At 32.9% G+C, this 71,202-nt stretch overlaps 2 protein-coding genes across 3 annotated transcripts; one reads left to right on the forward strand and one right to left on the reverse strand.

The window, feature by feature from the left end:
- Window positions 1-15,082: 15,082 nt before the first annotated feature.
- Window positions 15,083-29,562, forward strand: LOC143050832 (cathepsin K-like). Its single transcript, XM_076223941.1, has 7 exons — window positions 15,083-15,154; window positions 17,391-17,524; window positions 17,829-17,934; window positions 21,784-21,933; window positions 24,861-24,978; window positions 26,065-26,169; window positions 29,540-29,562. Exons 1-7 carry the CDS (start codon window positions 15,083-15,085, stop codon window positions 29,560-29,562), a joined length of 708 nt encoding a protein of 235 aa, XP_076080056.1.
- Window positions 29,563-48,292: 18,730 nt separating this feature from the next.
- Window positions 48,293-55,919, reverse strand: LOC143052431 (macrophage-expressed gene 1 protein-like). Of its 2 annotated transcripts, none has more exons than XM_076225463.1 (2): window positions 55,771-55,919; window positions 48,293-50,799 (listed from the first exon to the last, which is right to left on the reverse strand). In XM_076225463.1, the coding sequence occupies exon 2, from the start codon at window positions 50,771-50,773 to the stop codon at window positions 48,656-48,658; it is 2,118 nt and encodes a 705-aa protein (XP_076081578.1). In that variant the 5' UTR covers window positions 50,774-50,799; window positions 55,771-55,919; the 3' UTR covers window positions 48,293-48,655. The 2 variants fall into 2 exon arrangements, with proteins under 2 accessions (XP_076081578.1, XP_076081579.1); XM_076225464.1 differs by lacking the exon at window positions 55,771-55,919 and adding an exon at window positions 54,611-54,754.
- Between the last annotated feature and the right edge of the window lie 15,283 nt (window positions 55,920-71,202).

Raw genomic sequence — 71,202 nt, forward strand, 5'->3', positions numbered from 1 at the left:
AAATTATTTGATGCCGTTGGATTGGGATTTTTAGCTTAAATGTAAACCATGTCAGGTTTTTAACTTGTATTTACAGCAAAGATAGCCAGTTTTGTGTTCTGTAATATACTGTAACAGTTTAATTTTACTTGTCCGGTCGCATCGGAACTTCTCAAAACATCTTCCGAACAATATATGGACGTCGGTTTCGTGGGCATGTACAATTGCTAAACCACACATGAACGTTCTTTAGTCTTCGTAGATCTATTCCAACTTGAAGTCTTTTTGAGTCTACGACAAGCAGAATATGATATTTTATACCATTAAATATTGAAGCCATAGTCATGAAGATCGATTACTTGATTGATGTTCCGTTAAAGTAGCCGCAGAACAAAAATGCGAGAGCTACTTTTGAATATTTCTACAATTTTAAGTAGTTTTCCACTCACAAATACAATAATATTTTCAACATTTATTAAAGAATTTTTTTTTTACACTTTTTAACTTTTATGTTATTTTAAAATATCAATTTGACTTGAATTTGGAATGCCGCTAACATGTTTGACCCCGCCACATTCAAAATGTATGTGCCTGTCCCAAGTGAGGAGCCTGTAATTCAGTGGTTGTCGTTTGTTTATGTGTTACATTTTTGTTTTTCGTTCAATTTTTGTGGATAAATAAGTTAGTTTTCTTGTTTGAATCGTTTTACATTGTCATTTCGGAGCCTTTTATATCTGACTATATGCGGTATGGGCTTTGCTCATTGTTGTAGGCCGTACGATGACCTATAGTTGATAATTTCTGTGTTATGTTGGTCTCTTGTGGAGAGTTGTCTCATTGACAATCATACCACATCTTCTTTTTTATATTTATATGAGTATATTAAATAAACATGTATATACCAAGCTAAGTCAGTTTATATCTTGTTTTTCGTCTGACAAAACAAAAGGCGAGGAGAGCTACTTGATAGATCAGGTTGACTGATAAGCTGTCTATATAAAGTAATGGGACAATGCATGGCATGAAGACATCACCAAATCACCGTATGGGTCATTCTCAAAAAATGTCCAAATTCAAAACCAGAAGATTCATAAAAATGATGAGCAAGTCTCAGATAAAATATAACTTTAATTAGAACTTTAACTTCTGCAAAACATGAAAATACAACTTAACATCAACATGAACAATAACTTTTTTGTAAAAAAATCATGAAACATACCCTTGCTGCTTGCAAGAGTCCATGGAGTTACCGATTAAAAAAGCACTGATATTTAAAATTGGTCAATTTCAGATTTTGTGTAAAGTCAAAATAATAGCCTGAGTATTCAATATATGTGTTATCAAATTACGTTCACCTTATCCTAAGTTCCAAAGAAGTGAATTTTTCACTTTCATACACTAGGTAGAGGCATAGTAAAAAAACAACTTTGTTATTTTTCTCTTAAATCTACTTTGCAGGATCAATTTCATTTGTTTAATATCCCATTGTGTAAATATTATTACTAATATCATTTGAGAATCTTCTTGAATAAGTTTATTTGCAATAAATTAAATATTTAAAAGTAAAAGAGGATGGTAACACAAAGGACAAAATATAACAACAATGACATAAATAATATCATCAATGACATTTTCAGCTAAAAAAACGTTATTTATCAAATGGAAAGAAAAAGTGTTATAAAGAAGGTATCTGTCAAAGAGGAGTTTAACATAAACTTAGTTATTCTATGATAGTCAGAAATTTCTTAAGATTATTCACTTTAAAACATCATATCATTAGGACCGGTAACTCCAAGGACGTACAAAAATAGATGAAATACTTTTCTTGTAATATTGAAATTTGAAAAAAATGAAATATTTAGAATTGATAAATTTGCAATAAAGAAAATCAGTATGTCTTTTTGGTCCCTCATTTTATGCTTAATTTTACTAAATTAAGAATACACACTACCAGTTCAAATGTTTAGTTTTCTGAGAGCACTTTCCCACAATTGATTGTCTACAAAATACTTTTGTCCTACAAGTCTTGGTTCAGGAATGACTCCTATGATCTTATCCATACCGTACCAACATTTATCTCGAACTGCGAGTGGCCAATAAAACGTACTCGTTTTTAAAGTCTTTCCTAATCTATGCATACAAGTGACATACACTTCAGCTTCATCACAATCTATTACTTTGCCAGGATATGGCTTATTGTCGTATTTAACGAGAACGTAACGATTGACTAGGTATTGGGGTGTTACATCATTTGGATCAAAATTCTCAATGGCATCCTTTTCCTCCATTTCAATATCTAAAATGTTCTGACTTTCTGCACCATTTTTTATATTCTTGTCATGGATTTCATTTAGGTGTACTTTACCCACTGATTTATCTGCCATCTGTTCCGGTTCTCTTATATTCTCTGATATTTCATTTTCTATTTTCAAAGCTGCTACAAAATGATTTGGAACCCAGTTTTTCTCATTCATATCTGTTCTTGTTGTTGTCCACATTACATAAGATGTTTCAAGGCCTATGTTTTGCCTAGGTAGGATTAACCTATGAAGGTCATTGCGAACATTTGGATTGCCTAGCATAGGATACACAGAAAATAATGGTCTGCACAAAATACTTGAAAGTGAAAACAGTTGCCAGATTCCCATATAAGACCTGTTCTTTGTTATTTTCATTACTTCCTTTTGGTATACCATTTCCACTTTTCGCAAAGATAGTCTTTCATTTGGAATGTACTCATCTGAGTACATGGCATAAGTCTTTGACAAAGCGTTGTTTGTATATGAATTATCTGTGCCCCGTTTAAGGTAATCTTGGTCTAGGTAGCAATCCTTGAAAATAGTCTGTTCAATTATCATTCTGACCCGAATCTCTTCTGCTCTTTTCTGGTCACCAAAGGCAAATACACTGCCAGTATAAGGTAGACAATTACCATCCGCTCCAATCCTAACAGGAGTCAATTCAAGTAATTCTTTCTGAGAAATATCCCTTGGAAATATTTGTAGAGAATCCTCATCAACACTGATGCCTGTATTCAAAATAGATGGAAAATAGTTGTAATCTATGTTGAACTGTTGTCTTTCTATCTCATTCTGTATCTTGGTGCACATTTTGTGTACATCAGTAAAAGTTGTACAACTTGCCAAATCATTTAAAGTCTTTAAAAAGAATGCTTCTCTGGTACTAGAATCTGAATCTTTAGGGACATATCCATCAGGTTCTTTATGATCACAGGATTTTTTATATTTTGTTTTAGCTTCTTTATCTTCTTCACTCTTTTTCGAACCACTTTCTTCTGGAATTTGCCCTTTCAACTTGCTGTCTTCTCTATCTTTTTCTTGGACATGTTTGCTATTTACTATTAATACTGCTTTTTTTCCAATTATGTCCATATTCCGAACAACTCTCAACACATGTGCAGCTGACATCTCTGTACCAAATTTCCCCACATATTGACGTTCTTATCTGATGCAATTTGAATGTTCCAGGTACAGCTTTTAGATTCTGAGATGCTAGTAGACGTGTTTTTTCTACAATATGTTCTTTTGCAACTTCATACAGCATCACCAAGGATTCTTGCTCTTGAATACTCTCCACAAAAGACTTTGCACTTGTGATGTCCTTTCCACGTAAAACTAAATCGTTTGCTGTTCTCTTTAGTGTGCCACCAACACCATCGGGGACCCCTTTCCCATGTCCACTCTCATGAAAATTCCAAGTAGCCTGTAATCCTCGTTTTGACATTTCCTTTGATAACAGAAAAAAGTTACCTTTCTGACGATACTGGCTGCATGGGCCATCACTGAAGAAATGTAGTGTGTCTACATTTTTGTTCTCATTTATAATTCTATCTAAAATCGGATCAAGAAATGCCCAGATAGCACTTGGATTGTGGTCTAGGCAATCCGAAACTGCGCAAAACGTTTGGGTTCTTCCTTTAGTGTAATACACACCTGTGTGCAAAGTGATCTGTTGCTTGGATGCACCGAAATGCATACTTTGAATTTCTGTTGAAAGCTTGCAAAGGAAGTTCTCAGCAAAATCAATGTGTATTAAAACTTCATTTTCTTTTAAGTTTTCTTTCATGTTCCTGTAGTGATTGAATTGGTTGGTGATATTGAATGTGTGGACTTTGAATCTTTGCATTTCACTCGAAAATGTGTCTATTAAAGAATCTATACTGTCAGTTACCTTTTCCTTAACTGTTAGTGTGACTTCTTTCTCTTGATTATTTATAAGTCTGGTTTCTTTCTTTGTCTTCCACTGAAACCATTCAGTATTTATAGTACTATCCGTTTCTGATTGAAGAATGACTTCTTTGCATTCCATACATCTTCCGTACATGCAATCCATTTTGTTAATGTCACAGGCAAACATCTTAACGATCTCGTGTAGTCTTTTCGATGGGAGACAGTTTAAACCGTGAAGAGAATTGACAAGAAATTGCATGTTTTCGTGGTATTTGCATGCGCATGTTTCTCTATCTGAATCCTTCGGTGGTTGAACCCAAAATGGGCGCATTCTGCAGAACGTTGGATAACTGATCTTTATATCTGTATTTTCAAGGATAAATCTTTCGTGAATAATCTCAATACTTTCGGTCATAACTCGTTTTTGCTTCTTTATTCTATTCTTTGTTACAGTATCCTTGATTCCTGGTGTGATTCTACTTATGTCATCTCTTTCATAGAATGAGCAGACTCTGTCTGTCAACCTTTTACTTAGTGAGCCTTTCTTTTGACGTTGTCTGCCTGCTGTAAATCTAAATTCATTCACTGCTTCTGTAATGATTTTGTATTTTCTCATTAGCTTCCCCCTTATAATCTGTGATAGTGCCTGCTTTCCTTTGTTCTTTGATCTATACTTATGCATTAGTTCTGCATTTAATGTGTATTGGAACTGTAGTGCTTTCTTTGCTTGATTTTTCATCAATCTCCTTTTAGCTCTGGATCCTTTGCCATTCTCAGTAGACCAATGTCTTAGAAGTTTTCTGGCTTTTGACCTTGGAGTGTCTTGACCTGTTGGTGTATTCAAAGAGGATTTCCGTTTCAATCTTAAGAGGCGCATCTGAAGCCTATGTGCAAGTCGTTTTTGCTTTTCAATTTCCAACCTTAGCTGGTCATTGTCCCTGTAGCACTTTGCCATCAATCTTTTCTTCCTGCGTGTACTGTGATGTTCTGGAGGGATTTGTTCTGGAGCTGGTTGTGGTGAAGAAGGCGGTGTAAGAATGTTGTGATTACTTTTCTTTCTTTTTCTTTGTTTTGATTTTATTTTCCTCCATTCCTTTCTCTGGTTCCTTTGTTCTCTTGGTGTCATTTCAATGATGCGTTTGCGCTTTCCCACACCTATGTCACTTTGATATTTTGATTTACATCTTGCAAGGAATTCTGCTCTTCTGTTGGGGTCACTGTCTCTCTTTTCTCTATAACGACGTTGTTTTTCTGCGTTCGTCAACGGCATGATGCTCTGTAAAATAATTTAGATAGATAAGATGCAAAATAAATGAAAATTTACAAAATGCATCATGAGAAAAACGAAAAATCATTTCAAATTTCGATTCAATAAACATACAAAAAGATTATTTTTTTTTAATCTGTTTTTTCCCTGGTGTTACTATTCTTTTTGATGTTTGTGGTTGCATTATTCTCTACCGAACATGTATAGAAATGTGTTATTAATTATGATTTTTAGCTTACCTATTTACTCAATATATTTCTTATTTTATAAATTTACTTTAACAATTTTTCAGTGTTAACACTTTATTTTTGTTTATGTGTCCAGTGTGTTACCATTATTTTCCCTGGTGTTACTTTCTCATTTATTTTATAATAGTGCAGACGTTTTGTATTGTTTACTTATAGCATAACTTACACTCGTCTGTTTTGGTTTTATATAAAATCGAAAAATGTTATTAAATTCTTTTACATCATCTTTTTCATAGGTTTAATTAAACATTTGTTCCTTCACATAACCAATTCTGTCCATTATGTTACTTATTTTTAGGTAACATAATGGACAGTAACACCAAGGATATATTTACCGAAAAACATGACCAATTGAAAAATGACTGCTCCCCAGTCACAAAATAAAATCCCATGTGCAACGTATTTTCATAAGCATTTCGCTAGTCTATCATTTTCAGTTTATGCTTATTTATAAGAAGACTTTTTTTAATAACATCATGGACCTAAAAAATACTTATGGTGAAGTCAATACAAACCTAAACACTGATTTTCTTTGTATTATACAAAATTGTCGTCTGCTTTCGTCACAAGATGTCTGCAAAGGAAGTTGTCTTCAGGGATCCATCATTAAAGAAGAGTTGTTGTAAGGTACATAACTCTTACACATTCTAAATTGTATTTGGTAACAACAAGGACATGGCAGATGGCACCTTTCATTTTTAATATTTTTTTCATTTTTTTGTAATTCTTATTGAGATATATGTTCACATTTGTAATAAACAATAACATTTGTGATGTAAAACTAGTAAAAACTATGCATTTTACTTCACAAGAAAGTTTAATTCATTACAGTAAGTGCTTTCAATGGCGAAATCACATGCAAATTAAGAGCAATCTGGAGGCATTGAAGAATATTTTTTTCCTTATAATCATACCCACAAACATTTAACTGCCGTTTCTGAATCTCATTTGCGTCAGCAAACATAGTACAGTACATGAAACTTGTATATATTGTACATTTTTATTGGAGTCTTTCATTCACAAGTATTTGGACAAATTTTGAGAATGACCCGTATGCAATACTCAAAAAGACATCCAGAGCTTACCATATAGTCATCAACTACCAACCAACAGGCCATGAGCTTTGGTTGGCTCTTAACTTAAATCCAAGAGCACAGCAAAATGTCAAAATATTCTATTCAAACTGGGTGACCTGGAAGAAAAACATTGAAATTTTCCAAATAAACACACACACCCCTCAACTTTTAATAAGGAGATTTTGTATTAATGCAAATGAGTCAACTATCCAACAAAGTTCAAATGTAGTGGATGTAAGCAATTATATATAGGCAACCATATAATCTTCAACAATGAGAAAAAACATACGGTATTGTCGGCTAGAATAGTCCATGAATTGAAAAATATGAAACAGTTCAATTGAGAAAAATAACAGCCTATTTTAAAACAACATGAATTACGAAAAACACATATAAAAGACATCAACAAACGAAAACCATTGAACTACATGCTCCTGAGTTGCAGCAGGCACATACAATATATTGTGGCGGTTAACATGCTTGTAAACAGCCGGGACAGTTTTGTTACAGCACAGCATAAGAACAAACTATACAAATCAGTGGAAAAGGGCTTAACGTATGAGGTCGATACAAAACAGAAGGAAAAAAAAGGTCTAACAAAAACACATACCGAATGTGGCAGGGTATTTTTACCTCGTTTTCAAACAATCAAAGTACTGAAGTACTGAACATCGAATGACTGCAAGTTCTTTTGGATTGTCACAAGCACTTGTCTCAGAAAAAAAATCACATCTCTATACTTGAAAGTGAAGTTAATGTACAGATATGTTTTTTTTGAAACTCAGTACACATATTCTATATCATATGATCTTTTTAATTTCAATGCCAAATATAGAGTTCTGACCCTCAATTCCACGGTCCACTAGACATGGAAAATGATAGTGCGAGTGGGGCATTTATGTGGTATGGACACATTTCAAATTCTTTATTAAAGAAGTCAGTAAATTTACTACAGATAACACTACATTTGTAAATTAGACGAACTAATCTAATCAAAATGTATATCTCTGATTTCGTAATACTTATGTGTATGAGAAAATTAATATATATATTAATTTTAATAAGATTGTTGAACGAACACGTTCAATCTTAGGATTTTATTCTTGTCAATTTTTCCGACCGAGCAGAGCGAGTCGAAAACAATTAAATAGACGTCTTTCAAGGCAAAGTTAATATGTTTGCTATACACACATATGATTTTATTAAACTTGGTTATAAATTGTTAATCAAAAATACAGTCCTAGATAATAAAAAATCATGAAGTATTTGGTCTAGTAATAAAAAAATCACACAAAAAACAGTAGTTATCGTTTGTTGATGTCGTTCTCGCTTCTCGTTTTTTAGCTCACCTGGCCCGAAGTGTCAAGTGAGCTTTTCTTATATCTTGGCGTCCGTCGTCCGTCGTCATAACTTTTACAAAAATCTTCTCCTCTGAAACTACTGAGTCAAATTCAACTAAACGTAGCCACCATCATCATTGTGATATCTAGTATAACAAATGTGTCCGATGACCTTGCCAACTAACCAAGATGGTCGCCATGGATAAAAATAGAACATAGGAGTAAAATGAAGATTTTGGCTTATATTTCATAATTCAAAGCATCAAGAGCAAATCTGACATGGATAAAATTGTTTATTACGTCATTATCTATCTGCCCTGAAATTTTCAGATGAATCAGACAACCTGTTGTTATGTTGCTGCCCCTGAATTGGTAATTGTAAGAAAATTTTGCAGCTTTTGGATATTTTCTTGAATATTATTATAGATAGAGATAAACTGTAAACACCAATAATGTACAGCAAAGTAAGACCTACAAATAAGTCAACATGACAAAAATGGTCAATTGACCCCTTAAGGAGTAATTGCCCTTTATAGTCAATTTTTAACAATTTTCATAAATTTGTACATTTTTACAAAATATTTTCCACTGAAACTACTAGGCTAAGTTCATTATAGATAGAGATAATTGTAAGCATCAACAATGTTTTGTAACGTAAGATCTACGAACACATCACCATCACCAAAAACACATAGACCAAGGTGAGCGACACAGGTTTTTCAGAGCCTCTAGTTATATATAGAGTTTAGACCTTTGGTTTTCCCGTTTGAATGGTTTTACACTAGTCATTTTGGAGGATCCTTATAACTTGCTAGTCGGTGTGAGCCAAGGATTCGTGTTGAAGAGGGTACTTTAACCTATAATAGTTTCCTTCTACACACTGTGACTTGGATGGAGAGTTGTCTCATTGGCACTCATACCATGCACATCTTCTTATATCTATATATTCTTTCGATATTTTTGATTGGGGTCTGGAGCTGGCATGTCAGTTACTGCTAGTAGTTCTTTGTTAATTTATAAATCATATTTGTTTTGTGTAGTTTCTTTTGTTTACTATTTTGTCATCGGACTCGGATTTCTTCTAAACTGAGTTTCTCTGTGCATATTGTTGTGTGTTTGTTTATTCTACATGAGCTAGATATAATTGTATAACGGGAGGGTTGAGATCTAACAAAGCATGTTTAGCCCAGCCGTATTTTTGCGCCTGTCCCAAGACAGTAGACTCTGATCTTTGTTAGTTTTTTTATGTTTTTTTTTGTCTAAGTTAAGTGTGACGTCCATTTTCACATTACTAGTATATATTTTTATTTAGAGACCAGCTGAAGCCCGGATTTTCTCGTTGTGTTGAAGACTCATTGGTGGCCTTCGGCTGTGCTCTTTGGTTAGGCTGACTGTTGTTTCTTTGACACATTTTGTATTTCCATTCTCAATTTTATTGATTGATCAATTGATTGATTGATTGATTGATTGATTGATTGATTGATTCATTCATTGATTCATTGATCATTTTACTACAAGCAAAAGTCATGATCATTTGAGAATCCTTTATTTGTATTGTAGAGTTAATTTCACCAATGAAACTCGACATTAATGTTTGTCTTAATATTAAATTTCTTTGTAAACTCTAAAATTACCGTCTGAATTATAATAAGACACGAAAGAATAAACAAAAATATTTGGCCTTCAATGTCTCAACCTTTTTTAATGTGAGTTTACTTAGATTTCGATTTTGATATTGTTTTTGCAAGTTTCCATAATAGATTTCCGGTAATTGTTCTGAATAAAACCCTATGAGAAAGCACATTAACTAAATTTTCCAAACGTTAATTGGAACCTAATGATTTGGCAAGGTGTTGCAACCTGTAATGTAAAAAAGTTACAGCCGATTGCACTAAGTGTGTAGGCAAAGGTAGCCTATCCTTGATTAGCTTGCTTGTATTATTAGGTTAGGTAAACTAACCTCCTTTAAGAGTAGACTAGTTCGACAAATAACCAATCAATCTGTCTGTAGGACTAGGCTCCTTCTACAGGAGGGTGGTATACCTTAGTTACTTCATAGTTCAGCTAACAAACAAGCGATCCAAAGATATTACCTTTGTCTACACACTCAATGTAATCGGCTGTAATGAAAATGCGGAGTTTGTGAGACCAGGCTCAAGCAACCAGTCGGTAGCAGTCAGTTTTCAAATATATAAAAACAAATATTGCATAAGACTCAAACGTACTTAAAATGTTTTTATTAATATATAACCACTATATCATCAGTTTTTAAAATATAATTAAGCAGTCAAAGACACTTTTCAATGAATTTTAAAATTTCATTTCTGGTTTATTTAAGAATTGAATGCTTTTTTTTTTGTTACTTCATTGAGGTGTAAATCGATGACCGAAATACATTTTGTATGAAAAGCGGATCGCTTCATTCTGAAAATGTACGCACAGTCAACGCTTTTACAACCATATGAAGTTACAAAAAGAAGCATTCAATATTTATAATTACATGTTTTAGCTAGGATCATGAAAACACGATTTTTATCAAGTTTTTATTAAATTCACCTTTGCACTTTATTGTGGGACCTCGTGTTATCATGAATAATGATTTTCGTTGTGTAATGTAACATGAGATGTGCAGTTAGCTAATCAGAATAACGAATTATAATGAAACATACATCTTATGTTATTATTAGTTATAAAAAGCCAAAATCAATCGCTTTCGATATATTACACAGCGTACTGCCCGCTTTACATTTTAAATAGTCAACACTTGGAGTGTTTATAGAATCGTAAATAATTATGATTTTTTTTAATGGTGGCAAAATTGCACTATTGGGTGAAATAGCTTTCCTTATTATCGGCATCCTGTCAAATAGTTCATGAAAAGTAATAATAATTCTGCATTAAAAGAAAAGAAAGTAAAATTTTACGGACGCCATCACGAGTTGGTTGACCGTTATAGAATAACCGTTTCACAAATGATATCGGATATGTTCCTTACGTCGTAACTACAATCCCCTTCCCTTTCATGAATGTGACCTACCGAATTAGACTATTTACCGGATTTGTAATCACATAAGCAACACGACGGGTGCCACATGTGGAGCAGGATCTGCTTACCCTTCCAGAGCACCTGAGATCACCCCTAGTTTTTGGTTGGGTTCGTGTTGTTTATTCTTTAGTTTTCTATGTTGTGTCATGTGTACTATTGTTTTTCTGTTTGTCTTTTTCATTTTTAACCATGGCGTTGTCAGTTTGTTTTAGATTTATGAGTTTGACTGTCCCTTTGGTATCTTTCGTCCCTTTCTTTTTGCACTCGTGCTTTAACTTTTTTTTTGCCACACAAAACTGTTTTTACAAAACATTCTACCTCTGAACTAGTGGATTTCGCCTAAATATGACTGGACAAAAGGTTTGTTTTTTGTATTCAAAGTATGGTGGGCAAGTAAATTATTTATTAGCTTAAAAAAGATTGATCCGTGCTATAAATTTACTTGTAATTTTGATCAAGTAGGCCCAAGATCTTTAGCTTACGTTCTCACCTAGAGCAAATAAAAGTATTGCCGCATAATTTTTTTATTAACTGTCTGGTTAGGGTTTTTGTAGGGTATACGACCTCAACTTTAGACCTACTTTAGAAAAAAAAACTAAGCAGAACAACACCCTGAATTTTTCTACTGTAGACCCCAGCTACCCAGCTTCCCTTTGCACCTAGTGAGGACAATTTTTATTACATTTTTGGTAAGGATGGGGTTCGGTGTTCGCCCCCAACTTTGGACCTATCTTTGAAAAAAAATAAGCTAAACAGCAACCTTGATTTTTTTCTCCAGCAGACATCAGCTACCAAGCTCCCCTTTACACATTGTTCGGACAGAAGTATTTCCGTAGACATTTGTTTATTAACTTTTATGGAATGATGGGGTAGGGTGGGTAACTGCGGTCCACTTGAACAAAAATTACAGGAACTCCAATGTGGTGTGGTCTATGCAGAACAATTACCGGAAATCTATGGTAGTTTGCAAAATAATAGTCTTTTTTTATAATGTGATATGTAAAATGTTGGTAAATAATGAAAGAGAAACCATATGATAACCAATAGCAATCTCCCAGAGACAAACTAACGTTCATTAAGGCAACTAGTATGATGGTCTGGATTCGGGGTTCTTAATTTCTGTATTCTTTGATATTTTATGCCATATTTCTCTATTTTTTATACTTTTTGACAATTATTCTCTGATCATTACATTTTAACACCATTATTCTAGCTATTTTATTTATTTCTTGGTCCATCGTCTCTATTATTTATATTATTTGTCCACTATTCTCAATTCCATAATCCCCCATCAACGACCTCTAGTTAATGTCACCTTATAGTCTTCACAAATAAGCAAAATTAATACCTTATAGGCTCCTAATGACAAACCAATTTAATATCCCAGTTTGAATTGTGAAATTGCGGAAATTTTGAAAATTAAATCAAGCAAAATACATTATCGTCCTCGTAGTTCGTAAAATACTGGCAGATGGATCTTGGTCATCAATTCTAATAATCTTGGATCGACCTTTCTAAACTTAAAAGTAATAATAAAAGTTCATGTATCCATATTGTTCCGATTGCTAAAGACTTTTGCATCCGTCGACATTATCTTCGATTAAAGTAGTATTGATCTGACAACCGCTGTGCATGTATACTTAAACGACCTTTAAATGAATGACAAATGACAACATTGTCATTTTTTGAATGACAATTAAACTGTGTTGGAAAGATAACATAAATATACTTTCGTTTTTCGTTTTTCGTTTTTTGTTTTTGTGAAATCAAAAATGAAAAATGAAAATACTTTTGTTTCCCTTTTTTTGTTTGTGAAATCAAAAACGAAAAACGAAAACACTTTTGTTTTTCATTTTGGTTTTTAAGAAATAAAAAACGAAAAATGAAAACACTTTCGTTTTTCGTTTTGGTTTTTAAGAAATCAAAAACGAAAAATGAAAACACTTTCGTTTTTCATTTTGGTTTTCATGAAATCAAAAATGAAAAATGAAAACACTTCGTTTTTTGTTTTTTGTTTTTTATATTTCAAAACGAAAAACGAATGGACGCAGATATACACGGACCAAACACCCCTAATTAACAAAACTATGGATTAAATGCTAGCAACCTGTATAAATATATGTTTATAGTAGCATGGTGTGTTATTGACCTAATACGATATATATGGCGTCAGTAAATTCCATATGGGGTGAGTGTGAATACGATATGCATGGGGTCAGTAATTTTCCATATGGAATTTACTGACCCTTATGTTTAGTATATCAGGTTACCAGCACACCGTGTAACGAATTTATCTAACCGACTATCTTCTTTTGTGTTATTTAGACTGGCGACCTATCAAAGTGTACAAGTCTTCAATACTTCGTACGAAGACCCTACTTTCATTTGTCTATACAAAAAACAAAATGAATGCCAACAATAACACATAGTTAGCTTTAAATTTGTTTATTGAATTTAATTCAATCGTTCATAAAATGTTCAAATTTCTTCGTCTGTTTAAACCTTTCAGACTTCTTCTTCGTTTTGAAAGGAAAGGTAACTCCGTAATGCCAACAACAACTACTTGTTTACTTTGAATGTGTTTTGTGAGATTATTTCAAATATTATCACCAATGTCTTCGTCTGTTGAAACCTTTTATATTTTCCTTAAGACCGTTTTGTTTTAAAAAAGGGTCGTGCCTTCTTTTTTTTTATTAAAGGGAGGCAACTCCTTGCTAACCCCCATATTATAACTAACCATGTATTTTTTAGGACACCCTGTATCAAATGTATAATCACCACGTGTAATCCTTGAAAAAGTTATATTACTATCAATCTATAGGAGGTAAGATCACTATATATATATGTCAAACGTATGTTGTTCAATCAGGTAAAACAATAGATATTGCTTAACATATTTTCAAACAATTATTTTTTTACTTCTATTTTAGTGTTTTAATATTAAATTAAAAACGAAATCGCAGCCCAGTCAAAAAACTAATGTAATTTTCCGATAATAATATTTTTCATCGTTGTTCTGAAAGTTCACGTCTCATCTGTTTAACATGAGTGTAGCATAGTGTCACTTCCTAATTATATTTGGACCATATAAGGCAAACACCATAATTTACTTTAATATGTATGTGTTCATACTTTAGTATAAATGTTTTATTAGTTTATTCTTTTAATAAAAGATCACATTCTGAAGTAAAATCACGTGAAAACAATTACCCTGTGTAAGCAGAACAAGATATGATAAAAAATAATTGATCTCATTTAAGGGCTTTTGTTATACTTTAATATAACTATGTTTTCAAATGTTAAGTCTTCATACACTTTAAATCCTTTTAATGAGTATAATTGTAGAAGTACAAACACACTGTTTTTCATTCTGACACATCTGAATAGACATTTCGATGAATTTGTGTATTTATTTATGCATAGTTGATAGTAACTGACTATTGTACCTGAACTCATGGGTTTTTTTCAAACATGATTTGAAAAAAATTCATGCATAATTGTGCAAACATCCTAGTGACAGTATAACATATTTACTAAAGCTGAGTCTCTCTGTGTAAACAGTCGTGATCGTATTTATATCTTTGTAATGCAGAGAGACTTACAAAAACAGAATGCCAACTGACAAACAGCTATAAAAAGCTTTTTTTTACTTTGATAACAAAAAACATTACTCAAGTAACCGGATACACCACTAGGTATATACACTGTTATTATTATATTCGTATTCTATTTTTAAACTACCCGGATTTGGATGTCCTTATAAGCAATGTTGTTATTTGTGAAAATTGGTTTTGTATTACAGGATCATACCACCGACAATAAATAATTTGTTATAGTTGACATGGCAACAAATATAAAACAAGGAAGTTTTGATTACAATTCATCTATTAAAAAGACTGCGTAATTCCATCAAGATAGTGACCATTTCGTATAAAAATGAGTACATCGTTATTAACGAGCATATATGTTGGAAAGACTAGCAATAACTACACTCACAAGAAAATGAAGGTTTGTTATTTATTATAAACATTGTTTTAGATGCATTTATTAATGTTAATATTATGTTTAGAATATCCTTAGATAATGGAGTTATGTGTATTATAAAAAGCACTGTGTGAGGATCAATAATTTTATTTGTCAAAATTTCCATTTTTTCATGATGTTTGATGATAACAAGGATTTTTTTGTATCTTTATGATACATTCTACACGACAATAAAGTATATGGTTTTGGAAAACAAAATATGATTTAAATATTACAGATATTTTTCCTACTTTAAATTGTACTAGGACAAACCCGCGCAAACGCGGCTTTATGGTGATGCACAGCTCGGGTTCATGGTTCTTAAACTGTTTTTATTCACACATGTATTATGATGATAAATTTCATTAGTTTGTTAGTTGCAAGACAAATTTAATACAAAATCATTACCGCCTGATTACAAAGCGTAGACGATAAGGTACGGAAGTTTACTTAGGGTTTAATTAATTTAGCTACGATAACCAAAGCAATAACAATATGAAGTTGGTGTCTTCCTCCTATTCCCACTTTTTAAAAATATTATTCCTTCTATTCCCACTTGCAAATAACAATAGATGTTTTTATAAATAATTTGTTTTTATAACAATCAGGGTTAATTAGAATTTCACCTAAGATTTACTTGTATTCTTTTTTTAAAGCATAATATATTTGTTACACTGTTTAGGTATAATGCCTTGTTTATTTGTAATATGTTTCTTTTTTCATCATATAAACGCTTAAAAATAGAGAAAATTATGATTAATAGATTGGAGTTAGATTAATTTTTCAACTTTTTAATTTGTACATAAAAATAAAGAAAAATTATGATAAATAGATTGGAGTCAGATTTGTTTTTAAATTTTTGAATTTGTAACTTTAAAAAATTGTCTGTTTTACTAATAAATCATGATATAAATAATATTATATCCAAGTATAATCTTATATATATATATATCTTTATTCTCACAAACCTAATTACAGAAAGGTATAGAGAAAATTATACATATTTCAATACAATTACATAAATAAATAATGTACGAAAGTAGATAGAGGCATTCACAACTTTTCACCCAGAAAAGTTCAATTTGTTATTGATCTCCTTAATAAGTTTACAAAGTTCGTTCAATTCTGTACATTTTGGGGAATTCATTAAGTCATAAAACTTCGATGTGTTAGTTCTATTTCTATTGTAAAATGCAATACATTGTTTTCTACAATTATTGAAAGCTTGACAATTAAAAAGGTAATGGTATTTATCACCAATGGTATCTGAATTACACAATACACATTTTCTGTTTTCTCTTTCTATGTTTTGCCATCTTCCAGTTTCTATTGGAGATTTCATATTCAAAGTTCCAAATTTAAGAAATAAGTATATCTGCCGGTCATCCAAAATAAATATTTCTCAAACTCCAAAGTAACTTCAAATAAACGATAATTTAATGCTTTTGGTGATTCCTGTTGGCTTAAAATGTGGAATAAAAGTATACTTTAAAATATAATTACTTGGACCAATAATCAAAGATATAAAATAATGGGTGAAAACTGTTAACTTTACTTTACTTGTTTAAAAAAAAAACAACAGAATTCATACAGATGCAAAAATAACTTATTACCTGTTCTAATAAAAAAAAAAAACCTGGTCAATTAACAGTTGATTACAAATGTTTGTACAGTATAATCCTTTGTTTGCACAAGTTTTCCTTCTATTCCCACATGAAATTTTACCTTTTCTTACCAGATTAATAAAAAGTGGGAATAGAGGGAATGAACCATGAAGTTATAAAGTACATTACATGCACCAACTATTTATTATTTAAGAATACTGCAAACGATTGTCGCTTCTGATACAAACCGGCTAACAAATTTTGGTCTACAAATGTAAAAGAATATAGTATCATGGATTACATATAATACTAAACATTGTCAATGAATACAAAACAAATGCCAGTTTATTGTTAAAGTTTGCGAAAAAAGGTCAGCGTAAGGGCATCATGTATTGTATACATTTGCAAGGTTATTCACATTTCATTTCTATTGCAATTCATTAGCCCTACCCTATCAGTAATACATGTAGCATAATAACTTAAATACTTTAGCAAAGCTTACCTTCTTAAAATAGTGATTTAAGTAGAATCATTTCAATTTGTGGTGAACATGTTACATTATGAAATTCAAAATAGGACATATGTGTATTTAATAAAAATTACCTGTGTTACAGAAGATAGCACTCACACTATTGTTATGCATTGGAGTTTGCCATTCTACACAACCTGTCCCAGAATTTGACGATAAATGGGAGCTGTACAAGATCAACTTTCAGAAAGCGTACAACAATTCAACTAAAGAACTTGAAAGGTAAATATTGCTCACATACTTTGCATATTAGAGATATATTGTCTTATCAATGTAAATTGTTCTGTTGTGTTAACTCGTCATTCAAAAAACTAAACCCGACATTATCAGGTTGTTGCCATATTTATATATCTTATCTAGTGCATCATCCTTTACGCCAATAAAAATGTTCTAGCTCTAAGTGTTTGATACCAGTACAAACCAGAGTACATTCTGATACTTTTTAACTGATTATTTTACATCCCGTTATGATCATCATAAGAAAAATCTGATAAAATGGTTTTGAATACATCAATTTGTATTCTAGGCGGTTGACGTGGGAAGATAATCTTAAGTACATACAGGAACACAATAGTGCAGCCGACAATGGAACTTATAGCTATTGGTTGGAAGTAAATCACCTCTCAGATCTTGTAAGTGTTGTTTATTCTTTAGTTTTCTATGTTTTGTCATGTGTACTATTGTTTGTCTGTTTGTCTTTTTCATTTTTAGCCATGGCGTTGTCAGTTAATTTTAGATTTATGAGTTTGACTTTCCCTTTGGTATATTTCGTCCCTCTTTTCTTATAATGTAACAAATAGTTTTGTTCAATATATTTGTAATTTCCTACTTTCTCGTTAATGATCTCTGAAATTAGTTAATACATGGTTTACCTGTATATTTAGTTTGTGATTTCATTTTGGTGATGAATTTTATTCAAAAATGCTATTGTGATACTTTAAAAATTTTAGGTTGCATCTCGCTGAGTCAAATTTTACCTAGGACAATTTTAGGTTTTTTTTTAATTAGAGGTACTTTATACATATATGTAACCCTCCCAAACGTGTCCGATTTCCCCAAACGTGTCCATTCACCCTAAACGTGTCCGTAATATTCAAATTTGCCCAAACGTGTCCGATTCCATAACCCCAAAACTTGTCCGATTATTGTTATTCGCCAAAACCTGTCCATTATAACACGCCAACACGTCTCACGTCTTTTAGCGCTAATGCTTGTATGTCCCAAATCAATAAGGTTTACGGCAATTCTATGATGGGGAACACAGATGATGAAGTCGTCATTTATTAGCATTAGCTTGTTCAATGCCGGTTGTTAATGATTAGCATAACAAATATTGCAAATTTAAACTGTAACATATGAAAATACTTTTCAATAAAATTGCTTATTGTCCAGTTGCAAGTATTTCATGCTTATTTAGAGCCAACATACAACTTAAGCTAGTGCAGCTGAATTAATCGTTTACTAAGTAAATTGTTTGTTACTAAACAACTCCGATGATGCCTTTTATATAAATCCGACGGCGGGCTTTTGGCAGAGTTTACTTCCCTTTTTCAACAGTTCTGATAATAAAAAGCTCTTCAAATCATACAGTGTTTATCAGGTCTTTTAATAAATTTTAATAGGTTTCGAGCATCACCGAAGACACACAAAAAAGAGACATAATCAAGATAATGTCCAGTGTCAAATATTTCATGCATTATTTGAGCGACATCATGTTAACAATAACTGATACTGTACATAAATTTTGTTTTCATACCGGGAATTTAAGATAAGGCCTACATTTTCTATGGTTATTATGGATTTACCCTAGTTGGGATTCTAATATTTAAAAAAAAATCAGAGCCAGTAAAGACCAATTTTGTTTGTGTTTTCAATAAGAATGTACTTCAATCTCTGTTATGTAGTAGAGGCCGATTAAAAAATTGTAGCCTTATAAAATACAACTGATGGCACCATAAAAGAGTGATTCATTATCGGCTACAAATTCATTATCGGCTACAAAGGTTAATTCGCATAAAAATTGATTTTCTCCATACACGAGGTATCTGATTTAATATCTACAATTAAACAGAGAATGGTAGCTTACTTTTACATCCAACATATATAGTCTGTGACACTTTTACCACGGTTATAGTGCCTAAAGTTATTTATTTTTATTTCTTCTATATATACGTTAAGGAAAGAACAATTTCCAAAATACAATGTATTTATGTTCCAGACCATATGAGTATTTGGACCGTACGCGTACGGTCCGGACCGTATACGTATACTCGTACGGTCCGACCATACGCGTACGGTCGGACCGTATGAGTATACGCGTATGGTCCAGTACGAGCTGACCATACATGTTATTGGATCATATGGGTTAAATTTAAACAAGCATTTATCACAATCTTTATTTTTATTTTTAGATTTAGAAATTGTTATTATTACAATTACTAGTAGATGGATAAAATGAACAAACGAACAATTGAAATTAAATATTTGTTTACTGATTGAATATCTGAATCCTATTTTGGTACTCTCGTCCAAGGTGACACTTGCTACCACAAGTAACGTTATATTTTTTACGATTACATGTTTGCAGTTCATGCATGTTCCTTTGCATTTGCATTTTTTTGTAAAGTTGCTGAATATAATAAAATAATTGCCCTCCCACAATAATGATTATGTTTACTTACGATATCTTCGATTTCAGTAATCCTAATTTAAATAATGTATACCTGACCGACATGCTAAATACAAGAGATTAACAGATTTAATTAGCGTGAATTTTGAAAATAGTTAAAATATAAAGTTTTTATTTCAATTACCATTGAACTTTTTTTATATTAATTTGAGAGTTAATTTATGTTGATCTGTTATTTGCATTTGTATCTAATTAACTTGTAATGACCAACTTCCTAATAATAATCAGACCGTACGCGTACGGTCCGACCGTAAGAGTATTTTGAAAAAGTACGCATACGGTCCAGACCGTACGCGTGCGGTCCAAATACTCATACGGTCTGGAACATTTATATAACGGACACGAATGAAAGTTCCAGTAAAAGAAGGAAAAAAGGTTGATTTGGACACGTTTGAGGGATTGGACATGTTTTGACGTTTATACAAGTCCCACGCTGTGACGCCCTTTTACATTTAGACATGTTTTCTAGTTCACTGACGTCAAGTGGACACGTTTCGGGGAATCGGACACGTTTGGGGGGAAGGACACTTTTCTGAGTGTTACATATAAATATGTAAATAATAAGAAATCACTCAATGATGCACGTATGTCTAAAGACTGTCAATGACATTTCGTCAACGAAGCTTTTGTAGGGAAATAACATACACAAAAGTTAAACACGATTGACCTGTAGCTGATCATGCTGATACAAAATGTACATGAAAAAGTACATAATGCAAGCTAAAAGAAAACAACAAAAAGAAGAATAATAGGAAAGCTTAATGTTGTAAATATCCACGTCGGATTAAGCTTCCTTTAATTGCTATAACTATGGAGGTAACGGTTAACAAAAAGCAACATTGGAAAGCTTATAATAAGATCATTATTCACATTTCAGGTTTTCTGTTTTTCTTTCATTAATATCTATAACCCCTTCTACACAACGTTATTCTATGTTCTCCCATTTATTTGTTTTGTCGTCCTGTCAGGTAATATTGTCATTGTAGTGTGTTATACTACTGTTGCCTTTACTTAAATATTAAAACAGAGCAAAGCTAAATATAATAATCCAATAAGAATAGTTTTCTGATTAAGGTTAATCCAGAAAGGTGTTTTGGATGCATATCATTGATACTGTTATTATCATTTTTCATCAATACCACTGCTTGTCCCTTATTTGTCCATTAGGGTTACATTACCTCTATAGTTGTCATTGTTTCGGAACTGACATGAAGAATATCAAGCTTTCTCTAATTGCCTGGTCGCGTTCCTGATGAAGAAAAATCTAGAAAAGGCGCTTTTCACGTATTCAATTGGTATTGTTATATTTAATATTCATCCAACTAAAATGTGACAGAGAGAATTAAATATCTACAAGTTTGTGGAATCATGCATCAAATTGTGTAAGTGATTCTGATTTTGTAAAAAACGGCAAGTATGTTAATTAACATAAACTGTTGTTCAATTTTACAACAATAGAAGCGGACGATACCATGGGAAAAACGAAACATGACAAAAACTCATACTACAATCAGATGGTCCGGAAACGTAAATTCTCTGCCTATTCTATCTAAAAATGTACTCACTGCTGTGTTGTTCATTAAAAGTACACATTTAATTATTAGAAACACAACTAACAACAACATTACACCAAGAACGCGTGTTATACTAATTGTACATGATAGGACAGAAGAACATATTTTCACAATACAAATTTACTTAGTGAAAAGATGGGATGATCAAAATAATTAAATCAAAGAATATATTTATAGTGACATAGTTTTAATGCATTTGTAATTATTTGCTATTACAGACCATTGATGAAGTTGTTGAACAAGGAACTGGGGTTAGAATCCCTACGAATACCTCTTCCGGAGCAACTTTCACCCCACAAAATACTGGTAATATCCCTGAAACAGTCGATTGGAGGACAAAGGGTTACGTGACACCTGTTAAAAACCAGGTAAAAATTTATGTTGTTAAATAAGAACAAATACTACAATTCACCAGTGTGCTGTCAGTGTAAACATTTGTTGTTTAACAATACATTAATAAATTAATTGGTCTTTCCACCAAAAACAATGTTTTTTATTATAAAAGTAGTAAAATTAGGTTTAAATGTCATTTCAATCGTCAAATGATAGCTTACTGTACGCTGATTCCAAAAATATATGGTTTCTATACAATATTTCTTAAATAAGGGAGATAATGTTACTTCCGGTTTGGAAAATGTTACTTCCGATATTACTTGACACTCATTCCAAAAATATCTGGTTCTATATACTTTTATATTAATAAAGTACACAAAATAGCTACTTCCGGTTACCTCAAGGTCACTTCCGGTGTTTTTTTCAAGGTTAAACAATTTGATACATATTGCCAAAAGTCTCATGATTTTATCATGTATACATATGAAGTCAAAGCAAAGGTCAAATCAAGAACGTCAAATAAGCTATGACCTTGAGATAAATTTCAAGGTCATAAACTAAGGACCTCAAATCAAAAGACCATAGATCCTAATTATATTTGGTTAATGAGTTACATCACCATACGCGTATTTTTAAATACAAGAGTGGAGAAAACTCCCTTTTACGTTCAACGTAACCTTGCAATCAAAATTTACATATTACGACATGTCGCAGCTAACAATTTAGTAAATATAATTTGTCGATATCTTGTACCGTTTTTGGAAATAAGTGAAACTAAGCCAAATTCAAAATTTAGAATATGACCTTGACCTTTAACCTTGACCTAATGTCATTTTTTTGGAACAAGGACCTCAAATCAAAAGATCCTAGGTCTGTTCCACTTATGGTTCACAAGATAGAAATGCATCTCACTTTTATCAAATGCATAAGGGGAAATAACTCCAATATGGAGTGTTCATATCTCTTCGGGCAAAATACAACAAATCATGCGAAAGATATAACGAGCAATTTTATAAAATAAATTTGTCGTAATCTTTTACCGTTGCGAAGGAGTAGTGGACACAAAGAGAACATTGTTTGGGGAGATAACTCCTACAAATTCAGTTACGCAGGGTAAATTTCAAAGGTGCATAAACTGTTTGATATCATATACCAAATATCTAAGCGACATATTGCGAAACAAATATTTATCGGAAGAACAAAATTAGGCGGAAAAAAAATTAAAGTGGAAAGACCTAATAAATGAACAAATTATATCTAAAAGAATGGCTACGACTAACTTTTCATACATAATCTATTTAATGAATGGCTATTATTTATTTTGAATTTATGGAACCATAAAATTAATTTTTGACTCTTCGCATTGAATGAAGCGGATTATGTTTAATGTGAAGAGTCAAAAATTAATCTTATGGTTCCATAAATTCAAAATAAATTATTGCCATTCATTATAAATAAATTTCTATCAAAAATAAGTCTCAAAGAACTTTTTTTATTATTTATATTAACAATAACAACGTACATTCATGTTGGCGTATGGATACACAGCGTCAGAGTGTGCGTGTCGCCATAAAAATTGACAACATTGAAAATAAAGGTAATATTTTTACCAATCAGAATACAGTAAATACATCAAATTTATTTATAAATGTATGTTCAGAGTTTCGTATGTTTTTGTAACTGTCTATTTGATTGTCTGTCATTCTGTCTCTTGGATTTTATTAAAGTAACAAAAAAGAACAGACAGTGTAATAAAGGTATGTTGATCAAACATTAACAACAATGCAAATGACAATGATTACCAGCAAATCAATACGTTTCTTTGTTCTTTCAATAGATGCAATTTTACATCACAGAAAACTAAACCCGCAGAACTTACAATCATCATCTTGCAACATCTCTCCGTTGCCAAAAAAAAAACTTCTGGGTTAGACAGTTATAAACTACAACACCATATTGTTACAAATTGATGGTATATGTATTATATCTTGTACATTATGTAGCTGGTTGTATGAGATGAATATTTTCAACTCTTCTCCTCGACATAGATACAGTCATGGCAATTTTCATCTGATCAACCAAATGGTTGTATTATTACCCTTCAGCCCTATATACTAAAGCAGATTATCGATCTCATTTGCATGACACTTTATTCACTTCCATATTCCTAACGCCATCTTTTGTACCAAATATGCTTGGAAACCATGTGTATTATTAACCTTCTGCCATATATACTAAAGCAGATTATCGATCACATTTGCATGACACTTTATTCACTTCCATATTTCTAACTCCATCTTCTGTACCACATATGCTTGGAAACCATTTTTTTAAACCCGCATTCAAGTAAAAATATAAACTTACATCCATCATCTCGAATATTACCAGCCGCAGACTTACCAGACCGGTAAACATGTACATACAAAATCTAAAATGCTTTCGGGTCACCAATTTTCATAGTGTTCTAAAACTTCCTTACCATGTTACAATTATTAAAACTATGCTTATTTTTACACTCCTAAGTTATCGAGCACACCTCTCTGCTCTTGGCACATGAACATACAATAGAAAACTACAGTGTAAACTGCCAAATCCGACACCTGAGTATTCCAACAATTACAAAACAAAATAACATTTTAAGAAAAGGTCGTGGCGAAATTGGTACAAGTTTTTGCGGTCGTCTCGATCTATTTACATTCAATGTTCACTTCGAGACGAGGTCTGTTTGATCTTGCTTAGTAAGCTTATTTTAAAAGTGTCAATCTCTGGTGCATACCAATCGATTCCTTTAAATTTTTGTCCCTGACTTTCTCTTGTCTAGCTGTTTTATATACAAAACGTAAGCATGTTCCAAATTCTTGTCCTAAAGATATATAACATGTAATATGTTATGATTATGTGTAATTTTTCCATAGACTCTAAAGCTTATTTGATTCATACATGTGAATACTTTTCTTGGCAGGGCAGTTGTGGATCTTGTTGGGCGTTTTCAGCCACGGGAGCCTTAGAAGGTCAAAATAAGGCAGTGAATGATATTCTGCTTTCGTTATCAGAACAAGACCTTGTTGACTGCTCGAATAGTAAGTATGCCAAATTACCTAATGTTAAGTTCAAATTTCACTCTCGTATTATATATTGTTTATATCATTTAGACCACATCAGATAACCAAATTTGAGGTTTTAATAATTATTTAAATATTATTGTATTTTCTTGGGTCGATGCCACTGCTGGTGGAGATTTATTTCCCCGAGGGTATAACAAGCCCAGTAGTCAGCACTTTTTGTGCTGACATGAATTATCATTGCTATTGTTATATTCATAAATAAACTGTTTACAAAATTTTGAATTTTTTGAAATACTAAGGCTTTTCTACCTCAGGCATATATTACCTTAGCTGTATTTGGCAACACTTTTAGGAATTTTGGATCTCATTGCTCTTCAACTTCGTTCTTAATTTGGCTTTTTTTATACTTTTTTGGATTCGAGCGTCACTAATGAGTCTTTTGTAGACGAAACGCGCGTCTGGCGTATATATAAAATTTAGTCCTGGTATCTATGATGAGTTTATTTCCATCTATACCATCATATTGTCTTTACATGTTTAATTGATAAGTGATATTCGTGCAAGTGTACACTATAGAGACTTAATCAACATAGAAGGGGGATCAAGGGACCGCCAAACTCATAGATCGAAAATAAACTGACAACGCATGGTCAACAATGAAAAAGACAAACAGACACATAATAATACACAAGACAAAACATAGAAAACTAAACAACATTAACCCCACCAAAAACTGGTGTGATCCCTGTCGAGATTTGAACAGCAGCGAAATACTGTTGCATCTGTTTGTAATAGTTTCGACGGCAATTTTTACCAAACGCAACAACATAACTTATAGATAAATGATATGAATGTATGTGTTGTATAAAGATATACCATATACATTCGTATGAACTTTGATCTGCAGTTTCGACACTACATATCATTACTTGGTAAACCTTTAATTATTTGTTCATATACAATGAATATCGTATGTATAATTTAAAAAAAAAATGGTTATCAGTTCTATGGCAACTTGATTAAATAAAACATGCTCATATGTTTCACACTTTTCAGTACTATCAGCATGAAAAATTATGCTTTCAATTTTTTCTTACTAAGGCAACTTTGGATGTGATGGAGGTTGGCCAGCACATGCCTTCCTTGATATTAGAAAAGCTGGTGGCATTAACACGGAATCGAAATATCCTTACCACGCAAAAGCAAGTTATATTGTTTTCAAATATTTGGATTACATTTGTCCTAACAGTTTGCAGTTAAAAGGTCCGAGATTCCCTCGATGATTAAACGGCCAAATATGTCTTTCCTAATTGATTTGTTATACAGATATTTGTCTTTATTTAAACCCTATCATCTCCGCTTTCGACATTTGTTTATTGTTTAGTACGTAATATGTAGTTGCATTTTACAAACATAAATACATATCATCACTGAATTAAAATTTTAATAAGGAGACATTTGAATTTCCCACGGCCATTGTACATTTTTACTTCGGAAAAACTAAGATTTTTTTTCAGAACGAAACAATATGATTATGTTCCAAACCATTGTATATATAATATCGGACGCCCCATCTATCGGTATTTCATTTGATCAATAATGAGACCACTTTACAAGAAAAACCTTCACATATTCATTATCTTAAACATATTTTGAGATATTCTAACAATGTTTGCAAAATATTCAAGTTGCGTTTTTCAAGTAGTATTATAGATGAAGGAACATAGGTAAGGAGACATTCTACTTAATATTACGAAAGAAAGATCTTGAAGTCTCCGGTTTTCCTAATTGATTTTTGTATTTGTCTGCTGTTATATAAACACAGCCGTTTCGTCATTTGATGTCAATAACATATCGTATTAGATAAATACTATGGAATACTAATACACATTATCCATACTGGAGTGTAATACTAATGTAAGAGGTTTAACAGCAATACGACAACGACAAAAAAAAAGTGAAATGCATGAGCTGTGATAGGCTTGCAATCGAGTTACGCCATGAGGAAGCATTCTACATCTTCTAATTCTAAAATTTACAAAATGCATTGCTCATCATATTTGTTTTATATTAATGCACATTTTTATTTTATTCCTCTTTCATCAGAAAGGTGCATGCAGATTTTCCCAAAACAATATAGGAGCAAATGTTTCTGGATATAACTCTACGAGGTCTGGAGACGAAAATGATCTTAAACTTGCCTTGGCATTCATAGGTCCAGTTTCGGTTTGCGTTCGCGTTACCCGAAATTTCCAGTCCTACAGAGGCGGTTCGTATAAAAATAATAATAAAATCATTTAGAAGGCACTAAACATTTGGATGAATTGGCCTTATATTAAGTAAAATAATTCTATTTTATTTTTAACATATTTTATGTATTAAGATATAAAAATGGTTGATCAACAGGCACAGCCCATAACATTTTAAAAATTCATAATTAAGGTTGGAAGAAACACTTCTTTTACTAATTGAAATAAATGAAATGATATTGGGAAAAACACGAATTAAAAGGAAAATACAAAAAAAAAGTTATGAACTACGTCTAGCGTCAAATTCTTAACAGCTAAATCGAAAAATATCTTTTAATTCGTATGTTTTACTCACTAAAAACGACCGCTATGTATGTTTTATTTCGACCATGTAACATACTACCAGGTCAACGCTTTGAGTTGGAAGCAATTTATTTAGTAGTGTAGAAAAGAGGGACACAAGATACCAAAGGGATATTCAAACACATAAAATGAAAATAATCGGACAACTCCATGACTATAACAGAAAAAGACAAATAGTACACAAAACACAACAAAGAAAAACAAAAGACTAAGCAGCACGAACCAAACCAAAAAGTATGAATGATCTCAACTGCTTAGGAAGGGTAAACAAATCCTGCTCCATATTTGGTAAATTGTACCCGTCCTGTTGCTCTTGTTAGTAAAAAGTCGGTAACAAGTCTAATTCGGTAGGTCACATTCGTAAAACTGAATTTATCTATATTTTGAAGTTCTGTGTTCAATTGATGGATTTTTAAGGTTTAGACTTGAAGGCGTCAATATTGAGATCCTTCAACACGTGTTTGAAATTAAAATTTTTAGTTGCAATTGGGTTGGTATAGATATAATTAATTACTGATACAGACTGATCTTTACAATAGGGAGTTATGTTTAATTGAACTAATTTATGATGAAGGATATTGCCCAAGTTGACGACATCGAGACCTTTGTTTGCAACAGATTTTATTGACCCGAAGTCTTGTCTGTTGCCCAATTGACAACAGTGTGATTGTTAAACAACAGTTTAGACAACACATTTTCACTGTTTTGTAAAACTAATCCTCTTCAACTGTTTGTAATTCCTAAAGATATTTGTGACGTAAATCATGAAGTAGATTTTAGTTTACCTATTTATATGTTAGATACGTTTACGCCTGACAACATACATGTAGTTTGCTAAATATAAGAAATGCAATACTATATGATGAACAGGGTTAGAGTTGAAAGAAATTGAATAGAAAAAAAATGAAGATTTGAATTTAATCATATATTTTTTTATACAAAACTCTTAGAAGCGAACAATATATTATGCAACAATGAAGCAAATTGCATGAGGCAGTTATCACATCAAAACATTAAATATTCATAATATTGTTTGTCGAAAAGTAAAAACATATATTGGTTGCACACTTAATCATGTTTTTTTTTATGTTTTCCGCAATTTTTTTAGGTGTCTTAAACGATCCAAACTGTAACGGACCCATAAATCATGCTGTACTAGTAGTTGGATATGGTGTTTATAAAGGGCAAGATTATTGGCTGGTTAAAAACAGGTAAAACATACATTAATGTGTTTTAAGTTCAAAGTATATATTAAAAATGTCTCAAAATATTGTATATAGCTATAACTAAAGGCAACAGTTGTATACCGCTGATCGAAATTCATAAATCGATAGAGAACAAACAAATCCGGGTTACAAACCAAAACTGAGGGAAACGTATCAAATATAAGAGAACTACGACATAACAGAAACACAACATTAAATTGTAACACACACAGAAACGAACTAACATGAGTTGTACTTATATAGTACTTTTTCAGATGTAAACTGCCATATTCCTCGTGTTGTTTATGCTATTTTTCATACTTTTTTAATACACGTTTTTGTTAGCAATCTCTACAACCTGTTAAAAAAGCACATCATGAAATATCCTCGTCTCTAGTAAATGTTTAGAAGAACAAATATGGGCTTTGCTCATTGTTGAAGGCCGTACGGTGACCTATAGTTATTAATGTCTGTGTCAGTTTGGTCTTTTGTGGACAGTTGTCTCATTGGCAATCATACCACATCTTTTTTTTTATAAATATAACATTTTCTTGCAGAAAAGTAACATTACGAAAACCTGTAAAACAGATAACAAAAAAATGTGACATTATTCAGCACTGTTGTAAAAAAGTTGACATGAACTTCTCTATAAACTCCATGCATCTTTTTAACATAAATATCATAAAATCCTACTTAACAATATGAAAAGTCGTTCAGGACAATGCGTGCAAAATGAATATGATATATATTGTATTTCAGCTGGGGAACCGGATGGGGAATGAATGGTTACATACTAATGTCACGAAACAAGAATAATCAATGTTCTATAGCAACATACGGTGTCTTTCCAAAAGTGCAACCTTTAGAAACAAAATCGTCGAACCATGGACAGGCGCTGGAAGTGTCATTTCAAAAGTTACTTGTTTTGTCGGGAGTTGTCTACCTGCGCATAGTGCATTTTTACCTTTGAAGATCATTTATTTTTAGATACACAGTTATAGACTACACAAATAAGAATAGTTTGTCTTGGAGTTTTGTTCTTTACTAATCAAATGTAATCATTTCCTTCATAACAAATGTTTAAATTCAATCTATTAAATCGTATACGTCATGTTTAAACCATTATTTAAATGTAGTCATACTCAATGATATCTGTTATCCAAAATATTTATCGGTAATTTCAATAAACGTTTCTTTTTTTCTTATTTGTTTTGTTTTGTACATTTTTTTGGCGTTTATACATATTTATCAATATTTAAGAGTTGATTGAGTTTTTCATATACTATGCTGGACTTTCGTTCTTAATAAATGAAACATTCAAACTGTTTGAACAAACGCATGTTATAAATTGTGTGTTCGTATCTATAGTTGTTGATCACAACTTGACGTTTTCAAATGAGAAAGCTAACGGCCTTATTTATGAACAACAAATTAACGAAAATCAAATAATTTATGTAACAAATAAACAACGACAACACCTGAATTACAGACTCCTGACTTTGGACAGGCACATTCATACATCTTCCTATATCTATAGAATGTGGCGGGGTTAAACATGTTAGCGGGATACCAATCCTCCCCGTACCTTGGACAGTGGTATACCAGTACAACATAAGAACGAACTAAGAAAATATGATACGTTGACTCGATTGTATTTGATGCCTCAAAATCAGAAAGAAATAAAAACAGGTTATATCGTACACCGGTATCATTGGTAGCAGGGATCTCCGATGTTAGTGAATACAATTGTCTCTTAATAAGCCAATAAAAACGTATTAAAGACAACAGAAATATCAGATGTTTGAAAACTAGATATAAACAATCATGCCCCCTTTTCTGCTCTGCCATGTGTATGAATATAGTTCAATATATTTTAGATTTGACAAACAGTGACGTTGGCACACACCTTGAAATTGTAATGCTGTCCGTAAGACACAAATGATGTCCCGCCTAACCAAAAATATGACTAAGTTCAACTACAAGGCCATGCACAACTACAGTATATGTTTGAACATCCTACAAAATGTAGATATATGCTGTGTTGTGACTGTTCTTTTTTACTCCTCTTAGAAAAAGCTTATACATTCTATTAATGAATCTGTAGCTTGTATACATTATTTCGTGAATAACCGCTGGAAAAAATCTGAGATAAAATTCTCGATATATCATACTTAGCGCAGACTCAGAGATATACATAAAAATGGATGTTACAATGTACCTCTCACGTAAATTCACATAATTGTTGGAACCTATTTGCATACGCTTTGCGGATTTTATTGTTTTAAAAATTGCAATTAAAAAAGACAAAAGAACTTTTCTTCTATTCAAATGCAGAATGAAAAGAATTAATGCTCAAGAGCTCGAAGAAATCAACAAAATAAAAAAACAAAAAAAATCCGCGATAGTCTAGTTATGTTTTTGGTGCATTCAAGTCATTTCAAAACAAGACGTCATACACATGAAAACGATAGAGTTGAGTTGAAGCTTTTCCGTTAAAAAAAACCTACTGAAATTAGTATAATATTGTTCAAAAATGGATTTTTGAGGTAGGTTTTGTTTTATTTTTTATTATTTTCTATTGTATTATTCGCATTTTACTGATTTAAGCAAGTCAACATGGCGGCTTCTAAGCCACGGTAACGAAATGTCAACGTACAAAGCAAGAGTATTTGATATATCATCTCGCTTCAAATTCTATAATTTTTATATATCAAAGCTACAGGTTTACTTAATAACATAAAAAAAATCACAGTACGAAAACATGAAATATATTGGTCAAGTAAAATACCTATCTAATGCATCACAAAAACAGAGTAGGTGTGTTCGAAAAGCTATTATTTTACTAAAAATACTTGACGACAGTCTTTTAAAAGAGGGACGAAAGATACCAAAGGGACAGTCAAACTCATAAATCTAAAACAAACTGACAGCGCCATGGCTAAAAATGAAAAAGACAAACAGAAAAACAATAGTACACATGACACAACATAGAAAACTAAAGAATAAACAACACGAACCCCACCAAAAACTAGGGGTGATCTCAGGTGCTCCGGAAGGGTAAGCAGATCCTGCTCCACATGTGGCACCCGTCGTGTTGCTTATGTGATTACAAATCCGGTAAATAGTCTTAACTCGGTAGGTCACATTCATGAAAGGGAAGGGGATTGAAGTTACGACGTAAGGAACATATCCGATATCATTTGTGAAACGGTTATTCCATAACGGTCAACCAACTCGTGATGGCGTCCGTAAAATTTACGAAGGGATGATTTCAACTTCACCATTTGGAACTCTTGGTTTAATAGCTTCCTTGTGAGCAGTAACCCTCTATCAAGAAAATCATGATAGGAAACGCAAGCACGGGAATATCGTATCAATTGGGAGATATATACCCCGTATGCAGGTGCTGCTGGAATGTTGCTACTTAGAAATGGAAAGTTCACAATTGGAAAGCTGAAATCATCTCTTTTGTCGTAAAGTTTTGTTTTCAACCGACCCTCATTGTCAATTTCTAGATGTAAGTCAAGATATGAAGCCGACTTAACTGTATCTGTAGTATCCTTTATCTCCAATTCGGTGGGATAGATGCGTTCCACATAGTCACCAAATTTTGAATTGTTTAGTGAAAGAACGTCATCTATATAGCGGAAAGTAGAGTTAAAGGATATTGCTAACTTCTTATCTTTCTTCCTAAGAAGTTCCTGCATGAAGTCAGCCTCATAATAATAAAGAAACAAGTCGGCAAGTAGAGGGGCACAGTTTGTTCCCATTGGGATGCCGACAGTCTGTTGAAAAACACGTCCTCCGAACGTTACAAATATGTTGTCAATCAAGAAATCAAGCATCTTGATAATATCGGTTTCAGAGAATTTTTTGTTTGCATCAGAGTGATTCTTTACAAAGTATTATTTATCCCTCCCTAAGACAAGATACTTGTATCTACGTTGACCATTCTTTTTTATGAAGCAAAGTAATACCAACTCTTTCAATTTGTCTTTTAGTTTGGAATGTGGAATACTTGTATAAAGAGTAGAAAAGTCAAATGTTTTAATACTGTTACAAGATGAAAGAGAGTTAGATTGTATGTACTCTAAAAGATTTTTGGAATTTTTAAGTATCCACATCTGATTCACGCCACCTCTAGAATAGGCAGTTTCACAATAACTTTGAAGCCCGTCTTTGATTGCTGATAAAATAGATGTTAATAATTTAGAAAGAGGTTTCGTGGAGCACTTGGAAGACCCAGCAATATACCGTTGTTTGTAAGGACACTTATGTAGTTTAGGTATCCAATACAGTGATGGAAGATCCAGTTCTTCATCTTTGGTTGAAATACCAAAGGAACAAAGAACAGATCTATGATTATCCAGGATTTCCTCTTTGGTAAGTGTCGTGAGGGTATATGTTGAGTTTCCAAGTGAATTGTCTATACCTAATTCGTTTATCAAGCAATTAATGTAGTGACTTTTACAGACAAAAACGATGTTATTTGGGGCTTTGTCTGCGGGGACAACAACATATTTATCATGGAGGTCGGATAAGTGTTTAGCAACATTTGGGTCTTTAAAGATTGACGTAGCATGGGCATTGATGGACCCATTCAGTTTCTTGATTCTGATTTGTATTAACGACCTCACTGCCTTAATCCATTCGGATAGAGTGTCTACGTCTTCCTTTTCACGTTTAGCCCATTGCCTGGCATAATCCTCGACTGAGTCCATCAAAATTTTAAAGTTGTATTTCCAATTGATGGATTTAGGCTCACGATATTTCGGACCTTTCGATAACACATTTCGTAGAGAAGTGTTATTAACAATGTTAAGGTCACCGGTAATAACGTGGCCAGCAGGATTATATATGAATTGTGAACTAGCACAAGTGCAATCAGGAGGTTTAGACTTGAAGTCGTCAATATCGAGATTCTGCAAAACGCGTTTGTAATTGAAAATTTTAGTTGCAATAGGTTTGGTATAGGTATAAGAAATTATTGGTACAGACTGGTCTTTGAAATAAGGAGTTATTTTCGATTGAACTAATTTATGATGAAGGATATTGCCTAGGTTGACGCCATCGAGACCTTTGTTGGCAAAGGAAAGATTTAGAAAAGATCTTTTCTCTTTTTCATCTTTTCCAATGCGAACTGGCTTGAAAAGTCTGTGACTTGCAATATCCGAAATTATAGCTTGAAGTTGGTATTGATTTGAATGAGGGTTTGTAACAGTGGATTCCAAACATAAATTGAACAGAGAATGAAGTTTTGTAAGGGGTAATGAATAAAGTTTCGTGTGAATGTGATGAATACCTAACGGCTTTTGTATGAATGACAGCAAGTCATTAATAGAGACATCATGCAGAGAAGGTGATGTATAATGACGATGACCATGACTGCGTCTACGTCGAGGAGTCGAGTTGAAAATATTCATCATATTCACTAGATAGAATACCTATACCATCAATTTTGTCATTGCAGCCATACGGTGTTGCAGTTCCCAATTGTCTAATCCAGAAATCTTCTTTTTGTCTACGGAGAGTCGTTGAAAGGTTAGGATTGTTAGAGCTATGGTATATCTTTTCAATAATGCGAACTGTCATAGAAGTTTAAGTTGGATGATGAAAATGCATATCTTTTTTTTTTAAATAAAGTGTGATAACTAGGGTTTATAATCTTCAACCACTAAAAATTTTTAGTCTGCCCTTCCACGAAATATTTAATTAGATTTTTTTTTAAATGTTTTAAGAATTAACGAAAATTTCACCTGACAACCGATCAGACAATAGTTTAAAGTTGAATCAATGCAGACAAGAACATTAATGGATGCTCATTTGCTAGTAGATGCATTTGTCTTTTGAAATACAACTGACATATAAGGATCGTAATGGTGCTATGTGGATAAATTTATCGGTTTTCAAGAGCAAAATTGGCAGCGCATAATCCCTACAATGGCATCCATTTCTACGATTGTGAAAATGAAGTGGCGTAATGGGAAGATAATTTTGACGAGGTAGAATTACATACGTCAATACTTTAGCAAGGATTACAAAACACGATAACAATTGTCACAACAGAAAAATATATGTCACAATAGAATCCTGACGGTGTTGAAATATGGGAACACCCTCTTTACGGAAAGTCGAGTGCACCGCGACACGTGGATGAATATGGCTAATCTTTTAAGGTTCATCATAACCTTTTGGCTAAAATGGCCTTATTTACACCCCAAATTTTACTCTGAGTACAGACTAACCTATACACCTGCAACAGTTTTAAGGGATGGCAGGAACTAGATATATAAATTTTAAATGCATTTTATGTTTCAGAAAATTATAAACTTTTCTAGATTTTGCTATCCATTTTTTTTCGTTCCTGCAGAAGGTGCAAAAATTAACTAAGTAGTGAAAACGATTGAGAAGCTCCCCTCATATAATGAATGTTGTGAGTAGTATTGATTTAAATGGACAATAGATGGACAATAGACACCTGTAAACAATAGGTGATTTAACAGGTTTAAACTGGGTAACTGAGTGGACCGTATCAAATGAAACTCGGGTGTTTGTTTATTTTGCTATCTTCTGCAGACTGGAAAAAAATGAACATCAAAATCCAGGTAAGTTTTTAATTTTCTGAAACGTAGACTTCATATAACTTTTATATATCTAGTTCCTGCCATGCCTTAAAACTTTCCTGGATGTACCAGTTTGTCTGTACTTATAGTAATTTTGGAGGTGTAAACACGGCCATATTTTTCAATTCCTTATGATGAACCTTAAGGTTTATGCACCCTTCTGTAGCCATTTTTGTACGAACTTTTCAAACTTCAATTGTATCAAAACTACAGATATAATGAATACTAGAGATAGATCATTTTGTACATATTCCAAGGGGAAACTTGATGCAAAGCATTATTTTTTACTGTTCCATTGCATTTAATAGAAAAAGAGGACTTTGTGTCAAATAAATCAAGATTTTTATAGAAAATCCACAGCCTTTATCCTTGTACTCTCATATTTGGCAATTTGATGACTGATAGATATAGGATTATTGCATGCAGTGCTAGCATTGATTTCCTTAAAACAAGTTTATAAATGTAGTTATTGGTTAAGACAAGTATAAATATGGCCAAAATCAAGTACACCTTTTAGGGTGCGCTCGACTTTAGTGACTCAGCACGAGGTGTTTTGGAATTTACAGGTTACTTAGAACTTTTTGTAAAAAATAAACACTAGCACATCATGGAAAATCAAGTGAGTAATTTATGTTTCAAATTTTATAACAAAAATCTCTGTATTAAAGGCTGTGGATTTTCTATAAAAATCTTGATTTATTTGCCACAAAGTCCTCTTTTTCTATCAAATGCAATGAAACAGTAAAAAATAATGCTTTGCATCAAGTTTCGCCTTGGAACATGTACTAAATGGCCTATCTCTATTATTTATTATATCTTTAGTTTTGATACAATTGAGGTTTGAAAAATTAGTACAAAAATGGCTACAGAAGGGTACATAAACCTTAATAAATTAACATCGCAAAGTTACTAAATAAATCTAGAATCAGAAGAACACGCTGTGGTGACCTATAGGTGTTAATGTCTGTGTCATTTTGGTCTCTTGTGGACAGTTGTCTCATTGGCAACCATACCATATCTTCTTTTTTTATACTTAAATGAGGGACAATATTAAATCAAAACTTTTAATCACTGACAAAATTTCGGCTATATATATATAAAGAGAGGAGAGAGAAGTAGACCTTACTCAAGTCACTGGCCAAGAGACAAACTAAACTTCGAAACGGCCGCTTTTATACCACCGTTGACGAATCAAATTAATTATTCAAATTTATTTTCCTTAACCCAAAATTAACCAATGAAAATCGCGGTATCACAGACATCATTCGGAATCAGTGCCAATATGGATGACATAATAACATTTGAAGTTTTCCAAAATGAAATATCGGAACTATCATAAAATACAAAAAAACACATACATAAAATCACAATTAACACCCCAAAATATGCAAGACAAAGTTTAACTAGATGGTAAGTGACAACGTCTCTCCCTTTTATGTGAACACGAACTATAAAATTTAAATTATATACGAAAAACCGGCAAAAGTTATTTTTACAGGCAATTTTATCAAAACAATTAACTAGTATTATCCAATTCCGCTACACGACTAGTATTATCCAATTCCGCTACACGACTAGTATTATCCAATTCCGCTACACGAGAAAAACCTGTGAATTGAAAATAAGAACTGTTGGATTTGAGAATTAAAAGAATTAAGCACATTTACTTCTAGCGATTATTTACAAAAAAAAAACGTGCAAGCTACAGATTTACCGGTATTAGAATGTTTAATCTTTATATAACAGGAAGTAAAATAAGAACAGCCACACACACGGAATTCATACCCTCGATTCAGTTTTTAAATGGCCGTGTTTGTCCTATTAAAATCATGATAATTTATGAAAGCCATGATAGATAACACTCATGATAAAATTCGAATATCACTGCCCAGGCCATGTGTACATTTCCGACAAATCTATGGCTTCCATGAATTATTTCTTAAATTATGGAATATAGTTTGGCTAACTTCACAAGACGACCAACAATCTACCTGAGTATTAAAGATTGCGTTGAAATGACACACAGTCGTTCACAAACTGTCGTTATATGCAATATATAAATTACTATTACTACATGTAATTTTTATTTAAAAAAAATGTTGTGCAGTAATGCTTTTATTTATCGATATCTGTGAATATATACTTTCTCTGCAAAAGTTTGTTTTAAATTTACGGTATGTTCTCAACTTATTACCGCCTGTCTTTTTGTCATCATTATAAAGTAACCATCTCCAATAATTTATAAATCTTTCCCCCAGGACTTTTTTTTTACAATAGATGAAATTAATTTAGAAAAGGTATCTTAGTTCCCAGACATGTCCAAAGCCATTATAAATTTGAGAAACAAATAAGTTTTATCAAATAATCTGTTTTTAGGTAAAACATTGTCTTTTTACTACCAATATATTAATTTTTTATCTTTTGACTTCAGTTTAATAAATATAGCCAGTAACTTATATTAGACTTGAATGATGATTTAGGCTTTGTACATGGTCTGTACATTGTGTACGTGTCAAATTCTAAATATAAAACTGTCATGTTCACAGTATTTTACAGTAAGTATCTCACAATAAAAAAACTATTTTTCTGAAAGGTGTGTGTATATAAAAAAAAAGTAGATGATGTATAATTGCCAATCAGACAACTATCCACCAAAGTGTAAATGAAGTGGATGTAAATAATTATAGGCAACAATAATACATCCAACAATGAGAAAAATTCATACCGTATAATCGACTATAAATGGGCCTGATTGATGAGTACATGTGCTTTGTTTCTACAACACAAAGTAATAAATGCGTGCCCTTCATCGGTTTTAATGAATTATTAATCGTTAAAGAAGGTATACAATCAAGACATCGATTATGTGTAAAGCTGTGAAATTTTGGTGACCCCAACGGATACATAACACAATTCCCCTTTTTAAAGAACACAAAAATAAAGGACTCCTTATTCTTTTAACTAACAATATGAAAATCGCTAGCCTCATGAATATTAACACTGGCTATTTGCGACGGCTAGCTTCATATTAGTGAGACTGTCTAACGGCTGAATGTGTTTTTTAGTGTGGTTTTGTTGCTGTGTTGTAGACGAATACCTGAATCTATCAATCCTATTAATGGCAATGCTTCTGGTAATCCAAACACTCGTTTTTTTCGCATAGAAACAACTCTTCATTATATTCAGCGCATGAAACGAATATTGTTGACATGACACGGGTTATGTTCTTCTCATATATAGTATGATGGTACATGTATGATAATAAACCCCTAACAGGAGGGAGTGTGCCTGATATTCACAAGAATTATGAAGACATAATCTTTCAATCAGTTTAAGTGAGGTCTGGAGCTGGCATTTCAGTAATGCTAGTAGTCTGTTGTTATTCATCTATTATTGTCATTTTGTTTATTTACTTTAGTTTCCTATTCTGACATCGGACTCAGACTTCTCTTAAACTGAGTTTTTCTGTGCGTACTGTTGTGCGTTTGTTTTTTTACATTGGCTAGAAGTATAAGGGGTGAAATCTCTAAAAACATGTTTTACCCCGCCGCATGTTGGCGCCTGTCCCAATTCAGGAGCCTCTGGTATTTGTTAGTATTGTATCATTTTAATTTTAGTTTCTTGTGTGTTTCTTGTGTATAGTTCAGAGTTTAGTATGACGTCCATTGACACTTAACTAGTATACATATTTGCTAAAGAGCCCGCTGAAGAACGCCTCCCCATTTTCATTCTCAATTTTAATCAAATAATTTATTTTTGTTTTACTTTCAATGATGACATTATTTTAGTTTAAATATCAGAACAGGCATACTGCATGCGTTATCCATCTCTTGGTAAGGGGTTGAATTGAAGTTCACTTGAATACGGATTCAATGAGGTCGAATTATTCATCATCATCAATGTGTCATAACTTAATTTGACAAAATTTAACCCTATTGGCTGCTAAAAGCAAAATATTATTTCACTTTTTCACTTTCATTAATGACTGAACAAAAAAATATCATACGTTAGATATTTTATATATCTCGCAGCTAGCTAGACATTTATACAGGAGGCAATGTAACAGTCATTGGACAAAAGTGATTTCCCAGTCAAAAAATGTCCCATCATTTCAACTTAAATCGATATTTTTCAAACTATTATTGTAAGCTGACTGTAAATTATCTAAACAAGCTCATTTCCTGTCGACTTCATAATTATTTCAAACATTTTAATAGACGTCACTAAACTTTTAGCTTATGATTCTTGCTTTTTCAAAGTCATGTTCATTTACAAATGTTTATTATAAACTCAATCTAATTAAAAACCGATCTCTCATCGCTCCTGTTTCTGACACGCGACATATCAGAAACAGGAGCGATGAGAGATCGGTTTTTAATTAGATTGTTATAAACACGGACCAGAAATATGAAACTTGGCGTTTAAAGACCCTGCGGTTACCTTTAATTTAGACGAGAATTAAGGGGTAGGCGTCGCGGGTCACAGTCATCCCTTATAAAGGCTATAATTCTGGTCAAAGCAGACTTTTATAGTTTGGTGCCCCCAGTTATACCCCCTTTTTAAAAGTTATCCTAGATCCGTATATAAATATCACGGTTCACTTTTTTGTTCTTTATTCTATGAGTATCTGTCATATTGACAATGTAACCACATCTTTTAAAATTGTATATGATAGTCCCACAAAAATGTCGAAAAGACTTAAATTTTCATTTTTTTTTTTCGCTTTTTTCATGCGATAGCGGTACCTTTTTGGTAACTATTTATGTGTTGCGTTAAAATAGAATTGTAACACTTTATAGTGACTGAACAGGTAAAACAAATACTTCTCAAGAAACAGAAAAAGAAAACTGCTTGGAACAGCACCACTGGCATCAGGCTATGTATGAATAAAAACTAAGCATGGACGATATGTTAGTTGTACTTCATATAACGCCTTTTTTTTTAAAAGTCTATCGGGTTTTTCATGCATTTTCTATTCACATGATTTTCACAACAATCGTTCAAAAAGGCCAAACTGACTTTGTAAAAGTTTCAAACAATGTCAAGTGATTCATTCGCCAAAAGTGAAAACGGACCAGAAATATGAAACTTAGAGTTCAAAAGTCTCGTACGTTTCTGCGAAAATAAATTGGTTTACTGACCAAATAAAACGGACGCATAACCAATGTCTAACAGACACACAACATGATATACAACGTTAAATAACTGGGGTCTGTTGTTCAACTTGTGATTAAACTAATCATATGATTAATTTTAATCAGTCGTTAAAAGTTAATCGGATGATTAGTAAATGCAATGATTAAATTGCGTTGTTCAACTTATTTTAATCATTGTATTTACTAATCATCCGATTAATTTTTAATCATATGATTAAATTTGGGTAGTTGGCAAGTGTTTCCCACAATGCATTGTAAATCAGGGCCTACAAAACTTCCTTTGATGCATTAAATTATAACATTCTTCTTTTAAACAGGTTTTGGGTGCCAATAATTATTGAATAAATATCTTATAACATGTTCATGTTTTTTCTTATGGAAACATAAAAATATTTTAGATATGTTTCCAGTTCAAAATGAAATATGCTTGAATGAAAAAATAATTTCAGTATATGCACTGATCAAGGATTTGTATAGTAAGATACAAATCCTTCCACTGTTTAAGTAATCTCAAATTCAAAAGTAATATGCATTTATTTACCATGAAAATGGTTTCGGGTGCATTTTGTAATAATCAGCATTTGCATTCCACTTTAAATTATGACTAGGGCCAGAGTTTTTCATGTTATTCCTCATAAATCTTGGTATCTGAAATGATGAGGTCATGCAGGTGGTCGAAAAACCAACATTCAATGAATAACTTGAAATCAGTTTGTTTTTTAATTATATTAAAAAAATTTAATCGTTGTTGAAATAGTCTTATCATGCAACATGTGACTGTTCTAGCTCAGAAGCAATGTCAGAGATTGTCTTCGGTCCTCAATCAAAATGCATCATTCATGACCATGATTTTAATGCCGGAATTTGGTGTCTGACAACAACGACAGTGTCCGTGATTGCAATGATAATTCAGTTGAAGTCTTTGTTTTTACATAATGATTCCTTCAAATATAGATCTGTTAAAATATTTTTTGTTAGTTAAGTTGTAAGGTTTACAAGTAGAAGATGTTTAGTTGGTCCCTATTGGCCCGAGAACAAAGTTATTTCGTAGAGCATTTCTTTTAGACAATAAATTCAAATTTAAAAAATCGCACCTACTCTTTCTCAAAAAGATTTTTCACAGTGTAGTGTACTACTAGTGAGACAAATAATATCAAATTAATAGACACTTCTACCAGCTCTAACTGACAGCTTCCGACGTAATAAAAATTGACCTTTTTTAAACTGACCAAATTACTACTTAACATAAAGATTCAGCACACAAATTTTTATAACATGTAATAACAGCCCCCTACTTAATATTTCATGCATTAGATATCAAGAAATAAATTGTGAAAGTGTATCAAATACAAATGCAAGTTATACACTGTTCACAGTAGGGACTAACTAACGAAAACCAAAGGACGATAACTGTGTCCTTGAACCTATTGTGTGGTCTTTTTTACCATTTGATGAGATTGTGCTACAACCGACCAACACAGATGGCTGCTCACTGTGAATAAAATAACTATGAATTATGATTATGTATCTATTTTTGAGGCAAAATGTTTAGCTTCTTGTTTGAAATACATTCTCTTAATTGTTCTCCGTTATATAAAGGCATGAAGTATTTGCCACTGGATTTTTAACATGATAATTCACAAGATAACAAAAGAAAGGAAGAAAGACCAATCACAATTTGTCTAATTTTTTTATTGTTAAATTAAACTGAAAAAAGATAAACCTTTCAAATAAAAAGTTCTTTATATAAAAATATTCCCTGGATGTGGAACTTTTGCTCCCTCTATTTTCAACACTAGAAATGAGGTTTTGCTGTGTACTTAAACTTCAAACCTTGCTTTCTAACTGATCTATTCAAGGACGTCATGACTGACAACAACTGTCTTTATTTAAAAAAAAAAAGAAGAAAATCTTCAGTGTCGTTATACGCATGCATGTTGTCTGCTTGAAGTTGATCCCCACCCGGACAGAAAGAAATAGCCCAACTCCAAGATGTTTATTATTAATATATTCCTGCATCAAGTTATTTTTCACCTTGGGCTTACATAAGAATAAATACAGAATATAGAAAGTGAAACTAAAATTGAAAACATAAAGTCTGAAGTCACATAGAAGAGAAATAGATTTATGTTTTTTGGGGAAAAACAGCCGGTGCCAGGGGTACCCTCTGTGTGTTCAAATATGCATGCCATATTTGCCACGGCCCCATGTTTGTTTTATGAATTCTGACCCTAAATTTTCCATCTGTTACATGCCAAGAATTCCTCTCTCAAAACTCCGGTGGACCTCCTACTGCATCCATTACCTGGATCCATTCGTAGATTTGATCCATTGTAAAGTGAAATTAATTTATGAAAGAGGGACGAAAGATACCAAAGGGACAGTCAAACTCATATATCGAAAATAAACTGACAACGCCATGGCCAAAAATGAAAAAGACAAACAGACAACAATAGCACACACAACATAAAAAACTGAAGAATAAGCAACACGAACCCCATCAAAAACTAGGGGTTGTCTCAGGTGCTCCGGAACATGACCTGTATGTACGTGTCGCCACTGAAGACCACAACCATATAACAAATGGTCAATATAAATTATCCGTGTTATTTGCTCTATGGGATATTTGCATGCTCTTTATTTTTTAATATTGATGCAATTTATGATCATTTATATACTTATCATTTCTTACTCGGACTAACGGCCAGAGAAGCATCTATAGATGAGTTGGAAGTTAAAAAAATCAAAGATATATTCTGTGATGATCTGGAAAAACAAGCACTAGTCACATAAATCATACATTGTTGTACCTCTCTCCCAACGGAGGTATAATACTTCTTTTGAAATATATCTGACACTTGAATATGAGATTTCCTAGATTCTTAATAACAGGTGCTTGTTTTTGTATATTGTGTCAGATAAAAAATATGAGACATTTTATTGACTCAGTCTCTTAATACCTAATCAGTAATATTAAACACTGATGGCAGTATATTTTCATTATAAATATTTGCAGTTGCGGATCCTAGGCCTAAGGGGGAGTCCGGGGGTTGGAATCCCCCTTTTATTTGACAATCAAAGTTTTTGAAAGGCGACGTGAGGTTTGAAACAACCCTTTTAATCTGGGCTACGTTGGAACCCCCCAAAATGGCTGGATTTACCCATGATTTGGATCCTCATAGCTCATAAGCTTTACTAAATGGGAAAACAATATACACTGTTTAAAAACTCCGTGTAAAGATAAAAATCGTAAGGTCCGAGATATACGGGAACGAATTCACCCATCATAATTTACCTGCGTAAACAGTTAGGACTAGGTCAAGGGCGCTACTGAAACTGAAAGTGCTAATATTTGAACTTCGAAAATGGGGAAATTAGCAAAGACTTGCTTTGAAAATCAATTATAATATGGCCTGTACATTAATGCAATGGTAACATTATTTATTTATGAAAGCTGTTTGTCATAATTTGCTGAATGGTTCCGCGCAATAACATGTAGCCCGTCTCAGCGTACGTTTAGTTTTTTTGCAATCAACACCGTCACTGAGCGGTAAAATACAAACGAAAAACTGCCGAAATGTGCAATTGCTCTCTGTTATCAAATGCCCATTGTATGAGTGCGTCCGATCCTTCGCCCCATCTTGTCAAATCTCTTTCCAATTTATGTTTCAACTCAACTCCAAGCAACTATATTGTGTTCTTTCAAATATTATGGTATTTTATGGCTGAAATCTCTTTCCAGAAGCTAAGTATCTCTTAAACGCCTCATATTTCGAGGATAAACTAATTTTTGCATTGATACAGCAGCCATCTTGGATGTTTTAATCATATGATTAAAATTTAATACACCTCAAAGAGGTGGATTAAGTTTAACGACAGTTTTAGCCTTTTTAACGCAGCGTTAAAATTAACGACAAGTTGAACAACACACTAATCATATGATTAAATTTAATTGAATGATTAAGAAATTTAAACAACGCGTTAGCCCTAACGACAAGTTGAACAACAGACCCCTGGAAACGTACCGGACAAATCGGCTATCGAACGTACATCCAACGGACGAGTACCGCATAACACGGACACCTAAAAGAAGCGTACCGTATATATACAACAGCTGAACAATATTTATATATAAGCGGAAAATTAAAGGCGGCAATACTTATACATGTAAATCACATACACGTGAACTGAAATAATTAAAAACTCTCCGTGTAACTGGTTTTAGTTTCTTCTTGAAAATGCCGCCTAAGGGTAGGATGTAATAGGAAGAGGAAAACAGGTGAGAGAAAAATGTCAACAAGCCGCCTGATCATAATTCATAAGTCGAGCCAAATGTCGATTTTGATGCCACTGAAAAACCACGAGAAGACCTACCTCCCTCTTCAAGAAATCTGACATTTCAAAATTGGCATTTCTGACGCGAAATGTTCATTTGGCATTGATCTGTTGTACGTTCGGTACGTATTTATTTTGTCCGATATCCTTCTGTTCATGTCCACTTCATGATCACATTCGTGTATCATCTGTTTTAATCGTCATTTTTTGCAACCGGAAAGAACGAATGTCGACGGATAAAGCAGAAGCTGAACGGATATGAAATGGATATAAACTGGGCGTCTAAGGGATATATACGGATTTAAAAAAAAAAGTTATCCACTCGGCGTCCTATCCGGCGCAATCAGGTAAGGTTTGGCCTGGGCTTAAAAGATTCTCTACCTAGTTAGATACGTTAACAAAATATTGTTTGATGAAAACTTTGTGCTGCTCAAATTCATAATGTTTCCTTTAATAAACATTATATCACAATTGTTATCACATTCAGTATCACCAATTTATATAAAATGATAAATTTAAAAATACTTCACATACTGGGTCTGGCAGTTCAATTGACTGACAACTGCCAATCAAACATGACAAACACTGGAGTGTTGCTATGTTATACTATTATACCAGTTTAAGTTATATAGTTTCAATACCACTTATATTATCCAATAAATAACAAGTACCATAGTATCTTTACAAATACTGATATGTTTTACGTATGAAATAAAAACAAATATGATATCTTAAAATATCGTTTTGAGATGGCTAGGTAAAAAGTGTAAACGGTAACAAAGAAAGAAAATAATTGTCTCCTCTTCCCCTTGATGCCTGCATTCTCCCCCTAACAACATGATCATGGCGATTGATGTTTCCTTTCATTAAGTGTTTTCCTTGCAGCTCGTAGTATTTTGTCAGGACTATATTTTTTTTTCGTTGGACATATTTGCTATTCCATGTCCGTTTAATCTTAAAACAAAATCTTATATTTATTTTGAGATTTCATCTTACCTATGAAAAATTCTATCTGTCAAATTTTTATGAAAATTAAACGAGCTGCATTAATATTAGTCAATTGCAAGGTGTTTGGTACCACCTCAAACTGGAAATAGAATTAACTTACATCGGACAACGTTCTAGGTAGCACAATGATTCAAATTAATACATGCATTTACAAAAACTGTTTGTAAACAAAAAATCAAAAAACTAAAATTGAGAGAGGAAATGGGGAATGTGTCACAGCGACAACAACCCGACCATAGAGCAGACAACAGTCGAAGGCCACCAATGGGTCTTCAATGTAACGAGAAACTCCCGCCCCGGAGGCGTCCTTTAGCTGGCCCCTTAAAAATATGTATACTACTTCAGTGATATTGGACGTCATACTTAACTCCGAATTACACACAATAAACTAAAATTCAAAATCACACAAGACTAACAAAAACCAGAGGCTCCTGACTTGCGACAGGCGCAAAATTGCGGCGGGATTAAACATTCGAGTCCGATGTCAGAAGATGTAACAAAAGAAAATAAACAAAATGACAATAATACATAAACAACAACAACAGACTACTAACAGTTAACTGACATGCCAGCTCCAAACCCCAATTTAACTGATTGACCGTAAAACATATTATTTTATTTATTTGTGAGAAAACGTCATATAATGTAATTGAGTGGTTGCCTTTTTTTTAATTATGTACATTTATTGTTTTGCATACATGTATTTATGTTCTTGTGTTGTGCTGATACATTCTTGTCCAAGGTTTAGGAGGGTTGGCTCTTTCAAACCGGTTTGGCCCGGCCGCCTTCTATATGTAAATAAAATAAAATTGAGAAAGGAAATGGTGAATATGTCAAAGCGACAACCACCCGACCATAGAGCAAACAACAGCCGAAGGCAACCAATGGGTCTTCAATGTAGCGAGAATTCCCGCACCCGTAGGTGTCCTTCAGCTGGCCCCTAAAATATGCATAATAGTACAGTGATAATGGACGTCATACTAAACTCCGAATTATACACAAGAAACTAAAATTTAAAATCATACAAGACTAACAAAGGCCAGAGGTTCCTGACTTGGGACAGGCGCAAAATTGCGGCGGGGTTAAACATGTTTATGAGATCTCAACCCTCCCCCTATACCTCTAGCCAATGTAGAAAAGTAAAAGAATAACAATACGCACATTAAAATTCAGTTCAAGAGAAGTCCGAGTCTGATGTCAAAAGATGTAACAAAAGAAAATAAATAAAATGACAATAATACATAAATAACAACAGACTACTAGCAGTTAACTGACATGCCAGCTCCAGACCTCAATTAAACTGATTGAAAGATTATGTCTTCATCATATGAATATCAGGTACAATCCCTCCCGTTAGGGGTTTAGTATCATACTATCATAAAATATATGAGAAGAACATAACCCGTGTCATGCCAACAACTGTTTTTTAGAAATAAATGTGTTTAGTTCCGATGCAAAGACCCTATCAGTGAATCAATGTTAAAGCCAAAATATGCAATCTTTAATGACCTGACAACAGTATCGTAACTATATCCCCTTTTAATAAGTCTATTTAAAGGTTTTGTTAGTTTCTGAGGAGAATACTGACATTTTTGTGCTTTATAAAGAATATTTCCATAAAATTTGGATGTGAAATACCTGAACGTATAAGATGTCTGCATGTTGAGTTATATTTACGAATTATTTCCTTATACCGGTGATAAAATTTAGTAAATGTTTTGACCAGTTTGTGATATCGAAAACCCTGGTGTAATAATTTTTCAGTAATACATAAATTTCTCTCGCTAAAATCTAATACATTGTTACATACACGAGCGAATCGTACAAGTTGAGATATATAAACACCATAAGATGGTGACAAGGGAACGTCACCATCTAAAAATGGATAATTATGTGCCTCTTTTAAGTCGGGATCCTGTAATTCAGTTGATTTTGTTTGTTGCTGTATATAATATTTGTTATATTGTAAGTTAATCAGGTCGTTATTTTCTTGTTTGATTTGTTTTACATTTGTCATTTCGGGGCGGACTTTAGACTATGTAGAATGGGATTTGATTTGCTCATTATTAAAGGTCGTAAAGTGACCTATAGTTGTGTTAACTTCTATGTTAATAGGTCTGTGGTTGAGAGTTGATTCATTGGCACACATACCACATTTTGCTATTTTTTATTTATTCAAGTGAGAGTTTATCTGGATATAAAACAAGATTTAACCCATCTTTTTCTTCAAAAACTGCCTGTGCCAGGTTAAGAATGTAACAGCTCTCCAGTTGTTCCGTTGATTGTTTATATTTTATTCTAGATCTGTCAGTTTTTATACGTTCCCTTTTTGTATTTACCTTGGAATTCTGTATTTTGGTTTTACTCCATTACACTATCATAATTCAAAATCTGTTTTCAAATTTATTTATAAAATATACTAAAAACCTGAACTAATTGGTGGAAAAAGAAGACAATATAAAATACATACAAATCACAAGATCTTAGATTGTGCACATCATGTACAAACTTCTCAGTCTTAAATGCATTATATCTTCATTGAACATATGTTTTACAAAACCACAATCCACATAGATGTATGTCATGTAAATTTCAACAACTCAAGTAAAATTAAATGCTAATTGATAGGAAAACAAACTCAAAATCTCAGATTATGCACATAATTATGTACAAACTTGTCAGAGCTAAATGCATTGTATCTTCAAGTAACGAGATTTTTATTTACAAGCCGCATGTGCATGTAATATTAAAATTTAATGGATAGATCTGTATTCGGCTAGATCCGTTTGTTTCCGATTTCTTCTTATGATTATGAAAACTCCTACGACCAGACAAACTGCAGTTGTCAAACCGACCGATAATCCTGCAACAGCTCCTTTCGACATTCCTTCATCCGCAGAATATTTAACGTGATTGTTTTCAAATGTTTTTAGCAGAGAACGCATTTCCGCATGAGCAGATTGTAATGTTGTCCATTGGTTTTCTTCTGGCTCAGGATTTTTGGTAGCAGGGTCGATCAGTTGCATCCAAGACTGACCGTCATGTGATATGATATAATTCGCGGGAGTTTCAATGCTTTCTGCTGGTGTCCCTGTAAAAGGAGGCAGTTGCACGCGAGGGAATTTTAACTCTGATAAAGCACCTGTTTGAGCACAATACATTATTTCGCAGTCGTTGTCAATGGTTGCTAAATGATTGCTGTATCCGTGATGACAAGCTTTTAACACCTGGTTAGCTGAGGTCATCGGATTACCGTTCGTACAGCTGTAAAATCCTCCGAAGGGAACGGCTGACTTCGTCCCCTGTTCGTAATCGTCACTGACACAGACATGGATGTTAGCGGTAATCGTCAATGGTATATAGTATTGCGGACACGATTGAGATTGTGTAACGAAATTGTTGGTTTTATCAGAATACAGACCACCAAACAAGTATCCACTATCCTGGGGAACCTTTGCATCTTTAGGAGCCTGACACCAATAGCTGGTATATTTTGCTGTGCCATGATAGGAATGATCATGGCAGCATGTGAAAAAAATCCAACATTTATGACACTTATGAGTGTGCTGAGATTTGGAGGTTTCGCTGGTGTGTAACAGTGTTCGTTCGTATCCAGTTTGACAGCTGTAATCTTGTGTTTTTGGATTTTTTGTTCGTAGTTTTGAACAAAGGTCCTCGTTGTTTATAAGCTGACCTTCAAAATCACATTTTTGGAACACTCCCCCAAAACTTAAGTTTGTTAATGGAGCGTGACATGTACCGTCCTCAATATTGGCAATATAACTAAAGTTAGGTGCATCAATGTCTGTACATCCGGGATATGTGTTGTGCTTATAATACGTCATAATGGCAGTCCTAATACTCTGTGTAAGCTCTTGTACAAGACTTTCGGATAGTTCAGGAAGTGCAGTTGTTGTTATGAAATGATCGAGTGGGAATCCTTTTCTGTCTACAGGTACCAGATCGTTGTCAATTTCTGAGGCCCATTTTCCTAGTGTAAAGTTTTCAGGGTTGAGAGCTGGTCCTCCATATGTCCTGATGTCAGAATCAGTTACCGATTTCATGTACTTATCAATTTCAGTCTTACTGATAGAAAATGTCATTGACCTGTGACCGCTGAGAAGGTTTAAAATAGAAACACTCGCGGCTAATGATATTTTGAACTTATTCATTGTTTTGTCTTCTAATAAAGAGGATTTAACCTGATCGACCTTGACAATAGAGGCTCCGGCGTCTATAGATGTGAGAACATGAGTTCCGAAATCTCGGACGAGTAACTCGCTTTCGTAGCGTGCCGACGACTTCCGATTGTGTTGTATGTGACTGGCTATTTTGAGCAAACGGGAGCGAAACGACGGGTCTAGTTGTGCATCGGGTAAAACCGTCGCTGTGTAACGCACATACCGTGCTTGGACTTTTGTTGTTAACGATTTGTCCTCTATCTGGTGTGATTTAACATGTTCAAACTCTGAAGAAAAACTGGCGGATATCCCAATGCCTTTGAATGACGCAGATCCACCCGTATTGATAGAAAAAGACGTGTCAGTTTCATACTTGGACCAATGATCGTACATCTTTGAGAAAACATTCATCCGACTCGTTTTGATAGGTATTGTAACAACTCCATCCGGAATCAAATAACGTCGGTCCTCGGTGGTTTTGCATTTAGAATAGTTGAAATTAACAACAACTCCTCTGTTTTCGTTGACGAGATTATCCCATCCAAGACCAGGTAGAACCTCGAATATATATTGTGCCTTTGTATCGATATCACATGCTCTTGGATCTCCAATCGGGAACGTTCTGTTACCATGTACATTGAATGTCAAGAATAACGAAACGAACAGCTGTAGCAACCGAATGCTATCCATAATGTGGTTTGTCTCTTATATGAAGCCTGAAAAAACATAAAGTTAACATTTACAAAATAAATTATGTAGTCTTGTTTAAACGTCCGTATGTCAAAAATAAAGTTTGTCTATTATAGATTTTAACAGAAGATTAAATAAGACATAATGATTGTTTAAGGACACTAAACCTCACAAAACACGTTTTACAAAAACAGGTATACTGTATGGCCTTTTATAGCTGACTATGCGGTATGGGCTTTGCTCATTGTTGAAGGCCATACGGTGACCTATAGTTGTTAATTTCTGTGTCAATTTGTCTCTTGTGAAGAGTTATCTTATTGGCAATCATACCACATCTTCTTTTTTTATAGTATATTAATAGGTCATCGTAGGGTTTTAAACAATAGACAACCGTTGTTTAATCTGTGGGTCTGGTATTTTAGGGAAGTCTTGCATAGACAATAAAGAATGCAAATTTATAAAAAACACTAATTTCCATAGTAAAATATGTGAACACCTGTAGACTTTGAATAAAGCGTAATATAGATACTTCAGTGAACGGATCTTCGCATTTCAATGTCCCCATCGTTCCTCCGTCGTCTTGAACATGCGTGAACTATTTGCCACTGGACGTTAAGCAACCAACAATCAATACATCGTACCTCCTAATCCTACACATGTACCTCGTGTGAATTGTATTTTTTATAAAATAAAATAGAAGATAAAGTAAAATAAAATCATAAGCAACTATATTAAGTGTTTTTCCATTATTCCTTATATAGTTTAGCACCGTATTATTATTTATTCTTCTCTTTATGTTTTGGTCATTTTTTTCTGTTCCTGTTTTGCGTATATACTTTTACTTTTATCTATATATATATATTATTAATATAAACTTGACTTGTTTAACACTTTTTTCATGTATTCGATGTTTCTTGCCACTTGTGTATATTAATTTGTTTCCATTTCATCCCGCCAGGGTTTTAATTTTTGCTATAAAGGTTATACCCCAAACAGGACCCTCTATCGAGTGTTTTGTAAATAAGATTTAAAACACTTATAACTTCCGATAATGTGAAGAGGATAGATTTACTATCAGTAATGTATACTGTGAGATTTTTTATTTATTGTAATTTGTACATAATACACTATGAATGTACACTTATTGCATTCAAATTACATGTATAAAATACCATTCTGAGTAAGCAATGGCGTCTATCCATTTGTGCGCACCCGATGCATAATGAACAGTCAAGATCACTTTTCATGAATGAGATGTCTTAGTGTATTGTGTATATCATAATTGGCTTTTACGATAGTTCATCGTTTTGAACTAATAAAATGAAAATGCATTCAACAAAAAATAGACAACAAAAAAGCATGAATTATTTGCCACTAGACCTTAAGCCAACAACAATTAATCCATCATAATTTTTTTTTAACTTATCATCATTTAAATTCAGTCTTATCGTACTTTAGTTGATAACAGCAGCCTTGAGTCATTCTTAATTTGAGTAAATCTGAACCATTTATCTAATTCGAGTAAAGGGTTTAATTTTTGTTCATGTCAAATAAACACTTTTTTTTATCACAAATTAGGCCGTTATAGTGTTCTCGTTTTGAATTGTTTAATTGTTGTCATTTCAAGGCCTTTGAAAGCTGTCTACGCGGTATGGGCTTTGCTCATTTTTGAAGGCCGGACGGTTACCTATAGTTGTTAACTTCTGTGTCATTAAGTCTCTTTTGGAGAGTTGTCTAATTGACAATCAAACCATATCTTCTTTTTTTATATTTGAAAAAAAATTGATTGCACAGAATAGACTTAGTATTTATTTCAAGTTCTTACCATAGCTTGTATCTGCTTTATATATTGAACCGCACCCTTTGTCATATGACTGCTTTTGTTGGAACCCCCTTTTAAAACATGGCTGGATTCGCACTTGGTGTTTCAGAACAAGCACTGGTAACCCTGTTAATTTTTTTTATACTAACCTGTTATGTTTAGGCATATAATACAAACAAAAATAACCTCTATTATAATTCCCGATGAGTGAATATTCCACGAGAGACCAGATGACAGAGAAATTAACAACTATAGGTCATCGAATACATAACATCATGTTATGTGGATGACCTTATTTGAAAATTATGAGTCAACAAATAGCTTTAAGTTATATAAAAATACACTATTTAAAACAAAGTCCAAAACTGCATTTGTTCCTCAATTGTTTTTTTTTTTTTTCAATGTAACTTTATAACAATATCTAATTTCCTCTAAGTTTGGTCAAATGTCAACGATTATATAAGGTTTGATGTTTAAAAAAAATTAATGCGGAAACATTTACAAAGTAAAATAAAATAGATATCGCGCAGTTGTTTATTTGAAAATAAATCAAAGTTATAATACGGTTGTTTCTTTTCATGTACCTACGTACTAAGTGGGTTATTATACGGATTTGACCATTGGCCGAGATTATCAACATTTTTAGATCATATGTGTGTTTCTTTACTGTAGCTCTAGGCATATGTTCGGTGCATATCTGCTATAGGAGTTACCTGCAATAATTCATACCTTTGGGCATGCGCAACCACACGTTATAAATGTCGTTTATATATTTAACCCCTTAAGATCTAAATGAAGACCAATTTGATAACGAGGCCCACAATCTAAAGTTTTAATCCATAGTTATATTCAACATATCAAAGAACCCTGGTAGTATCAATTCTCATTGGGACCAAGCTTATTTTCTTTAAATTAAACTAGGGGCCAGCTGAAGGACGCTTACGGGTGCGGGAGTTTCTTGCTACATTGAAGACCCATTGGTGGCCTTCAGCTGTTGTCTGCTCTATGGTCGGGTTGTTGTCGCTTTGATACATTCCCCATTTCCTTTCTCAATTTTTATTTAGGATTAATGTGGAACCCTTTAGTCCTTATTGTGGACCATTTTAAAAAATCGGATTCAAAATTAAAAGCCTAGAAATAAACAATTCGATTCAGCACATCAACGAACCTAATTATTCATTTTTATTTTTGTCGAAATCAAACAAAGTTTAATTTTGGACACTTTGAACATCAGTGTGGACCAATTTGAAAACGGGACCCAGAGTTCAAATTCTAAATTCCAAATATACGGTTATATTAATACGCATATTGAAAAACCTCATAAATTAAGTACAAATAATTTGAATTAAACCCATCTAAGTTGGACAAGAAATGAGCAATTCAATATACAGTATTAAAAAGGTATATTGTTTGGCTCCTTTCTTTAAATGGCAAGGACCATAACCCCAACATCAGTCTTAATCTGCCTTTTTCTGATATGATTGGAAAATTTCATAGAGATATATAGACTTAAACCCGAGTCATTGTCCTCAAAACAGAAAAAAATAAATGCTTGTTTGTTCCTTAATCCCAACAAAGATCGCACAATACCTCCCACAATAATTTCCAATCTTCCTATTGTCTTGTAATTTATTACAGATCCATACACCGTAAACTGGAGTTTCACCATTAACCACTTAATAAATGCAATTAAAAGAATTTGACAATACATGTACATGAAATTTCATTCTTCAAATATAAGTATTGCGTATGTAAACCATCTGTTGTTTCGCAAAATATTAAATAAAACAACATGAATCAAAATGAATAATTTATTACGATTATATAAGAAGAACTATGATTAGATAATTCATCCACACATACATGTACACCCTTACCAAATTCTATTTTTACTGCTATTTCAGTTCTATTTATTTTGTATAAAATATATCAAGTTAATTTTAATTATAGTATATTATATCTACAATACATTTAAATATTTCTAGACAACCAGCTAAAATAAAAGAGTAACTTACGGTGCATTTGACGTATTGAGGAACAGATTAAAAACAAATATAATGTAATGTAGTACAAAAGATAAGAGATTACGAAACCGAAACAAAAACAGGAAGTTGTTCAATGATGCACATATTGAACTCGAGAGGTTTTCGAAAAATCTAAAAAAAAAAAAAAGATATTTATAACCTTACAGACACACTTAAGATTATATGTGAATGATTAACGATTCACACTTAAGATACGACTGTTGTCATAGAAAGAAAGTAATCGGGGTTTCCTTCTTTGGTTATAACTTCATGTTTTGATAATGAGCTATGTAATCCGATTAAGTTTTATTTTATCTAGTCATGCTGATTGTAAGTGTGTTTACATAGATGTAGGAAGATGTGGTATGAGTGACAATGAGACAACTCTCCATCCAAGTCACAATTTATAAAAGTAAACAAATATAGGTCAAAGTACGTTTTCAACACAGAGCATAGGCTAACACCGATCAGCAAACTATAAAGGGCCCCAAAAATTACTAGTGTAAAACCTTTCAAACGGGAAAACCAACGGTCTTTAATATGTCAATTTAGTTACACGAATATTATTTAAAAACGTTTAGAGCAGTGGTGGGAGTCAAGCCGAATATTGCTTATTAAATTTTATTTCAAAATTGAGGCAAAACATCTTATAGATATCATGTAAACAAATTATAAAAAATAGAACCATGTAATCGCAAGCAGAAAATATTCATGCAATACTTGCCACTGGGTATTAAATAGCTATGTTTTCATCAATCATACATGTACTTGTACTCTGGTTGACTTGTTGTTTCTTTGACAAATTCCCCAATTCCATTCTCAAGTTTATATCTAAGATATAATATCAGCGTGTAAGGGGTGGAGATTAAATGTATGGGGGTGAGGGGTAAGAAGACTTTAAAAACGAATGTACTAGTTAGCTAGTCTGGAAAAAGTTGAAAATAAATAACTGTCCATAACATGCATAAGACACAATAAAAATTAATACTTCACAACAACAAAATAAACGGACAGCAAAAACGAAATAAAATCAAAATGAGCATGCGTAACAACATATGAAAATAGTCAATCCACGAAACCCCCCCCCCCCCCCCCCTTTCTCCTTAGAATGTCAACTAAATACTAAATATGTAATAAACAATAATACATACAGTTTATACTGTTCTACATAAGAAATATGTTCATTCAACCGTTAGAAAAGGTTAAACCATAGTTTACTTCCGCATTTTATTCTCGTTCTAGTCAACAGTTCACATTTAACAAAAGGTGGTGTCGAAATGAATGACGTGTATTGACATGATTAAGCCCTGTGTCTATTTTTACATATTTTGGGTTTTCATGTCTTATATGACTGTATAAATATGTAGGACTCGGAGGTCTGATGGGGACGCTGAAGTGCGATGGTCACGCTGAAGTACGATGGTCTACGCCGAAGTGCGGTGGTCCTTTTGCTGAAGTGCGATGGTTTTGCTGAGGGTTTTGCATTACGTTTGGACAATGTGAAGTTTTCAAATACAACGTTATCAAATTAAATTGCTCCGTGTTGAAGACCTTATTTTTACCTATAATTTGTTTACTTTTACAAATTGTGACTTGGATGGAGAATTGTGTCATTGTCACTCATACCACATCTTATATCGAGATAGGCAGGGGAATACGATTTTGTAGGTGGAGGTTGCAAAAATAAGTTAAACTAAATCGGAAACCAAACGATTGGGGAAAGGCGACTAAAAGAAGATCTTGATCTGCAGATGTCCTAACCAGTAGCAGGTATAATGCATGCCGAAAAGGTTTTGTAAGACAAATAAAATGTATTGATTTTAATATTAATTAATGCTTCTCTTCAAGTATACATCACATAATTTTATGTTAATAACTTAAGCCTCGGTCACACCTTACCGGATAGCACGAACAGACGTCTAACGGATAACTTTTTTGCAATCCGTTCATGTCCGTTAGACGTCCGTTCTTATCCGTTAGACGTCCGCCCATATCCGTTGCATGTCCGTTAAGCGTACGTTTTATCCGTCGACGTCCGTTCTGTCCGGTGGAAAAATTTGAGCATGTTCAAAACTTTGAACGGGCGTCCAACGGATAAAATGTCCGTTGAACGTCCGTTAGGCGACCGTTTTGTACGGTACTCGTTCGTTTCGTTTCCGTTTTGTATCCGTTACGTGTCCGTTATACATGTACATCCGTTTGAGGTCTGGAAGATAAATTCACCAACGGACTTCTACCGGACGTTTAACGGATAAAACGAATGTTGAACGGATGAGAAACGGACTACTACCGGACGTACATGTATAACGGATAAAATGGATGATGAAGGGATCGCGTCAGAAATGCCAATTATTGGTATGTCAGATTCCTTAAGGTTCATGAATTCTTATTATTCATAATCGATCTTAGAGTATAGGCACGTCTTCACAATCAAGCAGTTCTTATTCAGGCCAGACACTGCCCTTTGGCGGAATTTTGAAGAACAAACTAAAACCAGTTACACAGAAACATTTTGAATATTTATGCGATTTACATGTATTATTATTATTGTCGACTTTGATTTTTCCGTATATCTTGTCCATCCGTTTTATCCGGTACGCTTCCGTTAGGATTCCGTTTTATGCGTTGTACGTCCGTTGGATGTACGTTCGACATCCGTTCTGTCCGGTACGTGCCCGTTTCCCGTACGTTGCATATCCGTAACGTGTCCGTTATGCATCCGTTACACGCCCGTTTTATTCGGTCAGTACATCAACGGACTCCCAACGGATAACAATTTTGTCAACGGACAACTTTTATTTTCATCCGTTAGGCGTCCGTTCGTGCTATCCGGTAAGGTGTGACCGAGGCTTAAGTAATAAACTAAAATCAATTATTAGCAATGTTTTCGTGATGTCAAGTAGCTATATTTTTGTTTTATTCTTGAGATGAAACCTGCTTTGTAAGAAAAAAACGCAATCTTTATAATTCTAGTTTGCATATACAGTCAACATCTTCTGCATTTGGTTAGGACAAAATAACCCCGAATGGTCCAAACTTGGTGTACTTGGTGATGCTCAGCAGAGAAACAGCTAATTGTTAAACTTTCTTTCAACAGAAAAAGCGTCACGTCTCGCTATATATATGAGTCAAGCATGATTGAACTTAGTGGTTTTTATTTCTTAAACGATACTGTTAGGAGATCAGATAAGTAGATACATGAGTGCTGTGAGCTATTTCTTCGCTATGACATGACAAGAACAAGTTACTAGTATATTTGACAAAATTAAATGTGTCCTGCTAAACAAATATAGACGTCACCTTTAAACCATCGCACTTCAGCGCGCACATCAACGCACTTCAGCATATCTAACAACAAGTCAGCGTCACAATGTCAACATCGCTCTTCAGCGCAGACCATCGTACTTCAGCGTAACCATCGCGGTTCGGAGTACAATTGCGGTTTCGAGTCCTACATATATGAATGTGTTTTTATAACGAATCGACACCCTTGTAAAATGATTGTTGACCTCTATCGAGAGGTTCTCTCTATATTTACCAACTAATTTGCGATTAGCATCCACACTTATATAATTAGCTTAAGTTATAGATATTTCGTATTTTTTTGTGGATGGGTTATCGTTGTTTCGTAAATTATACCACATTTTTTGTTGAAACACTAGCTCGGCTAATTATAGCGTGCTTATACATCTTTGGCTTTGAAATGTTTGGGTTTGAGCGTTTCTGATGGCAATAAATTCAGAAAAACGATTCGGACATTCAGCATTTATAAAGTGTTACATAATTATTCTTTTCAAAAATCAAATGTATTGCACTATTGCTGTTAAAATGAATACCATGTTTACAGCATTGTCAGAGCACAACTGTGGGGTTAATTTTCTAGTCGAAAAAAATTAAAATGTTGAGAAACGGTCAGATACTTTTCTCAGCGGGTATGATTTCATTTTAAATATATTTAAGATAAAACATTGAAATATTTCCTTTTTATTCTTAAGGAAGTTATATATTTAAAAGTATTCGCTGGACAGGTATGCTTATACGGATGTGTGTTCTTTTTCTGATAGACATCCATTCCACATCTCCTTGCTCAATATTGTACTATCATGAAAACGAAACTAGTGTATACACGTGATGATGCGAAAAATTAGTATGTATTTACAATTTGTATGTACATAACAATAAAATGATAATTATCCAAGGCATATCTCTTTGATCTCTTTGTTTCTCATTTATTGTCAGCTGAGTCCTATGTCTCCTTTACGAAAATACCGAAAACAATATTTGGGTTTGTAAATGTTCAGACTCAAATTACGTACATCGAATGGTAACTTGAAGTTATAACTCGATGTTCTAACTCAAAGTATAATCCAAGTTCTTACTCGAGGTGTTCCCCGAAACTCAGCTTAAACTTGAGCTCTAACTTGTACCTTTTTCTCAAAATAAAACCTTATTAAACTCTAACTATATGGTTAGCCAAACTGTTTAATACTAGCAGTTTGGATTGTCTCTTAACTTGCTTCCAGTAGCTGCGAGTATTTTAGATTGATACATGTACTTAGTGTTGATCTTTGTGTTACAAATGTAAGTGTGTGTATCCATAGTGCCAATCTGATGAGTTAATTATCAACCACAGCATGACAATTGTTGTTGGAAAGTTTGTTCTTGCGTTGTGTGTGTCTTAACGTCATTGTCCCAGTTTCACGGGAGGATTGAGGGCTCATACACATGTGCATCGAAGTGGGTGCCTCCTTCTTTGTTTGATTTTCGTTTGTTTTATCAAGCATATATCAAGCTGTTGTTTTTCTCTTATGAATTTAAAACATTTCGTCAAACTTGATCGTTTCATACTTTGCTATGTGGTAAGGGTTTTGATGATTGTCGTAGATCAACAGTATCATGGTAATGTCGACGTCGTTCGGGTTAATTAGGGTCACCCAAGCCGTGCAGATTAAATCATACATAGATATAGGAAGATGTGGTGTGAGTGCCAATGAGACAACTCTCCATCCAAATAACAATTTAAAAAAGTAAACCATTATAGGTCAGTAAGGCCTTTAACACGGAGCCTTGGCTCACACCGAACAACAAGCTATAAAGGGCCCCAAAATTACTAGTGTAAAACCATTCAAACGGGAAAACCAACGGTCTAATCTATATAAAAAAAACGAGAAACGAGAAACACGTATACATTACATAAACAAACGACAACTACTGTACATCAGATTCCTGACTTAGGACAGGTGCATACATATCGACTTACTTGGTTAATAACTATAGTTTGTTTATATCTTTTCCTTTTGTCTCTTGGGATGTATAGTTGTATCATTGACAATAATAACGCATCTCTTTATTTTTTTATTGATTTAACAGACACACTATTACCTTTTTATACTTTTAATTAAATTTAATTCAGTCAAAATTGACGTCTGCTAATCTGGGTCGTGACGTCATAGTGATCAGAATTGTCTGTAAAGGAACAATTTATGGGTAAATGACAAATACAGTCTAGACTTTTGATGTTTGAATGAAACATCTTTTTTGGCTGTGTTTTATGATAACTGTACTTCCTGGTAGTTGGTGATCTACTCCGATATATCTTTCCGCAACTAATAGTCACGTACAATGTATATAAGACATTTATTATTTTATCCGACGATAGACATTTTAACGAATTTGATAAAGCAGAATTTGTCATCCCATAGTCACGATTATAACTCAATAAAGCACAATAGATTTTTCTGAATGTAACGGGATGTCCCTAGCTGTCGGAAGTGCGTGAAAAATTTGCCCGAACCATTCCCGATCCAGAGGACTCTGTTACGAACGTGTACATACAACTTTGTTTAGGAGACAATTAAATATAGGACCTGTCGGATCATTAAGAATAGAAATCTGACTTGTATCCTTTCTTGTTATTGTGCTGTCTGATTTAATAAAAACAAAAAAGGAAGCAATAATCGGCTGTGTGTGACAGTTATTGTGTAAAGTGTTCATCCAGGTAAGTACAAGCGAACCGATCTTCGTCAATATAAGTTATGTATTTTCAAGAAAAGTTTTCTCTGAAACAACTAACTTTTTATGAAGGTATAAACTTAAAAACCTTTGCCCGCCGTTTCAACCGATCAACAAACGTGACGAATGTTACTTATGATAGGACATTAAAAGAAAATGGGACATAAATTCAGTCCCGATGTGTGGACATTTTTGTCGGGCCTGCGACTATAGTTACATATAGCTCGACATAGGGATAGTGATCCGGCTGCGTTAGCTAACTTTTTAAAAGCTTTATATTTTAGAAGTTGGAAGACCTGGATGCTTCATACTTTGTATATGGATGTCTCATGTTACAAAGTTTTCGTCAGTCACTTGTCCAATGTCCTTGACCTCTTTTTCATGGTTCAGTGACTACTTGAAAAAAAGGTTAAGATTTTTATTAATGTTAAATTCTCTCTTACTATAGGTAATAGGATAACTATATTTAGTATGTGCGTACCTTCCAAAGTCCTCATGCCCGTCGGACAGTTTTCACTTGATCTCGACCTAATTTCATGGATCAGTGAACAAGGTTAAGTTTTGGTGGTCAAGTCAATATCTCAGATACTATAAGCAATATGTCTGTTATATTCAGTTTATAGAAGCACTGTATGGTGTACATATCCAACTTGCAGGTGTCACCTGACCTTGACCTCATTTTCATGGTTCAGTGGTTATAGTTTTTTTTTTTTTGTCTTTTGGTCTGTTTTTCTTACACTGTATGCAATAGGTCTACTATGTTCGGTGTATGGAATGATTGTAAGGTGCACATGTCTAGCTTGCAGGTGTTATCTGACCTTGACCTAATTTTCATGGTTAATTGCACAGTGTTAAGTTTTTGTGTTTTGGTCTGTTTTTCTTAAACTATAAGCAATGGTCAACTATATGTGTTGTCTGTAAGACTTGTTAGCTGTAAATGCATTCCTGGCATGGTTCTTCTGACCATGACCTCATTTTCATGGTTCATTGGTCAATGTTTAGTTTTCTTGATTAATGCTAAGTTACTACTGTGACAGTTGTAATAAAGCTTTATATTAGGACTACATGTATCAACTTAATATCAATGATTAGTAAAGAAGGCGAGACATTTCAGAGTGTGCACTTTTGCATTTGTATTCTTTGTTTGTAAAGATACATGGCTTGAGGTATAGTTACATCCCCATATCATGTTGTAAGTTGTTCTGAACTGGTATAGCTCTACTGTTATCGATTGAAACGTCAAATGGTTAAATACGTACAGATATAGACATGTATTTCTATGTCTCATTTGGTTAAATACGTACAGATACAGTATTTCTGTATGTCTCATTTGTGATCTACCTTCAATTTTATGATTATTAGATTTGACCATTGAATACATTGTTGTTATAATATTGTTATGATTTTTGATATGAGAACAAATTATAGAATTATTCCTTTTTACATATCGGATATTTAACAATATACAAACAATATGTTTGTGTGAATGGATTAATAAAAGTACATGTAATTATATTGTATATATATATATATATATATATATGGTTGATGTTTAGACGAGTTGTATATATATATATATATATATATATATATATATATATATATATATATAAGAAATACGGTATGAGTGCCAATGAGACAACTTTCCACCCAAGTCATAATTTGTTTAAGTAAACTGTTATACAATGTAGGTCAAAGTACGGGCTTCAACACAGAGCTTTGTTTCACAATATAACAGCCAGCTGTTAAAATGACCATAAAAATGAAGTTTAAAAAAACATCCAAACATCAATATCAACGGTATAATCTATATAAAAAAACGAGAAATATTTATAAACCACATCAACGAACGACAACCCATGACCATTAGGTTCTTGACTTAGGATAGGTGGACACAAACAAACTCCGAAACAGTGGTGACGTTGCTTCGCTAAACTATCAAAGTAAACGTAGCGTAGTAAAGAGGACGTAACCGCTGTTTCGGAGTTTGGGACACAAATGCAGCGTAATGATATGTGATAGGATTACCAGTAGGACTACCAAGGTTATAATGTAAACAATTATAGGTTACCACTCAGTATGTAACAATGAGAAGAGCACATACCACACAGAGTGAGACGGCTACATCCAATCAATTCATAAAACTAATATCAAACACTAGGTTAAAATAAAGTAAACAATTATAGGTTACCGCTCGGCATGTAACAACGAGAAGAGCACATACCGCACAGAGTGAGACGGCTACATCCAATCAATTCATAAAACTAATGTCTAACACTATTAAGTTCATGACCTTGGCATTTATCCTTGATCTATTTTTTCTTTTATTGACCCAAGGATCTCAAATGAAAACACCCTAGAGTTTTGTCAATTTTGGTTTACAAGTTACAAATACATATCACTTATTTCAAGTACATAAGGAGAAATAACTCTCATATGGAGTCTTCGTAACTCTTCGGTCTAAAAAAAACCTAACAGTCTGATAATAAAACCAGCAATTTAGAAAAATAAATTTGCCGCTTTTTTTGTGGTTGGAAAGGATATATCAGAACAAGAAAAAAACAGTGTTTGGGGAGATAATTCTTACAAAGAAAGAAAGTGTTCAGCCAAACAGGATCATTTTCAAAAGCGTATAGACTAAATGATATAATATACAAAAAAATCAACACTCAGTGACATCTTTTGAAACCAAAATACAGCGGTGGAAAAAAATTACGTTGAAGAAAAAAAAAAACGGAACAAAACAAATAGGTCTTTCCACAGAAAAATTGATAGACCTAATCTTAAAAGTAGACTCGATTGTATATCGAACTTTCTTAAATGTAGCTGTAAAAGATGTATACACAATGGCAAAATGAATATCAATTATCGATTCATTCAAGCGTATATTGTTTGTGCAAGATGGAAACATTTCCATTCATTCGATCGTTATGTGACTGCTCTTTGTTATCTAAGATGCATCAAGTAGGGCTATTGTCCTTGTAGTATTAAGGTTTTGTTGGCCGCTTTTTTTTGTAAAAATGTTTGCACAATCTTAAGTGAAAATATACAATAGAAATAAACCTCCTTACAGTGAAAATAAAAGTCCAACATCATTATTCGACAGTTAACATGAATCTTAATACTAAAACAGTTTAGTGGAACGTGATTCAATATCAATAAGCTGTCTTTAGTTATACAACATTAATAATTATGTTAAAACGTACATGTTCTGCAAATGACACTTAACTGCTACTGTTTAATCGTGTGCACGCTTTGTCGGGAACTATTTTTAATATTTATCTATGTGTGTATCAATTCTGCACCTGGATTGCCGTAGACGCGTTGGAAACTCGTCCGCATCTCATACCTACATTTATATAATGAATTTATAAAACAGTACACATGATATAATATTTCATTTTTATTTATTAAAAAATCATTAAATTTTCTTCTGTTTATTTATCATCCTTCATCAGAACGGATACAGTAAAAAATATATTTCAGGATACGCACATTATATATAATACACTGCTAAACGATGATCGATATTATTTTTTTATTAATAAATAAGTTGATTAATAAAAACAAAATATACTTTGAAGTTCATAGAAAATAAAAAGGGAACATCTGCAAATGTATTTTTACTTCTTTGAAAATGTAAAGTGGTCAATATGATACTAACTGATAATCGATATAAGAAAAAAAGTAACATATAGTGAGATGAATAATACAAAAAAAAATAAACTTAATAGTTCAAAGTAAATACCAAAGAAACATCTTGAAATGTATTTTTATTTCTTTGAAGTTAAAGTTCAGGTGGTTCAATTTCATAAAAACTAAAAGGATAAGAACTAAATCTTATGTTTATATGAGAGCCATAAAATACTGCCCCAAATATAAGAAGAGTTAGTCATATGAAAGGCCTAAAATGCACAAATATGACAAAAGATGAAACGATCCCAACGAAAACAACAGGCTCTGATGAGTCTGAATCGCTCACTGAAATGTGTGCTTGTTGTTGCTCAATTTGACTTATTTTTTACTCCCGATCCCCTTTTCTACAGTTATTTATTTTGCAACTCCTCAGACTTCATCCTAATATATGTTCATTAGTAATTAATTATGTATGTTTAATAATATATTTGTTTTCTAAATAATTGATTTATTTTTGAGGGGGAATATAAAACAAAATTCCCTTGGAAGATGACCTAAACCATCATACGTCATACAAGCATATTTCATCCCATATTTATGATAATATACGCATTTTATATATATATATAAAATGACAACCTATATAAACTGGAGGGAGGAGGGTATATGTCATATCTTGATCTGTAACATTGGGAATGGAAATTGAGAATATGTCAAAGAAACAACAACCCGTCCAAAGATCTGATAACAGCCTAAGGCCACAATTGGGTCTTTAGATCCCGCACCGAATGTTTTTGTTGTTTGGTTGATGTCTCATCGGTGTACACATCACCTCTTTTTTATTCACACCATAACATTACAATCAAAAGTGTCATCGTTCTAGTAGTTAACCGTTAAAAAACTAAGAATAAATAAAGGCAACAGTAGTACACCGCTGTTCGAAATTCAAAAATCGATTGAGAAAAAAAAACACGGGTCACAAACTAAAAATGAGGGAAACACATCATGTATAAGAGAACATCGACACAACAGAAACACAACCTTTAAATATAACACACACAGAAACGAATTATAACATAACAATTGCTTATTTACAAAATCTTATTTCAGATCCTTGTTATCTTCCAAAAAAAGACTGGGTTCTGTAGGGCAGCTTTTCGACGATATTTTTATAATGCTGATACAGGAAATTGTGAACGTTTTACCTATGGTGGATGCCGTGGAAATGAAAATAATTTCAAAACATTTATAGAATGTAGAAGGACCTGCCTAAACAAAGGTATTTATATAGTTTCCATTATTTTTATTTCCTATAAAGTTGTAAATATGAAACATAGAAAACAAGAATGTGTCCGTAGTACACGGATGCCCCCATCCGCACTATCGTTTTCAATTTTCAGTGGATCGTGAACACGGGGATAATAACTCTACTTTGGCATTCCAATTAGAAAGAACATATAATAAGGAACATGTGTAATAAGTTTCAAGTTGATTGGACTTCAACTTCACCAAAAACTACCTCGACCAAAAACTTTAACATGAATCGGGACAGACGGACGGACGGACATAATGTCCATAAATTGGACACAATAATGTTCCTGTAAATGAGACGACACATCGTATTTGATATAAGTAATATATTAGATATGAAAATAACAGCTTAAGACATATAGCAAATGACATAGAGGTCATTACATATCACATTGCAATAAATAATCCGAAAATAAACACTATTAGTAAATAAGGAAAATGATAAATTATTCATCACATGACAGTAATAAAGTAGAAGGTCACTACACTTCCTTACATTCCTAAATTAAAAAATTAACTTTGACTTCACGGTAAATCCAAGAAGTTTCCCTAAACAATGAACGAGTGAAAATGCATATAAAACTTTTCGCATTTGTTTGTTTGCAAGAAATTAAATAAGATGTGAGAATAAAACATAAGAGCAACACGCATGCACAACTATATATAGAGACAACAGCAATTGGACTTGCGTATTTGAATAACTATATAATGTATCGACACTTGAACGCAAGTTTAAGACGGCATCTATATACGATCCAAATTAATATTGACTTTACAAACGACTTTTTCTGACTCTAAAATGCAAAATTATGATGTCGATAATACGAACAGATTTAAATGGATTTAAAAACTAACAAAACAATTGTTTCCCCGACAGAATTTTAAAGATTCGTTATCACATAAATTGAATATATATATAAATAATCTAAATAGGTTAACAGGCTGTAAATACACGGACATTATAATATTGAGTCCATCCTGTGTATCGATTGTTATGAAATCTATATACATGAACCTGTAACATCTGTTGTCATGGTTATCTTTCAAAAATATAAAAATCAAATTTCCTGGAATTTTAACGAATCAATTCACATCATTTTCATCGATTTCTATAGTTTAAATACAATATACATTTCCTATTCAAATCTCTTCCTATGTACAATTAAAAATGTACTTTATATACAGTTTACAACAAATGAATAAAAAAATACGTAGAGTACTGTTTGCAAGCACCATTACATATTAGAGGAACTTAATAACGTAAAATCACAATCATTTATGTTAATATGGTCCATCAATAACTTTTTTTTTACAACTTTGAAATATTCGACATACTTAAGGAATAGTTAACCTTATCAGATTTATAGTTGACATACACGTTCCTTTGTAGAAGAAACGCGCGTATAGCGTACTATGTTACATGTGTTAGAGTGACTATTTTATTTACTGTGTAGGTTTGTTTTTTTTTAAATAAATATTCTATTCTGCAACACAAATCGCAGGAAATGTAAAATTTGAAAATCGTTTTTCATTGCGGATGTGCGTCGGAAAACTTAATGTCCCTACAGTTATGTACCATACTTTTTTAATCATAACAATGAAAAAAAATATCTTTCAATACAAACTAAAACGCCGCTAAAAAAAATTAGCATGTGCAGCCAGTAAAAGATGAAATTCTATAATAAATCAAATAAAACCTCCATCTGTAATAATACCAAACAGTCAACATGTACATTGTAAGTCTCGTATCGTTCAATTTTTTTTTCTTCAAAATTACCTATTTTATGGACCGGTCGGGCGACGCCTTTGATCGAAAACACGGATAAATCTTGATTTTTTTCATATACTGTCTATATTCAGCAGTTGTCTCGAAGTATGTCCTTTATTTTGATATTCATGGTTTTAATGGTAATATTGTAAACCCAAAGGCACACTACCTGAACACATTTAGAAATATTAAAAAAACATAATCTATTATTACAAATATTATAGTAGATCCAATTCGTCCGATTCGTCCTATTGACTGTGGACCAGTGTGTTTGATATTCTGTCGAAATGGAAATGTTCTGAACGAACGTGGTTGTCCAACATGCCGATGTAAATGTAAGTTATACATGTAAAAGTATAGTTATAAGGGATATAGCATATTATTTTATTTTTTTATTTTTTTTGGGGGGAGGGTTTGAAAAAAGGCAGGACAAGAATTTTGGGTAAAAAAGGCAATATGAGCATCTTTGCAAACAAAAAAGAAAGACAGAATGAAGATCCATGAATCTGTTAATGTATATAACAATAATATTTAGTTTGCTTTTAATTTAATGATAACAAAATCAATATGTTTTCTTCGAGACCCTCTTTTAGGTAAACGTAATAACGAATGTCCGATCATGTATATTATGTAATGATTTTTATTTACAGTCTTACCACCTGTCATAGGGAGATGTCCAAGAAATTCGAGGTCGAACATAGGATGTCCTAGAATAAAAAAATCCAAAATGTGACAGGGACCGTGACTGTCCGAGAAGAGGAAGTCGTTGTACCTTTGGTTGTAGTAAACGGTGTATCAGTTCTAGTTATAAACCACCAATCAGGCATCATTAAAAACATAATTTAAAAATCTGCGTTTTTTTTGGTGTACAAGTATATGTAGTTGTTCCTCTTAAAATTGTTACTCTATGATGACTGCCGTACCTATATGTTGACTATTTCATTTATAATGTCTGTTAACAATGGTTTAGTTCGCGCATCTTTGCAAATATAACGGAATTTGATTAGACTGTCAACAAAGTGAGAGGTTTAGCGCTATAAAACCAGGTTCAATCCACCATTTTCTACATTTGAAAATACCTGTACCAAGTCAGGAATATGACAGTTCTTGTCTGTTCGTTTTTTATGTGTTTTATAAATTTGATTTTGCCATGTGATTAGGGACTTTCTGATTTGATTTTCCACTGAGTTCAGTATTTTTGTGATTTTACGTCTTAGCATCAATGACAACGCCTATTGTTGTATGACGTCAGAGAGTAAAAAAAACTGGGAAATCTATGTCTGCAGCACTAACTTCTAAATTTTTTATAGATTTTCTGTATATTAACAAAAAAGGAGATGTGGTGTTTAAGTTTATGATATAACAACGTAAAGACATACTGTAATGACTGATATTGTATGGTGTATTTATTCAAGGGACAATAGCTTTACTCTCAATGAGTTTTGTTAATTTTACTTTTTGCGAAGGACTACATTTAGCTGGTCTACATATTTTTCCTTACGTATTCAAAATCTGTATTATTTATCTAAATAACAGAAACATGCTTAACATGTGTCTCCAAAATGTCATTGATACGTTTAAATGTCATATATATTTGTAATATGATAGACACACGGAATGTTCTAGGAAACGGATTTGTTTTTAATGAAAAAAAAGTTTTGTTGGGTTTTGTTGTCACATAAAATAATGTAACATGATTGTGTTAAATAACGATTCTGAAAACTATATAAGGAAATTTATTACATTGGTTGCAAAGAATTACATTGATTTCCCAGTTAAATAAAAACCGATAATTTCACATATGAAATAAACGTGGTTATTTCACTCTCTGACGTCATACAACAATAGGCGTTGTCAAGACGTCGACAACGGCGGTTCAATACAATTTCTGAATGCGTAGACAAAAGATACAGTTCCTTACCATACATTTCTTTAACAAAAAAGACATTTGCCAATGTAGTAAAAAGAATAACTAATTAAGGAATTCAAATATCGAAAAATATTCAACCCGTGAGCGAACGACACTGATTATTAATAGCGCATTCGTGAATTGATGTGTTGTTCGGTCACTCGTTGAATATTTTTTTCTATGAATTCTTCGATTATTTATTCCATAATTATCTATTAAAATAATAGAAATTCCGAACTTATATTTGTCATTGCATGATATGTTATGTAATTACGTTTAAATCATAATCTACTTCTACTACCACAAAATAAAAGAAATCTTCTATGAAAAACATTATTACATAACATGATTTCGGGCGATTTATGTAGCTGACTATGCAACAGTACTTTGCTCACTGTTGAACACCGTACGGTGATCTATAGTTGTTAAGGTCAAGTAACAGTAAATGAACGCCATCTAGCGTATTCCGCGAAATGTTGCGACGTTTTGTACGAGTTACGTCCCTTTGGCCAGATTTTGCGATGTTGAAACCGGCGACTTTCCGACGGAACAACGGCAAATTTGATGGGAAGTATGTAACGTCTAGAAAAATAAATTTGTTTCCTAAAATTCAAGATGAAGAAATGCAACAGGATTTTGTAAATGAATGTGAAAATAGTCATGTTGGCGATCTTCAAAATGACAATCAGGAACTTGACTGGCGTCAGGGCCGTAGGGTGGTAGAGCTTGAATACCTTGCTGACCAGTTAAAACAATGTACAAATTGTAGCTCACCACTATTTTTACACAATTGTGATGAGGAAAAAAAGTGTGGTCTAGGCAGTATACTATATGTAGTATGTCAGAACTGTCCGTACAGAAACCCTATTTTCACTGGGAAAAGACATCGTCCAACAGAAAATAAGAAGAAGGGGATGCAAGTTTGGGACATAAACACTAAACTTAGTCTTGGTAAGATATCCCCCTTTTTTTTTAAATTACCACACCAGTCGGAATAAATAAGAATATTTTCAAATTCAAGAAATGGAAATGAACCACAAGTCCACATTAATTTCTCAGCTGCGTCAGTCAGTCTTGAAACAGAGAACACAAAACAATATCATAATCATATTTACATTAACCTTCTACACGGTTGCAACACTAATTTCACATTTATCCATCTTCAGTTTTTAGACTATATGAAAGAAATCATAACAAAAATGATGTTTCAAAACAATTCAGATACATCGCTGCATTTTGTATTCTAACGTTTTTTTTATTATGGTGCTTTCTTTCACGTCCGCAATTTTTCTAAAAATAGCTAACAAATCTTTAAATAGATGCATGTATAAATAGTATATGGTTTGATGAGTTATTTAGTAATACGTGGTATATTCTCCTACAAAAAGAACGTTCGGTGGATTTTTAAATGAATTTGCTTAGTATTGATTCGTATGGTTGTCTTCCCAAAGGAAATTGTTATATATGGTTAAAACTTTAACAGAATAAATAATTTTATTTTTTTTTTCATTTAAAAGTTGCATCACAAATATAGAAGAGAACTTTTCTTAGTTCTTTTTAATCATAGTACTTAAAAAGGGAGAACGATATTCTATCGTTTATGTCGACATCACACTGCTATAAAGTATATACATGTATCTACTAAACAAAATTAACAAAATTATATACACACACACTTTCAGTACCGAAAGTAAAAAAAATCCCGGAAGTAGTCAGTCCTTCAATAAGACAGCAATCAGACAACAACACCAGGCCATAAACAAAGGAAAAGGAAAAGCCATCTGATGAAAATTTAAGATTTTGTGGAGATAAGACTTCGACAAAAGACAAAATTTGCAGTCATGTCTAAGCCTCTAGTAGGCATATTAAACATATCATATACACATGAACATCTGTTTTTATGTCATGTCTCAATTAACCTCTGCTTGGTTTTCTAGCAAATGTTTT

Source organism: Mytilus galloprovincialis, chromosome 11 (assembly GCF_965363235.1).
Source record: "Mytilus galloprovincialis chromosome 11, xbMytGall1.hap1.1, whole genome shotgun sequence".
In the NCBI taxonomy this organism is placed as follows: domain Eukaryota; kingdom Metazoa; phylum Mollusca; class Bivalvia; order Mytilida; family Mytilidae; genus Mytilus; species Mytilus galloprovincialis.

Bases quoted from the DNA above. Each gene is read 5' to 3' on its own strand.
- LOC143050832 (XM_076223941.1), top strand. From the start codon at position 15,083: ATGAGTACATCGTTATTAACGAGCATATATGTTGGAAAGACTAGCAAT. The intron at 15,155-17,390 runs GTTTGTTATTTA...GTGTTACAGAAG, and splicing joins ACACTCACAAGAAAATGAAG to ATAGCACTCACACTATTGTT. The intron at 17,935-21,783 runs GTAAGTGTTGTT...TTGCTATTACAG, and splicing joins TAAATCACCTCTCAGATCTT to ACCATTGATGAAGTTGTTGA.
- LOC143052431 (XM_076225463.1), bottom strand. From the start codon at position 50,773: ATGGATAGCATTCGGTTGCTACAGCTGTTCGTTTCGTTATTCTTGACA.